We start from the raw sequence: 72,089 nt of genomic DNA, 5'->3' as shown, positions 1-72,089 counted from the left end.
GGGGGTGTCCTGAGGACGGTATGCCTGTCCGTACTGTTCGCAAGCAAGTTCAAATTGTTCTAAGAACACATGAAGTGTCCTGGGATGTTTGTAAATAAACGAAATGGGGGTGTTCTGAGGACACTACGCCTGTACGTATTGTTCGCAAGCAAGTTGAAACTGTTCTAAGAACACTCACAGTGTCCTGAAATGTTCGAAAATAAACAAAATGTGTGTGTCCTGAGGACGGTATGCCTGTCCGTTTTGTTCGCAGGCAAGTTGAAACTGTTCTAATAACACATGCAGTGTCCTGAAATGTTCGCCAATGGATGAAATGGGGGTGTCCTGAGGACGCTGTCCATATTGTTCGCTGGCAAGATGGAAATGTTCTTAGAACACATCATGTGTCCTGGGATGTTCGTAAATAAACAAAATGGGGGTGTCCTGAGGACGCTATGCCTGTCCGTACTGTTCGTAGGCAAGTTGAAACTGTTCTAAGAACACTCATCATGTCCGCGGACATTAAAAGTGCTAATATGGCATAGTTAAAATGTTTGACTCTATGGGTGTGATATGCTGCGGTGGATATGGTCATGCTCCCAAGACTCTATGCCCTGGCCACAAACACTGCAGCATATTACACCCATAGTGGCTTGTAACTTTGGGATCCAACAACAAATGTATAAGCAACGAAGTTATAAGCCACTATGGGTGTGATATGCTGTGGTGGTTTTGGGCAGGGCCTATAGTCTTGGGTGCATGGACAAGACCACATTCATAAGCACCAAAGTTATAAGTCACTATGGGTGTGATTTGCTGTGATGGTTGTACTTATTATAATATAATTACTGTTTGGTTTAGTGACTGGAGTACATGTATTTCTTGTTTATTTCTGTGATAAAAGAAAAGATCATGTTAGTATTGGTAGTTTGTAACGACTTATAACATTGAATAATCAACATTTTTTTTACCCTCATATTTAGTAGATTACAAACCAGTGTACTGTGCAATTTGCTCAGTTTCTGTGTTTGTTTCTAAAATCATTTGGTCTGTGGGAGAAAAAAAATCCATGTTGGATTAAAACAAAAACCTTTTTTGTTATGCTACAGTCTATTTGTTTGTTTTCAGTGTTTTTGGAGCAGTTAGATACCTGTTGACATATTCTAACAGTCTATTTTTTGTTATAATGAAGTGGTATTGATTTATCTGTTTGGATATTGTAAAGGTTTGGGGTAGTTAGCTACCAGTTGACATATTCTAACTGTCTATTTTTTCTTATAGTGTAGTGGTATTGATTTATCTGTTTGGTTATTGAAAATCTTCGGGCAGTTAGATACCAGTTGGTGTATTCTAACTGTTTATTGTTTGATATAATTTAGTGGTATTCATTTATCTGTTTAGTAGTTGTAGAATCTTGGGGCAGTTAGATACCTGTTGGCATATTCTAACAGTCTATTTTTTGTTATAATGAAGTGGTATTGATTTATCTGTTTGGATATTGTAAAATCTTGGGGCAGTTAGATACCAGTTGGCGTATTCTAATTATCTATTATTAGATATAATTTAGTAGTATTAATGTATCTGTTTAGTTGTTGTAGAATCTTGGGGCAGTTATATAGCTGTTGGCATATTGTAAAAGTTGATAGTTTTTTAATAGAAGTTTAGTTAATGTTTAAGTACAGTTTAGTTAATAAATTTTGGTTTTAAGAACATTAAATAAGCATTTGTAAGATTTGCAGGTAATCTCTGCTTTAGAGTAATGGTACTATCATTACATTCGAACCATCCACATTTTTTTAATATATGCAGTATAGTGACCTGCATTGGTTGTGGCTCCTGTGTGGTAGATTATACCTATTGTTGTGAAGGTTTTCTTACCAAGTGATACTTGACCATGTGTGCATCCAGTCAGCTTGCAGTTGTTTTTGGTACCATCTGCATTGTAACATAGAAGCATTAGTATTACGTATTTACTATGTGTTTGTATTAGTAAGGTGGAGCGATTATCCGAATTGCAGGTAGTACATAATCTACCATGGTTTGCATTTTGTACAAGTTGCTGAAATGGAACAGATTCACAATTAGGTATTGATACATACACAAAGCGCTCATTGGGGATTTGTTCTTGTGTCACATTGTTGCAGAGAGTGCATGTATGTTTCCACATGTATGAAATCTGGAAGATTTCATTTATAGGTATGTTTTTGTTTTCCAGTACTTGTAGTAAGTACATTAAAAATTCTTGTGGGTCTTCCTGTGAGTTTATAGTGAATTTCACCATTCCAGCACAGTAGTCCAATTGTTGTCTCATTCCATAAGCACTATACGTGTTGTCAGGATTGTTTGTTGCGTTTCTATGAAGTACTAACATTTGCAAACACAATTGGTCTGTACTGTGTAAATGTTGTCAACAACTGGTGGTAATTGAAATAGAATATTCATTGCTACATTTGCGTAGCAATTTACACCAATTACATTTGAAAGTTTAAATGGACCAGGTAGTTCTGTATCTGAGTGCTTTTTTTGGAGTTTGTCTTCCTTCTTTGAAGAAGTACCTGGTTAACTTTCCCTAATAGGTTCTTTTTTGATTGTGGTACTTGATGAAGTATAAGTTTCTTTTAATCTCTTTGGAGGATTTGCAGTGATATCCTGTTGCATTTATGTTTGATTTAGTTTTCTTTTAGAACATTTTACTTTTTGTGGAATAGGATATGTTTTTAGAGGGGGGTGTATAGTGAACGAAGTCTACTGTATTCTGTAATGCAAGGAATATCAGCGTTTACTTTACTTGCATCAAAGTTGATTAGAAATAGACCGTCAAGTGTACGTAAGCCTGATAGTGCTACGTAGCTCATGCCTTCTTTAAAGACTGTGTTACCAATGTCTATCAATGCTTTGTCTAGGGTAAGACCTTGTGATTTATGAATGGTGACTGCGTATGCTAGAGTTAGAGAAAATTGTTCTCTGCGTATATACATGTCTTTGAAGAGAAGGAATTGAGCTGTTGAGCGTCCTATCTTTTTCACTTCTGAAAGTTTGTCAAAGAGAATATTGACAAACTGAATGTTGTTGTCACATGGGTATGTTTGAAAGCCAACAACTGTACCCAGTGCTCCATTAACTAGTCCTTGAACCACGTCAAGGTTACGTTTAAGCATTACTCTGCAATTTAAGGACAATTTTAATATTTTTTCCAAACCAGCTGTGTTGGAGATTGAATTTTCTAAACTATTTAGTCTTGTTGTGGCTTGTTCAGACATGGGTAGCGTCATACCATGTATGTCTAGTTTGTCTGTGGCGCTAATTTCAATTATTGGTTGCATTTCTTTTTTTAACATAGTTTCATTGAATTTGAAACAGCTTGCAAGAGTTGGCATTAAGGCCATACAATTGACATTTTTGTGGGCTAATTGTTCCATAACATCCGTAGCCCATGCATTATCGCCATAAAGTGCATGAATGTGCCGGGTTTTCAATATTGCTTGTGCTTCTTGAGATAATATACCAACTCTAATACTTTTTAAGATGTTGGCATAAGTGAGATCTGCAGATTGCCGCATGTTTTCTGTTAATTCTCTGTATTGGAAATGTTGCCAAAGGTTGACATTTCCAATGCTGCCAACAGTTTTACGGCAGAGTTTGTGTCCTAAGGTTTGAAAAATAGGCTCACCTTTCACTGGTGTCAATTGAAGAAGATCTTCGAAAACAATCATGTGTTTTCCTCAAAAGAGCTCTTTGTAGTTTGTTTTGAGCACTTCTTGTAATCTGAGGTGAATCAAAGCCAACATTAGGTTGGAGACCATGCTCACTTCATCTATTAGTAGCATTTTAATTTGTTTTAATACTCTGCGTAGTTCCATTGCAGCTTCTGTAGAAAGTTTGTAATAGTCTAATTTGTTTTGCTGTTCTACTGGCAGGAGTAGTAATCAGTGTAAAGTGACACCGCCTTTGTTGTAGGCAGCTAAACCTGTGGGGGCAGTTACAACAGCTGACAGTTTGTTGTTTGTCAATTGTTGAAGAAATTTACTGATGATTTTGATTAAGAATGTTTTGCCAGAACCAGCATCACCACTGACGTACAGTAGTATAGGTTTGTAATTTTGGCAGTTGCATTCTTTGTTTTCATGTTGTACACCAAGTGCATTTTCTTTTGTTACTTCTTCAAAAATGCTACGTTGCTCATTGTTTAGTTTTGATTGTAGTATAGTTAAGTCTTCTTTATCTTCATACTGAGACATGGTGTTTTCTACTTCTGTCATAGCTAATTCTACCTCATGTGTTATTAGTGGCTCTCCCAGTAGTTCTTGGCTTCCTGTTACAGAAGGTTGACTACTGTCAGAAGTGTCCTTATCTAGTTGGGCCTGGAGTTCTTCTTTGTGTTGCTGTTCATTGTGCAACATTGTTTTGTACTGTGTAAAGTTTATATCAGTTATAGTGCTTTCATTTGCTTTGAAAGCGTCTTCATAGGAGTCATAGTTATCTAGTATTTCTTCTTCTTTTCTCCATGGTTTAAAAAGTTGTAGCAGGGACATGTAATATAGTTCTTTATGATGAAGAGTCTTTAATGACAATTTGATAGGATTAATTAAATTTGGTTTGGTGAGTTTTACTAAGCTGCCCGCACAATTTGTCACTCTGTATTTACCTTTTTTTTCATCAGGTGTTATATTATTTTTGTATGTGAAGTTTTGGGCTATGTGGTATAGACACATGGTTTCCAAAGTGGTACTTCTGTTTGGGTAGTATGTGTCCAGTAAATTGTTTTTTAAAATGTCTTGGCTGTTGGGATCATGTTTGGCTATTGTTTCTATATCTTCATATGATTTTAGAACTCTTTTTCTAGATTTAGCAGGACCAAGACTTAGCCACACTATATTTTCAGATTTTCCATACAAAGCAGTACCAGTTAAACGATCTGCTGCTTCATAGGAGCCACATTCTCTATGGGAGAGCATTTTTATGCCCAAGCTGTATAATTTCTGAGACAGTGTTTTGTCTGATGACAGGTCATTCCAGAGATCTTGGAGCTCTGTTTTTTCTGCTTTGGTTAAGTATGCTGTAACATATCGTGCAACTGCAGTGGAATTGTCTGCAATGTACTGCACATCTATGTTTTCATTCCATAAGTGGGCAATGATTGCATTGTAATCATTGACATATTTTTCTTCTTCTGTTCTTTTTATGTAATATGTATTTTTAGGTGATTTACCTTTAACAGTATGTTTAACTGAAGACATGAAGTTGTTCATTTGACCTGTTTTTGTAACCGGTCTAGGGAAACCAAAGCGGCATTTAGTGTAGTATTTCCCTTTGTTTTTGTATTTGCGACGACAATATTTGCCACATTTGTGTCTTTGAAATTGTAAAATGTGTGCATGAAGATCACTATTTGTTGCTTCTGATGGAATTTCACAAGTGACATATTTTTCAATAAACTGTAACACAGTGGCGTCATTGTCTTGACCAAATTTAGGAGCATCTTTAATCCATAAAAGCATGTGGATATGTGGTGCTTCTCTGGCTTGGTATTCTTTTCTCCAAAAGAAGAGTTGCACTTCTCCGAGGAGAGGAACAGTTTTATTACAAATAAAGTGTAGCATAGCAATGAAGCAATGGTGAAAATATCTTGAAACATTAACAGGATCTAGAGAACAAAGTTCTCCAGGTGTTACTATATCTATGTTTGTTTTGTTTTTGTTTGATATGCGTAGGAAATCATGTAAATCTTCCCATGCATATTCTGCACAACTTAATGTAACAAACCAAGTGGGTGGGCCAAGGTTTCTTATCATACAACGTACATCTCCATGACCTTGAAACCAGTACTCTTTTGTACCACGCATGTTTGCTAATAGATTTGTAATATTTGATTGTAAAACCTGATCTTTTTGTTGCACTTTTTGTAATAATTGTGTAGCTGGGATCAGTGGATCCCACTGATCATGATCCCATGATCAGTGGGATCCTGATTTTAATGTGTGTGCAACTCCGTAACATAAGGTTGCTAGTTCACTTTCAAAAAATAGGTGGAATATGTATTCCACATTTTGTCTAAATCTGGGATCTTCAGAATACATCCATAACGAGCGGTATTCTGATGCTGTCATTTGAATAGGTCTATCATCGTACCTACCTCCTTTGCCAGTAGGAAAGAGTAGAGGAAAAGCACATTCTTCTATACTTTTTTCCCATATGCTGATTGGTGATCCTTTTGTTTGACGCATTTGGTACGTTTCTAGTGCATCTTCTACGGTGTCATTAGAGTGCAATGGATGAATTGTATAATGGTCTAAAGTATTGGATATTGTAGCAGGACCTAGGAGCTCAAATTGACCAGCTTCTTGTGTCTCTTGAATTATTTCAGTGGTATCCTTCAAGTTTTCTTCAATATTAATTTCTTTGTAGTATTCATTATTGTCTTTTAGATATTGCAAGGCTTGTCTAACTTTATGTAAATCTACCAGTTGTTGCCAATTCTTTTTGTCTTTTGTAGGTACACCATTTACTAAGATAATTAAAGATTGCTCCATGGGATGTTGCACTCCTAGAGTGTGCACATTTTGTTTTAGATCTAATGGTAAATACACTACTTTTCCACGAATACCTTTCACTAATTCAGAGGGAGGTAATTTTGCTGTTTTTGGTTTAAGGCGTATTATTGCTTGAAAGGGGTGCACTGTTTGAATTATGATGCTCTCATATAAATTGAGTTGTTGTTGGGGTTTTGGTAGTGGAAATAATTCCAAATTATTTGTGATAGCACGTGAAGGAGTTTGGTTGTTGTCAAGTTTTGTAGTACAGTAACTGCAAAGTATTAAGGGGTCAGTTATTTTGTATTTGTTTTCTGCTATAAGGTAGAGAGCTAATTCAAACCATTTAGAATCTTCATTGTCTTCTATTTTGTATGTTAGGTCTACAGTTTTTGTGTTACTTTTATAAAAAGTTCTACGGCAACATACACACACATGGTTTGGTACTTCAGCAGATGTATTTTTAAATTTCAGCATTTCTTTTTTGTATGTATGTAGTAGAAGGCTGCCATGCATAGAGTTGGTGCTAATTTGCTTTAAATCTATTTCATTCTGTAAGTGGCTTTCACTTCCAAAATATTTTTCTGGATATAGTCGATTTCTTCAAGTAGGTCCTTTGCTGTACCATGTAGAAGAATGTTATTTAAATTGGCTAGTGCTAAAGCAGGACTTTTAACATAATACAGTTTATAGACTAGATTTCTTATAGTTGAATGATGTGTTGATATCATTTTGATATAATGGAAGGTGGTTTTGCAAGTAGGTCCTGAAATGCAGGCCAATGAATGTCCTTGTAGTCCTGTGTACTTGCGCACTGGACAGGTATCCATATTTTGCAGTAGTTTAATTTTGATTTTGTCTTTGCCTTTCACATATTGATTGAGGAGTTGGCGGAAAGACTTGAAAGATTTTTTGGGAATGTTACACATTGACGTGCATGGCCATTTGTATACTAGACGTTCTGATTCAGTTGAATGGAGAGGTAATTCTAAGTTTTCTGGGGATATTTTGTAAGCAGTATTTCTTGTTACATTATGGTATTATTAACTTTTTCATAACCTCGTCAACTGCTATGTATGGCAATTGTATTTGTTTGCTTTGCTTTTGTTTGTATGCTTCTTCATTAAAATATGGTTCTGTGCTTGTAGTGTGACTCCACTCACCTCCACAGATACTTAAGAAGTTATTTCTGTTGACATTTCGTTTATTGAGAAGTCTTTTTTGTAATTTAGTCATTAGTTTTGTTAGTGGTTTCATTTTGTTTAACACTAAAATAAATAACTTTCTTTTGAGAAGGATTGCACTGTCTATCAACGCTTCTAAGATTAATTTCCTATGATAGGTTTTAAGAGTTGTGCCTGATTTCTCTCCTGTTTTTATAAGACTTTGAAGGACTCTGTGACGGAACATTTTTACTAAAATACTTTTTTTTGTATGCTTACTTTGCACTATAGCAAGATTTATAGGAGCAGTTTTATCTGTAGTGGTAGCTGAATTTTTGTTAATTGCTTTCTGGTTCGTTTTACATTTTGATAGAGGAGGCAAAGTTTCTGTACTTGAAGCTTGTTTTGTTTCGCTAAATGACTGTATTAGCTGTTTTGTTTGAACTTTTTTTTACAAATTCTGCTAGAGATGGATGGATTTTGGACACTTCTATTTTCATTTGCTCTGCTTGTGCGTTGCTTTCTACGGACCTGATTTTTGGTAGGCATTCTTTAGGGTCTGTTGAAAATAAAGAAGGTATGGGTTGGGGTGTTCTGCAATGTATGTGTGATGTGTGCATGAGTGTCTGAGTAAGATGATAAAGATGTATGTGATGGTGTATGATTGTGCATTGGGCAACTACAACTCGTCAGGATGGGTATTCTTGAATTTATGTGCTACTAAACTGGGGCTCAGATGACAGTAGAAAGTAAGCTAGTGGTGTGGAGAAGTACAAATAGTAAATCTAATGATATACAATTAAAACAGTTGTTTGTTCTAAAATATCAAAATTCTAGGGGCTGAGTTGGGTCATTTGTGTGCCAAAAAATAGGAATTTGTGTGCCATTCTGCTTGTAAATCTCTGTTTAAGAAATGGGGATTTGTGGACAGAATGGTGCACAATCTCTATTTTTAGGCGCAGAAATAGCATGAATTAACCTTACAGCGTGTTTGAGTAATAGTACAAATATTATGGTGGTATTCAACTTACTTTTTTTCTGGAATGAGCAGGTTTCTTCTTAGTTGTTCTTTGTACTTCAAATTCGGCTGCTTCTTTTCAGGAAAATGGTCTTCACTGCAATTGTAAATGAAACAAATTAGTAATTTTGTTTGTATATAGCACTGTTTTTAATTTAGACATTGATTTTTTTAATTGACATTGACCCTCAGCGCCTTCTGCAAAACCATGAAAACTATCTTATTCACATAAGATGCGTCGCACCAGTTGAATACATATCATATGTTCTTAATGCATAAGCTGTATTGTAATGACTAACTGCACCAACCAAAATATCAGTTCTATGCCTTGTGGAATTCATAATGTACCACTGAATGCCACTATTCCTGTAACTAAGCTATTGCAAGTAACAGCGCCTCAATGCCCTTGGGCTGCTTGCGCGCTATATAAATATAAATAAATAAATGAATGTTCATGTTTTGTACAAGTATTGTTGTTTGATATTTGAACATTCTGTGTGCATGCAATTTTGTTAGAGTATGTTAACTCTTTATATTGTGCTTTAAATATGTTAGTTCAACATGCTTTGCAAATGTGTGTGTAAAAAGAAATTAAATAGCAGATAGGTTTGGAAGTGACAGTTGATTATAGGAGATGGAAAAAATGACAGTAAATTCATTTTATAGATTATACAAGCTAAAAGCCAGTTAATCTGTTTATATGAATCTATAAGAATTGTACATGTACTATAGAGAAAATATGCATACCTGTAGTTTGTGTTCATGCATATGGATATGCATGCAGCTGCAAGTAGAAATCTTGGAGACTTGTACAGTATTTCTTGTAGAAGGTGCTTTCCAATGATATGACACTTGTACTCAGAGAGATTAACAGTACATTTGAAGTGCTGATCTATGATGATGCAGTTAGATGAAGAGGTCTTGGATGTGATTGGTGGACGGTCGTGTGACTTCTTAGGTATATCCAATGAGGGAATGGCACAGAAAGTGAAATGAAAATGGTAGAAGGACTGTCCATGTTACGATATGTCCACGGACATGGCGGTAGTCTGCGGACATCGCGTGTTACATCCGGGAATTTTGGGGTGGGGAGGCATGCAAATGAGAATGAGCAGAGCAAGGGATTGGTCAGTAAAGTTTAGTGGGCGTGTTGTACCAGGAGAGAGTTTCTCAGATACTCTTTTTGCTGAGAGAAGAACAGATAGCTATGGCTGTGTGTTTCAGAAAACAGATTGTTTGGATTTTGGGAAACTCGTGGATACATTGGTTGAAGGTGCATGCAGAAAGCTGTGGAGTAGCTGTAGATCTTGGATTCCCACATGTGGAAGGCACTGGCATGGAGTACGTGGAATGAAGTGGTTGGACTTGCTACCTCTCTGTGATACTTTGGAGACAGAGCAACATCCGCACATAATTGTAATTCATTGTGGAGGGAACAGTTTAGGACATGTGCCTGGAATTTCTTTGCAATTTGCAATGAAAGAAGGACTTGGGAAGGTCATGGACATGTTTTCAAATTCTCAAGTAATTGTTTCACGGATTGCGCAGAGACAAATGTGGCTTTGTTCTTCTTCATTTGGTCCACAAATGGAGAAAGCAAGGCGCAATGTCAATAAGGCTGATTGTGCCTTTCTAAGAGATTTTGGCATGTCCTCTTTTCACAATGAAAATATTATGTTTCGTAGCACATACATTTTTCGCAGAGATGGAGTCCATCTTACTTATGCTGGCAATCAGATTTTTCTGAGAAATGTACAAAACGCATTGCGTCCTTTTTTGGAATTACGGCATCCATTTTGTAATAGGTGCTGAGCATTTCACATTTTTCAAACACAAACAAACACCACCAAAAGGCTCTTTTCAGAGCCATAACTTACTCTCAGACAAAACTGCAATGGTTATGATAGGGCAGCACCCCAAAATTTTAGATGCTCGTGGACTGTCTGCGGAATTCTAAAAAATACGCCGGGCCCTGCTTCATTTATTTTCACTTCTATTTTTAAACTGTGAAAGGCGGCTCTGAAAAGAGCCTTTTTTTTATTTTTGTTGTTTTATATATTTTTTGGTTTTTTATACACGACACACTAGGAGAGGAGGGAAAAGGAGGGTAAGGGGGGGATACCAACCACGGGGATAAGAAATGGCGGGTGGAGAGAGGAAGATGTAGAGTGGGTTTTACTTGGGTAGTGAGCAGATCTTCTTGTGCTCTGTGACCAGAGCCTCAAAAGCACTTCGAAGTTTCTCCCCCCTGCAGAGTACTGCGTCGCAGTACATATACACAACTGTGACCCTCGAAAGGTAAGGGTCATCAGTATTGCGTATGGCCTGTGAGGCAGTTTGAGGAATACGCTGTCCCACAAGACTGTTCCTTGTGGTGACAGGATCGGAAACGGAGGATGAAATAGAGGAAGTCAACCTACTATGCTCTTCGCAAGGTACAACCTTGCGAATGGCCCCAGTGTGAAATGACTTTAGGTGTCGCTTCATGGTAGTTGTCCCAAAGCTGTATGAACCAGGCCTCCCGCGACTGAGTACCATTTTGCACTCTTTGCAGGTGACTCGGTTCGCACGCGCCTTAGGAACATTACCATGAATGGTAAATAACCGCCACACCCAAGACTCACGCTGAGTGCTGGTAGTAGGGAGTTCCTCTACCTCATTCTCGTCATCCTCTTCATCCTCCTCTGCATCCTCACTCCTGTTCCCCTCTTCAGGCCCTTGGGGAGGTGGTGGTGGTGGAGGGGGTGGGGGTGGTACTGAGGCAGATGTAGCACCAGGTGGCAGTACTGCAGCCATGGATGCCATCAGGTTTCAGATGAAAATCTGGAAAGTTGGCAGGAAAATGCACTGTGTTCTGTAAGATAGCCAGAAACATAACGAGAATGAGCTCTAGGGTGTGGCCTTTTATAGGGGTGCTTGTGCGCGGTTCACGGACATGCGCTCTGTCCGCAGACAGATCAAACACCAAAAAAAGTTATAGTTGAAAGTTATATATTAACTATAACCAGAGTTATAGTTGAAAATATCTGGAGAGCTGCAGTGTGCAAACCCCTGTTTCAGGAAATAGCGGAAGGGAAGTCCTCCATGCTCTGGTATTCATTAAGGTTTTGGAGTATGTTAAAAAAAACCTCTGTTGGCCATAAAATTCAGCTTTGCATCCCGGTAAAAAAAAAAAAAAAAATGGTTTAAAAATTCCCAAAAAGTATGTAGAAACTCAGGATTACTATGTGGAACTTGTGCTATGGTGAGTTATTATTGAAAAATATTGTGGATTGCTTGAAAAGGTAGTTTTAAATTGTTCGGGGACACGAACAGTGTTCGCAGTCAGAACACACGCTCAGCATGGGTGAGGTCATATGATAGCTTCGCGAACATGTCCGCGAAGCGAGCGGGTGTCCACAGGACATCGAATGCACTGAAACTGTTTTGCGCATGCGTGTTGGTGTTCTACGGACACTGTTCGGGTCATGAAACTAATTAAAAGTGTGTCACAAGTGAAACGAACAGTTACGGACAGGCGTTGGTTCTTAGAACAGTTTCAACTCGCTTGCGAACAATACGGACAGGCATAGAATCCTCAGGACACCCCATTGTGTTTATTTGCGAACATCCCGGGACACTTGATGTGTTCTTAGAACAGTTTGAATATGCTTACGAACAGCACGAACAGGTCTAGCGTCCTCAGGACACCCTGATTTTGTTGATTACGAATATTTTAGGACACCATGTGTGTTCTTAGGACAGTTTCAGCTTGCCTCCAAACAATACGGACAGCTATAGCGTCCTTAGGACACCCCCGTTTTGTTTATTTATGAACATTTCAGGATACTGCCTGTGTTCTTAGAACAGTTTCAACTAGCCTGCGAAGAATACGGACAGATCCAGCGTCCTCAGGACATCCCCATTTTGTTAATTTACGAACATTTCGGGACACAACGTTTGTTCTTAGGACAGTTTCAGTTTGCCTCTGAACAATACGGACAGGCATAGCGTCCACAGGATACACCCATTTTGGTTCTTTACGAACATTTCAGGACACTGCTTGTGTTCCTAGAACAGTTTCAACTCGCCTGCGAACAATACGGACAGGTCTAGCATCCTCAGGACACCTCCATTTTGTTTTTTGACGAACATTTCAGGACACCGCATGTGGTAGTTTGATTGCGGACATTCCGAACACCAGCTATGTTCTTAGAACAGTTTCAACTTGCATGCAAACATTACGGACAGATATAGTGTCCTTAGGACGCTCCCATTTTCATTTCTTTACTGACATTCCGGACACCCGCGCTGTCCGCGGACATCTGAACTGCTTTTTAAAAAAAGACAAGAAATGAATTAGGACACAATATAATACTTTTACTGTATTTTATATGGATGTTAAATTAATGACAGAGAAGGTGAGGCGGAAACTGAAACAAAAACAGGAGAATTGTGGGTTTTAATAGGATTTATATGAGGTGAAGAAGGGATGGAAGTCTCATCAAAACATTTTGGTTCATGGAGAGGGTTTGGGGATAATTGACTGGGATATGGTGAGGAAGGACATGTGGGACAATGGTATGTAGTTGTTTGTTTCAAGTGATCCTCCACAAAGTTTTTTAAATTGCTAAAATTTGCCATGAGTAGGGCCATTTTTTCTTCTATGTGCTGAAGATCTTATCCAATACTTCTTTTTCTTTAGTATTTTCAATTTTTGTATGGTCTGTACAACACAAAATGTATATGTTAAATGTATATAAAATAATATTTATTAATTGGTTTATATAGTAAAGTGTCTACCATTAGGTTCACTATCTTCAGACATTTCCTCACGTGGGAAATGCGTGGGAAATGCTCCTCTAGCCAGTCCAGAGTACTAGACATTTCTGTGAGAAAAAAAATATAATATCACTTTTTTTGTATCTAATACAGAAAGTTTACAAATATATGAGTAAAATGCAGTATACTTACTAGCTTCTGGTAAGGTGTGTTCTTACTGGTCTGTAGATCTGCTTTTGCTCTTAGTTGTGGAGTTTCTGTGAGGTAATCATGTTGGAAGACTATCTTTCTTCTTTTGGTATGTTCCATTTTAGAACATATTGTATTTAAATGAATGGTTAATGTGTTATATATATGGGTTACACTTCTTATTTATTACTACATATAATGTGTATGTGTGCTGGTTTGTGAATTTGTAAAATGTTCATATGTTAAGATATAACAATTAAACATACCCCCCAGACTTTTTGCGTAGTGGTGCTGTTGTCCGCATATGTCAGCGGACATTAGAAGAGTTTGTGGACATTAAATTCAATAGTGGGGGTTCAGTATGTTCTATGTTACTTGTACATAAAGTCAGAGATATTATTATATTAATATATATAATATTATATATTTTCTTCAGTAACAGTCAGGAACTAAAAATTCTAAACGTACTATATTAGTAGACTTATCCTTCAAGTATGTTCTTACAGTAATTCCCTTAGAGTCCAGTCATATCATATGAAACATATACATAGGGGAAGACACAAGCTTGAAAGACAGCAATTCTTTCTGTTCATGAAGATAATCAGTAGAGTTATCAGCACTTTCTCATAGTTCTGTTGTTTTTTTATTACTGTACTTTCCCTGTATATGCTCATATTTGTATACATTGTACTCACAGCACTTTCCTTAGGGTCCAGTCACATCATGTGATACATATACTTCGGGTAAATAGCAGCTTTCAAACAGAGTAATCATTAATTTGCATAAAGATAATCCGTTAGGTTATGAATTGTTTCTGCTACTACTTCTGCTTTTTTGCTTACTTCACTTTCCCTGTATATATGTCAAGGATGGCACTCTAATAAGAGTGGCACAAGACACCCAGAAGAGTTTGGGTGCTGAAATAAAGTGGACAGACAAGTACACACACTGCAGAACGGAAAGAGAACGAAGAGTAGGGAAGAGTAGCAAGGGGAAAGGTACAGAGTGAATACCCTCTTGGGGTGTATGCAGAATAGGAAAAGAGTATTCCAGGAACCTTGGAAATACTCTAGCCTTCTGCACAGTTTGCTATAACAGAGTCCCACGCTGTTTGCTCATGACTTGGAACAGCAGCTATGGGTGTCTGTAATGTAGAAACAAGACAAAGGAAGGGGCAGAGGTTGACTGATGGGAACCAACAGACAAGCTCTGAACAAAAGGGTCAACAAACAGTACAAGAGATGTTACTACAGACAAATCCAGGGAAGGAGGAGATAGCAAACTAGCAGAAGGTAAAGAAGGGAAAGTCGAGTAACAGGAAAGGATAGCAGAGGACAGTAAGGTACAAGGTAGAGAGCTCCGAGGAGCAGGGAAGTAGTGAGTAAGTCCACAGGAGTAGGACGGTAAGGTAGAAAGCCAGAGGAAAAGGGTTTAGGGCAGCCGAAGAGAGGTAGGCTGTAGAGCAGGGAGCCCAGAGGACAAGGGCTAAGGCAGCCGGAGTGAGGCAGGCTGTAGAGCAGGGAGCCCAGAGGACAAGGGCTAAGACAGCCGGAGAGAGGTAGGCTGTAGAGCAGGGAGCCCAGAGGACAAGGGCTAAGGCAGCCGGAGTGAGGCAGGCTGCCGAGCAGGAAGCCCAGAGGACAAGGGCTGAGGCTGGAAAGCAGCAGAGCGAGATCAGCTGCAATGTGGAGAGCCCGCAGGGCAAGGGCGGAGGCTGGAAGGCAGCAGAGCGAGATCCGCTGCAATGTGGAGAGCCCGGCAGGGCAAGGGCGGAGACTGGAAGGCAGCAGAGCGTGATCCGGTGCAATGTGGAGAGCCCGGCAGGGCAAGGGCGGAGACTGGAAGGGGCAGCAGAGCGTGATCCGCTGCAATGTGGAGAGCCCGGCAGGGCAAGGGCGGAGACTGGAAGACAGCAGAGCGTGATCCGCTGCAAGGTGAAGAGCCCGGCAGGGCAAGGGCGGAGACTGGAAGGCAGCAGAGCGTGATCCGCTGTAATGTGGAGAGCCCGCAGGGCAAGTGCAGAGGCTGGAAGGCAGCAGAGCGAGATCCGCTGCAATGTGGTGAGCCCGGCAGGGCAAGGGCGGAGACTGGAAGGCAGCAGAGCGTGATCCGCTGCAATGTGGAGAGCCCGGCAGGGCAAGACTGTGAGGAAGGGAGCCTGGAAGGCTATGGCTGGAGGCAGCAGGGTGGAGCAAGCAACAAGGCAGGGAGCCCAAAAGGCTAGGGCTGTAGGCAGCAGGGTGTAGCAAGCTACAAGGCAGGGTCCAAGCAGGAGTGATGATTAACAGCAAACAAGGATCCGTAGTCAGAAGCGAAAGGTGGAGGAAGGACTCTCAGATGCAAGAGGCTGAGCCACTGCAGGCAGCAGCCTTTATACTGCCTAGCCCAGCACAGAGGCAGGCTAATTGGTTTCACCTGGCGAATCACACCTGCAGGCAATCGGCCACCTCCCTTTCTGTTCCTGGGCTGGTGGAAGCAGGACCAGACTCTAGGGCTTCTGGGGGGTGTAGTTCCATAGAAAACCAATAGGAACGGCCAGGAAACAATGCTTGCGGCCAGGTGCATTATGGTATGCGTAGTTAGTTGACAATAATCATTAAGCAGCAAAGTCCAAATGGAGCATAAATGGATGTGCCCATGGCGCAGGCATGACAATATACCCATATTTGTATGTGTTCTTGTCTCTTTGTGTTTTGTTTGTAATAATGCAATTATGTAATACGTGGGTTTTATTAGCTACTTATTACATATTTCACAGTACGCAAAACTCTAATAAGAAAACAGTTATCATTTCATTATTCAACATATCAACATTATGAATATTGTACCTTCATCTTATATGCTGCACACAATGCGTATGTTTCTGCATGAGTAGCTTAGTATACTGGATAGAACTTCATAATAGAATGCTATTTATATCAATGCATTGCTTAATGCACTAATTAGCTCATGATATTTATTCCAATGATCCTTGACAGTTTTTTCTCAACATTATAATAAGAATCCCTTGTACAGACATTTCATGAAAAGTAAATGCACATGTGATGTCATCAGTGATCAATGACATGTGTGATGTCATCTTTGATATCATGGATGTTAGTCTTAGCAGTGCACGGTGGTGGCGCGAGTTATGGTTGCTTAGCTTACCATAACTGGCGAATTTCAAGGGTTTTTATGTTTTACTGGAACCATAAAGTCCCTTTAATAAAGTTTTTTCACTGAATTTCATAGGTTTTTAGTAGCACAACTTAACCATAACGTCCCTTTAACAAAGTTTTTTTACTGAATATATATATATAAAAATAAATACAAATAAATAAATATGTCATTATTTTACTTCCACTGCATTTTTAAGGACGATAATGTGCAGATGAATAGAAATGCCCATGCTCTGTATTAACATTTCAATTCTGGGCATAGCCCAAGTCTGTTTCGTGCAGTCCCCTATTTATTATTATTATTTTAATTATTATTGTATTTTTTGAGCAAGGACCTAGCTTGAAGAAGCAACGGAGCACTTTACAGAGGTATACAACTGTACAGATGCATAACTTAGCACTTTTCAGAGGTAACAACAGAACAGATATACAGCGGGGGGTAGGATACAGAGGGGAACAGAGGAGGGGTGCAGCTGTACAGGGTGGTGGGTAGCGGAGGGTGGGCGCTCTCTAGCGAGTCCAAGAGTACAGGGGCGACGTGATGGCCTAGCTGTTGAGGAGGAAAGACACTTTGAAGAGGTGGGGAGCGTGTCTGATGCTGATAGGGAGGAGGTTCCAAGTCTTGAGGCATAGGCAGAGAAGGCTTGTTTTCTGGTCCTTTCCTTTTTGCAGCGGCAGATTTCAAGTCAGGACGTGTCCAGGCTTCTGGTGGTGCGCGGTTGCTGGAGATGCTGAGTTTCTCCATGAGGTAGCTGGGTGACTTGATGGCGACTGCCTTATATTATGATGCAGCAAGACTTGAAGGTAATTTGTGCATGCACTGTGAGCCAGTAGAGGCTGATGAGGGCCGGGGTGATGTGGTTGTAGCTGCATAGAAGCTTGATGAGGCGTGCGGCCGTGTGTAGGACACTTCTCAGGGGCACAACGGAAAACGATGGGAGGCCTTCGAGGAGTGCATTGTCGCATCCAGGTGGGATAGACCAGTGCTTTAACGGTGGATCTAACTGTCCAGAGGGAGGATGTGCTTGACTTTCAACACGGGGCAGAGCTGATACCAAGCTGTCTGAATTTTGTTAGCTATATGTGTCTTGATGGAGACCTGGCCAGAGACAGCATTTGAAGCACACCCTAGAGTGCGTCTGGGGGGCAATAGAAATGTGCAATGTGTCCTTTTTTAAGGGCAATAGAAATGAGCAATGTGTCCTTTTTTAGGGGCAATAGAAATGTTCAATGTGTCCTTTTTTAGGGGCAACAGAAGTGTGCATGCTAAACTTTCTTTGCCGAGGAAAGTGGCACGTATCCGTTTTCTGCGGTAACTGGAAAAATAGCATTGTACAGTCTTCTGGGGCAAAAGGAAGGTTATATTTGGAAGTTTTCTAGAGAAAAATACAAAGGGAATGGGAACGTTTTCTTCAGGAAAGCTGAAGTGCCATGGACAGTTTTCTGTGGAAAAGGTGTAAATGGCACAGGTATTTCATGGAAGCAATGGGAAAGTGGCATATGAACGTTTTGGGGGAGCCAAGGAAAAGTAACATGGGGCCATTTTTGGTGGAAATGGGAAAGTGGCATGGTAATGTTTTCTGGAAGTTATCAGAAAGTGGCACAGTACTGATTTGTAGGATCAATGGAAAGGTGGCATGGGAAAATGTTCTGGGCATAATAGGAATGCATCATCAGGTCAATAGTCTTCGTGCAGTGGGAAAATAGTATAGACAGTTTCTTGGGGCGATGTGAAAGTGGAATGTGGCCATTTTCAGAAGCAAAGAGAAAATGATTGTGGCGGTGTCCGCGGGCAATGTGAAAGTGACATGGGGCATTCCAACAGGCTTAATTATGGCAACTCTTACATTGCAGTTTTCATCTTGGAAATAAATTAGATATTTGTTCAGGCTATTGTAGAAAGATGATTGAAAGTGTGTTTATCAGGAGTAAATCTGCAATGGTATTGTTTAAGCAGCTATGATACATGTATGTGAATACGTGTGAAATTGTCTTCGCATTTCATAGCGCAATGTAGAAATTAGCCACTGTTTAAACACAGGAATGGTACGTTTCGGGGGGCTGTGCAGACCCTAGTATGACGCTCGGCTCCTCTTGCTCACACGCTGAATGGCACTTTTGAAACTAGCATGACGCTATGCGAATAACAGTTTCCATTTTAAGATCGATGGGCAGTGTGGCAAATATCAAGGAAATGTTCAAAGAGTCAAGGCTGGCACATGTCACTGAACTGTGTCAAAGAATGATGGCATATTTGACCAGCAGCCGTGCCTCGTTGGCAAATTGAGCATTATATTTTCAGCCCTTGCGAATATTTCAACAATACCCTGGTATTATTGACAGTACCATGTATTAGATGTACTTTGTAAGTAACCTGGCATGTATTGGCAACTCGTTTCATAATAAAGCAATTCTGGCACAAAAACAAAGGTGTGGATTAGATCGCCTGGCATAGTATTAAACACCTGCCATGGTTTTAGAAACTGCTGTACATTTTTCGGCCATATAATGTAAGATGGACTCTCAGGCACAGCTTCAGTGATGCTCTATACTTACCTACTGTGCATCCAAGGTTTCTACATGGGTACCCTTTCCTGGCAGCCAACTCATGATGTTCTGCAGAGATGTCCCCATGTGTACTGCATTGTGGTAGGGCTGCCATCTGAAGTACTGTTCTATCTCTTCTGGCTCCCTTCAGAACTGCTTGCAAATGGCTCAGGGGGCGGGCTGGGGGGAGGTCGCGAGACCACAGTATACCAGACGCATTCCTGCCTCAGCTATTAGCATAGAAATCCTGCGTCATCGTCTTACCCTTCTTATGGAAAGACATGCTCTCTATGCTCAGCAGGCCGCCACGCTCTTTCAAGCAAGTGACCCCCGGGGGCAGTAGCGCCTTCCCATGTTGTCTTGCGTTCTCTCTCCGCTCTGAGGCGGCAGACTCTCCCATTCTCACGCAGTGTATCGTGCATGCACGCGGACTGCAAGTCCTAAGAGATCATAAAACACCTGGCGTTTCGACCCTTTTTTCCCTTTTTCACTTTTTTCAATACTTTACCATTTTGGGATTCATGAAAAAAACATTGCAAATGTTACTCTGTGCCAGTGCTTCTGTTGCAATATTTTCTTTGACAATGGTGTAGCCGTGGTGAAAACTTAAAGCTGGTGACAGCTATATTCCCATGCACAGTTGTGAGGGATTGGGTGGTGGGGGGGGGGGTTGTGTGGGCTCTTGCGTGAGTGTGCTGTGTGTGTGTTTGTGTGTCTGTGTTGCGTGTTCGCGTGTGTGTGCTGTGCAGGTGTGTTGCGTGTGTGTGTTGTGTGTGTATGTTTGGTTGTGTGTATGTGGGGAGGGTTGTTGTGTGTTCGCGCGTTTGTGTGTTGTGTGGGTGTGTTGCGTGTGTGTGCGTGTGTGTGTTTTGTGTGCACATCTAGCCCTTTGCGTGGTGGACTCGCTATGTAGCATGGGCCCATTACACACTGCAGAGGGGTGTCCATTTCTTGTTCTTTCCTCAGAGTGAATTATATGACCTGGCTGCAGATCACACAATGCTTTCTAATACCGCGATGGAAGCTATTTCTTTGTAAGATATATGCCACGGTCTGATGGTTTCTCGTAAAATAAAACTGTTTCTATGGCCCCACCTTGCCATATTAAACGTCTAGGAAATTGATTTCAGTGGCGAAATGACCAAAATGAAGTTTTATGGATTACTGGAAGTTCTTGAAAATGTCATGAAACTGCTTTAGCATATTCCTGTCCAAATCATAAATATATCATTCACGGTATAAACCAGAAATATGTCAGAGATATATGTCATAGCTGACCATAAAGCTCCTGCAGCTGGTCATAGTATGTTTGCATATTGTGGTAAAATGCATTTGCCGGCCTCAGTCCCCATGACCTGCAGACAGGGCCTGATTCACAGAAAAAAGTGCAAAGTGTGCGCAAAAGTGTCAGCGCTTGCGCTCGAATTGCATGGCGCAAATGCATCATGTCAGGAGGCTTTTTACAGAAAAAAGTGCAAGCACGGACCTACAGTGCAAAGAAAACAGGTTTGCACCTGACAAGCCCACAACATGGACCCACTGGAATAGACCGTTTTGCGCACAATGTGAACTGCGTCACTAGATGGCAGGAAAAGATTACAAATTGCATGATTACTCACAAGCCTATAGCTCAGTCTTTCTCTTACACCATTTCAATATGGCGGCAGATAAAACACGCAGTTACGATGATAAATATGTCATCAATTTATTAGCTAGGTCTTCTTTATTTTCTAACGAGGGTGAGAGTTCCCCCCTAACTAACATAAGCAATTGGTACGAGTTGTTCCAAATGAAGAAACGATTGATACGTACAGAACTCCACGGTACAATTATGTTAGAATATCTTAGGAATGGAGTATTACCATAAGGACTCATCGTGAGCAATGAGCCCAGATTGTTCTTAGATAATAAGGAGTTCATTGTCAGATGGAGCTACATTGAGAACAAATGTGGGCGTGATTGGCTGATTTTAATAATAGATACAGCGAAAGAGATGACCGAAAAACAAACTATAGAACTGGCTAAGTTGGAAGATGAAATTAAAAAACTAGTTTCTATAGAGGCCTTTACCAAGAGACTGGATCAAATCATCAAAGAGATGAATGATTTTAAAGAATCCACGGTGAGGGACAGGATTAGAAGGCTAAAGAAGGACATAGAAAAACAAACATGAAAAAGCTTTCCGTTACACACAAGAGGGCTATGTCCCGAACCAACAATATGATGGAGCTCAAAGAACAAATATGAAAAATGTCTGATTTGCGAATACATCTTACAGTTGACACAGCTCAGATGAGGATGGTTTTCAACAGGATCCAAACTATAGATTCCAAAGACGAGGCTCAGGCAGAGATAGGGGCAATGGTAACAACAGACATAGAGTTCAGAACTTTCGTCCAACGCAACAAGGACGCGGTCCCTCTGTTGGTTTTTTAGACCAGAACATTTCGACATGGGACTATGAACCCAGTGTGACCAGGAGCAACACAGCCTGTTAATAAATCTCTCCTCATATACACCCACTGAGGTTGAGAAAACAGTGCTGGAAAAGGGATTTGGGTTTGTTCCCTCTGCCACCTATGACCGGTTCAACTACCGCACCTTGAAGTACAGAGTCTTTTCAGGAAAATACACCTGAAGCAATACTTCAAGGATAATCCGTTTGATATGGACCAGGTTAATAGCAGTCTTCACAACAATTCTACTTTTTGCCCCCCCCCCAATCTCTTGCCATAGTCCCGAGGCTTTGGTCTTTGAACAGAGAGTATTGTCTGAACTGGGCCGCTTAGACGGAACAGAAATGGCACGCACTTTCTAAAATTGTTCTCATTTACAACGTCAAGCCGTCATTGCACTCAAAAACAACAAATCAGTTGTAATTCGTTGTGCAGACAAAGGCAGTGCTTTCGTCTTGCTTGATCGGGTTGATTACATTTCTGAATGCAATAGACAGCTGGTAGACACCAGCTTTTACAGGCCACTGACTACTGACCCTCCGGCCTTGATCACCATGAAGGTAGTGAAGGCAAGAGACAGAAATGGATTACGAATAAAGAAGCTGCATTCCTGGTCAAAAGTAATCCGAGAGTCCCTGAATTTTATATTATACCCAAGGTCCACAAGACTTTGTAATCCACCTGGAAGACCAATAGTATCAGGAACCAATTCTCTATTGGAACCTCTAGCAAAATTTGCAGATTCCTTTTAAAGGGTTATGTGACAGAGATGCACTCGTTTATACAAGACTCAACTAGTGTCATCAGCCTCATCGAACATTTTCCTTTTAATAGTAGTGAAGACATATTGGTCACCTTGGATATAGTTTCTTTATATACGAAGATTCCACCGTCATCCACTCTTGACACGATTGAAGAACTGCTGCTTGCTAAACGTACACCAGTGATCACTCCCAATTCTTTTATACTTTGGTGTACCTCATTGGCCTTAACAGAGAACTACTTCAAATTCAACAATGATTATTTTCAACAGATCCATGGCACGGCCATGGGCTCAGCTGTGGCCCCCACCTTGGCCAATCTTTATGTTGATTCAGTTGAACAACGAAGCATTTACAGTGAGGACAATACCTTTCGCCATCATCAGATTTTATGGAAAAAAGGTATATCGATGATGTGCTGATGATCTGACACGGAGACGAACAACAACTACTGGCATTTTTTGATTGGCTTAAAGGAGAGTTCCGGGACTTTTTTTTTATTGTCCCTACGGGTCGGCCATGTGTTTGTAAGCATAAATCGGTAGATCGTAGGAAACTTTCCTATGGACCTTACCCGACTTTTCGCCCCTTATCGCACTCGAAATCAGCCTCCATTTTGTGATAATCCTATCATTCCGCCGCATCGACCTGGCTCACCTGCCTTTGCGGCACTAAATCAAATCCCCCGCCCCTGAAACAGACTTTATCAAAACATTCATATTCCCCGCCTCTATCCGTGACGTGACTGTGCTGCGTAGGCAAACGCGCCCAGGCGTCTTCTACGCGACTCCACACAGACCCCGGAAATCAACACAGATCAGCTCACAATACAGCGCACCACAATTCGGAATATGAAACTGTACTTTGAAATCAAACCGCAAGATTGTAAATGTGGTAAAGTACATTTATTTGACATCAAATGTTTAGAGAATATTCAGCGATTTGCATTTTTATTTGCTCATGTTCCAAAAAGTTCGTATTGAGGAACGCGATGGTCCTTTGCTGTACACAGGGTCTTAGAGCATCTCACAATACAGCACCACAATTCGGAATGTGAAACCGTGGTTTAAAAGCAAACGGCAAGATTGTACATTTGGCAAAGTACGTTTATTGGACATCAAATGTTTAGAGAATATTCAGCGATTTGCATTTTTCTTTGCTCTCGATCCAAATTAGTTCGTCTTGAGGGAAGCGATGTTCGTGTGCAGTACACAGGGTGTTGGTTTACGATAAAAATAAGCTCTTCTGTCGCACTGATAATCGCATGGCTGTTCCAACAACGAGGCGCTAGGCCACCACAATGGTAGGTATGTTGCATCTAACCGTTAGTACCGCGTAAGGGCATACTTGTACTTGGCGATCGTCCCATAAAATGGTCAGGGTGGTAACGTTGTTCACGCGGAGAAGCAACTGGCGGCTGTAGAAGCCGTCCGCCGGTGTCTGGTACTCGTGACACAGACAGTAGTGAATGATGTACCTAAAAACATAAAAAATGAAATTAGTCTCACCATCAGATCCTTATTAAAATTATTCATTTCATAGCGAGGACAGCGCTACTGGGTGTACACAAGTGTTTAAAGGCGTGGCGAGGCATGGAGGGGGGGGGGAGTGCAGGTGGAGAGTGGAAGGGCCCAGGACTGAGGTCGCAGACAGTGGACCAGTTGTAGCAGGGGAGAGGGAGAGAGAAAGCAGAAGCAAAGAGGAAGGTTTTGAGGTGCTTCAGTAAAAGCAGATGTTTCTCCTCAAGATAGTGCGCGGTAGAAAACAATATGCCACATAGAACGAACAAGTACAACTGAACCCGTCTTTAAAGCCACTGTATAGTAATGAAATTGCGGTATAAACTCATCAAAAGTTACTTACATTATATTTGCATTTTCCATTGTGTCTCTGTGTAGGGCAGACCCGAAACACCACTCCTTCTTTGCCGACGTTACTTCTTCTAATGAACGTGGCTCATCGTTTCGTTTCTGAAATTTTATTCATTATCTTTTCTTAGTCTTTCAGGATGGTCCCGGCCTGTCAAGGTCAAATCACAATAGAACCTTATATTGGGTCGTGGGCCGTTCCGCCACCCGAGCAAAACATCAAAGCAGCTGACCTTCACTTTGAGCGAGCACACATTTCTAGTTAGCTGCAGTTAGTTTTAGGGACATCTTGTCTGCGTGCCTTTTTTTTTATTGTCCCTATGGGTCGGCCATGTTTTTGCAATACGGAAACATTCTATAATTTTTGTAAAAATGATTTATATTACTGTTTGGTTTAATTGCAATGGGCCTGCAACATGAGGAGACTCGAGAGAACAGACAATCAAATTACAATCATTTAAACCGTGATGTGTATTTCTCAATGAGCTCTGCTTTAGGTGGACATGGAACAGAGGCAATGTTGGGTGGCAATGCAGTTGTCCCCTGCATAGGTTCGTTCACCACTCCATGTATGTGCCTATCGAGGACATCTACGATAAGTCTCTCAATAAACTCATATTGCATATCCTCAAACACTGGTTTGATCACCCATTGTTTACTTCTTTTAGTGAAGGCCTTATTGTAGCGAAGCGTCCCTAAAGTTCCGGTCGTCCTACTTTGTTGACGGCCAACATTATGGTTATGTGCCAAGACCGCTAAAAGAGTCCGATTTATCATGCCTTCCATGCCAAAATGCAATCTTTTGGGCCTGTACTTGAGGCACATATTGTGGAACACCTCCAAATCTCCTGTGTGGCAGAATTCCGTGAGTCCCCTCAAAGCTTTTGTTATAGTTTTATCAAATACAATCTTTTCAATGGCTTTGTGAGTGGGTGATGAAGGAATCAACCACTTCTTCTTCCGTGCCTCCTCTGTGGACAAATGGCCATGTTCACATTTGTGGAAATGCTCATTTGTCGACCATCGATGTACGTTGCTACAGTGCAACATTACTGACCGCCATTTTTCCAGTAGAATTTCCAACGACCCTTCACATGTTTTTGAGCTCCACCAAAGATGGTTGCTGATTGACTTGGACCACTGTGAAATACCTTGCAATTCTTTTTTTTTACCTGCAGCAGACAATTTTTTATTGATTGATTTTGCAAGATGCCAAACGTCAAATTGGTGATTTATATTTTTGTACTGTTCTCTCATTGTCTTGGCAATTGAAACGTGTCTGTCCGTGGCTATCAGGTCGATCACCATTCCCCGCGATTGTAGTTCTTGCAATGATGCTACAAAGCCAACTTTCTCCATGGCCACTGAGGATGTACTTTGTGACACCTGCACGACCACCGAACTCACAATTTTCTTACTTTCCATGTCCTGAAAGTGGTAGGTGCAGTACTTGGCTGAAAATCCTGGGCTGTCGCACTGTCCATCACCGGCTAGCCTGAAGCGTTTGCCCGCGAATGTACTTTCCATTGACATTTTTTCCATTCTCCAAGCTTCGCTGATGGCTGGAAATAGATAATCGGTTTGGTATTTGTAGAACTGACTTTTCGCAATGAAATGGATTCCCACAAACTGAAAGAAATACTGTAACTTTTTAAAACTTGAACCACTAAAAAGTGCGGCCGCTGCACAAAGTAGATTGCCTGCTGGCAGTTGCCCCAGCATGGGTTGTGCAGACCATGCGAACGGATGATATTGTGTACAGGTGGCATGTATTTTAAGGTTAGTGCCTCGAATTGCACGAGTCACATTAATCAATGGCTCCCCACATACTTCCCCACCAACCGAATGCCCACATTTCATCATCATAATAATATCCATCAAACAGCTATCGAATACAATGAATTTGGCCTCTTTCCTTATACTTTCACTCTGCATCCCAGCTGGTTCGGCCTGTAACGTTGAGGACATGTCACTCGCATGAAAGGTACAATCTCTGATATCGTCTTCCGCTATGCTGAGTGATATTGATGGTGTTTCATTGTCGTCCACGTCATTCTCTTCCATTGCAACATCTGTTCCTTGTCCGGAGATGGGAGAAAAAAACAATGTCTTCAACTTTCGCGCGCTCTTATTTTTTGCGGGTGTGGATTCTGTGAATTGATCTCCGACTGCATCCAAACTACCAGGAGGACATTCACTATCAATGGCTGGTGGTGGTATAGCTCCGTTGTCAATCACTTCATATTCTTCCCATTGGCACGATGCATCTCCAGTCTCAAGTCCCTGCCAAAAGGTTTGACAAGCAACATCTCTCGTTCGCTTCACTGTCTGTGTAGATTTAGTTCTTACACCCACTCGCAACTAGAGGACAGATTAGAAAAGGGATGTTCAGTTTAAACACAACTTACAGTATTGAACTATTGACAGTGAAAGACAACATAATATAGTGAACAGGACACTAACCTTCTTTTGCTTTCTTTTCTTTGAAACTTTCTTGCCTCGAACTTCAACATCTGGACGCTGTTGCTCCGACTCGTGTGTGCATGTCTCCACTTCCTCTCGCGCTGCAACGACTATATTTTCATGATAAGCACATCCATCACTCACTGAGGCTCCATCGACTCCCTGAAACATAGAACTTTCATTAGTATGTATAATAATATTGAAAACACAAAATGTACTTGGGGACCAATACCCATACGTACATCTCAATAGCAAAACACGAATGAACGCATTGTGTAGAACATTCAAACGACAATAGTTCACGCATTGTTGATCTAGTTAGATTGAACTGTCAAGATCCATACCTCGGGCTCCGCATAGACTTCCATTGATGATATTATTGAAGATGACGCTTCAGCAACTCCCTGAAACACAGTAATTGCATTAGTATGCTTTTCTATTTTGTTAAAAAGAACATAAACTTTGAGCAGGCGTCAACGGCTCATCTAAATAGACCTGCACAAATGATCAGTTGTCTAAAATAAATAATGGATATGTAAATATGATTCGATTTGCTCGATCGTTGGAAGTGTCACCACCCAGAGATCTGCATCAACTACTAGGGGTGATGTTCTTGTAGAAGAAGCTCCGTCATCTCCCTGAAACATAGTACTTGCGTTAATAAAGAAGGAAGTATAGCGGATGTAATCACGTCATATGATTTCGCTTGATCGAACTGTCAGTATCCATACCTCGAAATGCATAAGAACATCAAGGGACGATGTAACTGCGGTGCACACTTCTGCAAGCTGTTGCGCCGACCCGTAACTGCATGCTCCCCCTTCTACTTGGACTAATGCTCCATCGACTCCCTGAAACATAGGACTTTCATTAGTAATGAACACAATATTGAAAAAAGAAGACAAATAGGAGGGCGACGACAGAAGGACATATCAATGGCTAAAAACGAAAGAAACGTACCTCGAGCATCTGAGTGACATCTACGGTTGTCGTCAATGCGTTGGACTCCTCAGCATCTCCCTGAAAGACAGTACTTGCATTATTTTGGATAACAATAATTATAACTGAAAACAAAGACTAGAGGACGAGTACAAGGGTGTACCATTAGGTAAAATAATTACACGATCAATTAAAACTATTGATTTACATGCCTAAAACAAGTCAGTGTCAGAATAGCTAAGTAAGATTACCCGATAGGCGCTTGAAGTGGCTGATGACTGCAATAACGACACGGATGGAGAATCTTCCGCCTTCATATTGAGTGGATACATAAATGGGGAAATTATTGTTAGCTACTGCTACACACTACCGCAAGGCCGAGAACTAGATCCGTAAACTTGACTCACCAGTGGAGGCATGTGGACGAATAGAGTGGGAATAGCGGTTGAGAGCAATTTTCGCCTCGCTCGCGGTGTTTTCTTCTTTATTAGCAATGATGTGGAGTACATGTCTGGGCTAAAGTGCCTGCTGCAGATGCGGTATCGATCACCCCTCTTGTCCGCAAAGACTTCTAGGACTCTACTTTCTAGCTCAGAGGCTGGATATCCGCAATATCGGACCCATCCTCTTATCTGATCTATTGTCTTAGGGAAAACATGCATTATAGTACCTTCAGATTTGTTATGGGTCTTCGAAGGGCAACCGCCAATGGAACAGGCAGGCATTATGGAAAGTTCTGAAAAGTAAAGATCAACAATTCTCTATGAATACCAATGTGTTAAAACAGTAAATGACACATAAAAGGTTCAATGCAAGGTCCGTTTTGGTTCTTGGAACTATACACGTTATTCACATGCGGATAAGTATTTCAATAACTTTCAAAAAATAGAAAAAGTAATTTGACTAAACTCAGAACATGTGACTAGTTCCTTGCATGTACTGTCGTGAACGAAAAGAAAACATGGATGCAATTTGATGACTACTAGCAAATAGATATAAATTAAAAAATTGGACGCAAAATGATTATGGTACATGGACTTACCTTGACGAACAAACAGTTAGATGCAGGGATCAGAGTAGTTTCTTGTCGTAGAACAGGGAGCAGTTCACAGGTTGCAAACTGACGAGTTTGCTCAAAGTGGTCACGGAAGTTCACAGAGACGAAGAGCAGATAACCAGCACCTTCACGGGTTGACTAGCAAAGCGCAAAGAAGTTCTCATTAGAAATATGAGGTGGGTTATAAAGAATTCGAACCAGGGGTGTGTTTGTGAATGAATGACGTGTATATGTCGTGGCATTATGTGGATTGCAGGGGGCCGTCCAGCGTGAGGGGGATGCTTGGCAGGAGACACGGGGTCTGGAGGTAGACATGGGAACAACAAACCCATGCTCTATAGACCACTTTGAAGTGTACATGGTCTTTGGCACCTCTTGGCCTTTATCGCTCCCTGACAGCTCCACTTGCCAGCAGCTCAAGTACCCCGGTGCGAACTGCCTTTGATAGGGCGGGGGGTGGATCGGGGCGGTGGTCGTGCAGACAAGACACAGGAAGACTCGTGAATGGAGACACACTTATGTGGATTGCAGGGGGCCGTCCAGCGTGAGGGGGATGCTTGGCAGGAGACACGGGGTCTGGAGGTAGACATGGGAACAACAAACCCATGCTCTATAGACCACTTTGAAGTGTACATGGTCTTTGGCACCTCTTGGCCTTTATCGCTCCCTGACAGCTCCACTTGCCAGCAGCTCAAGTACCCCGGTGCGAACTGCCTTTGATAGGGCGGGGGGTGGATCGGGGCGGTGGTCGTGCAGACAAGACACAGGAAGACTCGTGAATGGAGACACACTTATGTGGATTGCAGGGGGCCGTCCAGCGTGAGGGGGATGCTTGGCAGGAGACACGGGGTCTGGAGGTAGACATGGGAACAACAAACCCATGCTCTATAGACCACTTTGAAGTGTACATGGTCTTTGGCACCTCTTGGCCTTTATCGCTCCCTGACAGCTCCACTTGCCAGCAGCTCAAGTACCCCGGTGCGAACTGCCTTTGATAGGGCGGGGGGTGGATCGGGGCGGTGGTCGTGCAGACAAGACACAGGAAGACTCGTGAATGGAGACACACTTATGTGGATTGCAGGGGGCCGTCCAGCGTGAGGGGGATGCTTGGCAGGAGACACGGGGTCTGGAGGTAGACATGGGAACAACAAACCCATGCTCTATAGACCACTTTGAAGTGTACATGGTCTTTGGCACCTCTTGGCCTTTATCGCTCCCTGACAGCTCCACTTGCCAGCAGCTCAAGTACCCCGGTGCGAACTGCCTTTGATAGGGCGGGGGGTGGATCGGGGCGGTGGTCGTGCAGACAAGACCCGTTTGCCGCAGGGCCTCACCAAGGAGAGGCCATCTAACTGAATGTAAGAGGATGGCTGCAGGATCTACTACATGGAAGGCAGGGGGGTGAGTTTATAAATACCTCACCCTCCCAGGAGAATATACACTAGATTCATTTAAAAAATCAAAACAACCATTGTTAAAATATATGTTGGGCTTTATTTTAGATTTTAATTAAACATAAATAATAAACATTACACATTGTAAAGTTGAGGTTGCAGCACATCGAGGGAAAATCCGCGGTATTGTCCACTGTCACTGGGGAAATGTTGTCTAATGGCAAGTACCGCACAGGCAGGTATTACTCTCCGAACGCGGTGTCCGAGCCTCCCGTGAAGCCACCAAGTGAAGCAACGATAGGCCACCAGCCTGTACCACCTGTGAAAAAAAAAGATGCAAACTGTATTAAACTGACCAAACTTTCTTATCAATGTCGATTCAGGTAACACATGTCATTTTTCTTAGAAAAAAATTATATCTAGAAAATGCACTATATGGAACCAATTTACATGCGTTCCAATGATATGTAAATGTAATTTTATATGTGGGAGACGACCATGAAATAGTGGTGGCATCACTGACATCACAAACAGAGTATACTTACTCGTTACTCGGATTACGCGGACGAACAGTGCCACGAAGTTCGTGCATAAGCACCATCATCATCCTCAACACTGTCCGTGAGAGGCAGGCTTCCCTGAACTCTGGCAGCTCGGTGATGCATTGCGGACTTTGCTCGCCTTCCTGCTGACTTTGCTCGCTTTCCGAAATGTAGGCCAAGCACCCGGAATTTTCACGGCAGCAGCAGTTCTCCTCCTCAGTTGGCATTAGCTCGCACCGATTGCACGTGCACCAGGTGGAGACGCCGTCCATGCGACATGGTCCAGGCTCTTCATCCGTTGACTGGTCCTCCCAACTGCCGTCCGAATCCCCATCGTTTTCGCGTGCTTGCCTTTCCAGTAGTTCTTCCTCGGTGTACTCGGGCTCGTACATATACGGCATTATTGTGGCCATTGTGCGGTAAAGATAGTAAAATAATTTATAGCGGTGGTACTGGTATCTGTTCACACGGGCTACAAGCGGCGAAGGTAGCTGACCAGAGCACTGAAACGAGTCACAGAATACTCAAAGTAACACAGAGAGAGGAATGGAATCGAAAATCTGCTGCTGTATGTTGTGAAACGGTCTGTTTATACTTATTGGGGAAAGAGGCGTCCTGCCATTTCCATGGCAACACGTCAATAGCTGAGGCGCAGCGATTGTTGACACGAGACGTGCTTGAAATGGGCAGTACGCGTCTGCTGATGTCAGGCTCAGGGGCGGGGGATTTGATTTAGTGCCGCAAAGGCAGGTGAGCCAGGTCGATGCGGCGGAATGATAGGATTATCACAAAATGGAGGCTGATTTCGAGTGCGATAAGGGGCGAAAAGTCGGGTAAGGTCCATAGGAAAGTTTCCTACGATCTACCGATTTATGCTTACAAACACATGGCCGACCCGTAGGGACAATAAAAAAAAAGTCCCGGAACTCTCCTTTAATGGTATTAATCCATTCTTGCAGTTCACCATCCACTATGACAGACACAAGATTGAGTTTTTAGACTTAACGATTTCAGTGAATAATATCAATAATACTCTACAAGTCAAACCTTTTCACAAAAACACTGATCGGAATTCTCTATTAAGATATGACAGCTTTCACCCCAAAACACTTCGTGACAACCTCCCATTTGGCCAATTTTTGAGGTTGAAGAGAAACAGCACTAATCCTGATGTATTTCGGGAGGAAGCCGAGATTCTGAGTGAGAACCTCAAAGAGGTTACCCCCCGTAGAATTGTCAGGCATTCTCTTAAAAGGGCTTCTAATAACCATCGACAAGCTTTACTAGAGTATGAGAAAAAATCACCCACAACTGATCCGGATGGATTAGTGCTTGTGAGTACTTACAATCCATTGTCTCATAAGATTGTAAGAATAATCAGGAAGAACTGGCATATTTAATCTAAAGGCAATAATCCTATTCCGGCTCCTAGATGTGCGTTTTAATGTGGACGCAATCTTAAAGAATTGATAACAAGGAACGATATCAGTGACCAGTTGACTTCTCAAAAAACTATCACTGAACAATGTGGTTTAGGTAGACCCAGTGGCCATGCCCCGTGTGGCAATTGCAGGTGTTGTTCCTCTACCAAACGGAGTACGTCTGTGGATATAGGTCTAACAAAACCCTGGCAACAGAAGTTATTCACCAACTGCAACACTAGTGGCATTATATATGCCATTTGGTGTACCTCTCCAAAATTGTACATTGGACAAACCGAACGAAAGGTGAAGACCCGAATAACTGAACATAAGAGCTGCATCAGGAATAAAAATGTTACAGCCCCCATGGTCGGACATTTTTTTACCAATAACCACGATTGTGAAGATTTAAAATGGACAGTTCTAAAGAAAATACAGATTGCCAATGGTTGCAACATGAGCAGAAGTATTTTGGTGAAAGAAGAAATGAGGCTAAGATATTTAACCAAAAGTCACCTGATTGGTCTTAATGAGCAGTTTGATTTGGTTTTGTAACTGTTGGTTGCAGTTTTTGTGCAACAGGTTACTTTTACCAATATTATTATTATCCCCTGCTGTACTGTCCAGTCTTGATTAGGATTTGTATTCAATCTCATTACGGTCCGCCATCTACATTGATTTTGTTCCTTTTGCTCGTTCTATGTTCAGCTTTACTGTGTACTCATTAGATCACTGCAGTCATTCCAATATGGCCGCTCGTACGAGTCATAATCCTGTTACATCACGTAACGAGAGCCTTGATGTTTTACTATATATACGGAACAGCTATACGTACTTCCGTTAGTGCTTCTACTATTTTTCTGAAGACTTCCTCGTTTTGGCCACAGACACTAGTCCTGCGACCGCTCCCGGTGAGTAACAAACGTTATTAGGACAGTGTATGGGTTGTTTAGGCATTTAACAGCTTTACCTTTTCCAACTGACACACCGCTGAATCACCCTGTGACCATAGTTTATGTGCACAGCTGTCAATAGCACCCAGTCATGGTGTTTAGTGTTCAAACTTTTAGTACATCATACGGCTCACGAGACGCGATATTTCATTGATGTTTTGAGCGTTCAATTAATTGAATACTTCATGACGTTTTTTAGGCATTTCCCGGAGTTATTGACATCTGGTTATGATGTATACTGTGCTGCCGCCCATTACTTTCAATTTTTTTCATTTCTTTCATTGATAGCAATTGGGTTTGTTAATTTTATAGGCACCAATGAACGCCGGCTGTGAGGCATATTCGCAGTATCTATCATCGCGCAATTGATCTCCCTTCACCTCGCTCGACGAAGCGCGGCTTTGTTTAAACACAAACAAGGGTTTTGTTCACATTGGTGTGACAAGTAAGTGCCTCTCTGAATTCCATTTGTCAGTCACTCTTGTGTTTTAACTTTGGTTCAGGCTATGGCGATCCTTATCAGCCAATGTACTAATTGAGTCTTACTTGTTATACACATAATAAATACAATTTTTTTGTTCCTTCTTTGCAGGGTGCATTTTCATTGTCAGTACACGGTTCTGTATGTGTATGATACATCACATCCTGATTACCCACACCTTTCTACTGACCAGTAGCCTTCCTATAGCAGAGTAAGTGACACACTTTTTTAAATCACTTTTTTGAATTACTTGAGTCAGCAGTTTTGGTACAGCAATACGCTGTCTATGCTTGTTTAACTCTTTCTTTCCCTCAACATTTTGGTCAGATGGGAGAGGTTGTTCATTACTACAAGGTCGTTATCAGCTGTCCTTGTCTGTTCCACTACATCAGGGTTCCACCAGTTTTTATATATGAAGGAGACTGCCGTTACCTATTCAAATCGTAAAGCAGCCTGTCACTACTACATCTCGAGTGACTTCTTATGATCGGTGTAACAAGCTACTACACAGATTGACATTTTACACCATCTTTAGGGATATTTCTTTTTAGTCTCTTACATAGCATATTGGGCTAGAACATAATTCATATAGTTCTGAAGCTCTTTTGGTCCATTCACATTTGTTTGTGACCCCAATTAGGTGAATATTTTCTTCATTAGGTCACTTGATCTTGCTATCTCGCCCATTAGTAGAGCGTATCAGATATATACTGAACTCATTGAATTAATGTGGTATGAGATCAGTAATTCTTGCTTTCTTGTTTAGGTGTCAGGCCAAGACAGTTGTACAGTGATTTGCGACAATCCAGTACCATTCAGCTCCAAAAACTTCAGACCTCCTTTATCCCTGATGAATTTCCACATAAATGATTTAATAATGAAGATGGAAAGAAACATGTCAGTCTTTTGATTGGTCTTTTGATTCTTGTCCTGATGAATTGGCAATCAATGTGACAAGTTAAGTTTTCTAGTTTTGGGAAAATGTATATTTAGCAGTACAGTGTATGTTACTGGCTAGATTTTGTGAATGGTGCTATAACAGTTTGTGTAAAAACTCCTATGTTCATGTTTATGTATTTTTTGTAATTTTTTGATTACCATTGTATTTTAGTTGTGTATGAGTGCAGTATGGATGGAGTAATTGGTGATGTGAGTGGGTCTGGTTTTGTTGCACACTATATATGGTGAATGCTATTAGCAATCATTATATTAATATGAATTATTTGTTTTTTCTCTTTTTCTATTGTTTCTATTTTTGATACACTATGAGATTTTATAACCCTTATGGTATATTTTAATGAATTAATACAATTATTTTCTAATATGTAATGGGTGTGAATTGAATTCTTTCACCTCCCATTGAGTGATGTGTCCACTTAGTTATGTTGAGAATAGGTTGTGTTAAGCAATTTTTTTCTGTCTTGCCGTTCACCCAAATAAGTTTGCTTATCCCGGCCTCTTTGGTGCTTTATATATACTTGTTCTTTCCAGGCACGGCCGCGGATACACTTTGCTTGGAGTCCCCTTTCTAGTGTTTTTGTTCTACTTACAAGTAATCACCATTACTTGCACTCATACCAACCATTAACAGTCCCAGGAGTGCCACAAACCTGCGGCCCCACAAATGCAGAGAGCACCTGCACCCAATATTCCTACTCCCTGCACATCAGCCAATCTGCATCCCCCAAATGCAAAGTGCAGCTACCCCCAATATTCCTACTCCCTGGACACCCACAAATCGGAGCCCCCAAACGCAAGGGCGCTCACACCCACTATTTCTACTCCCTGTTCACCACCCAATCTGAGCCCCCCACATGCAAGTGGGCCTACACCCAATATCCATACGCCCTGTACACCCCCAAATCCGAGCCCTCCAAATGCAAAGTGCACCTACACCCACTATTCCTTCTCCCTTTACACCCTCCAATCTGAGCCACCCACATGTAAGTGCGCCTACACCCAATATTCCTACACCCTGTTCACCCCCAAATCTGAGTCCTCCAAATGCAAAATGCACCTACACCCACCATTCGGAGCCCCACATGCAAAGTGCACCAACACCCACTATTCGTACTCTCTGTACAACCACCAATCACCACACCACACACCTAACCCCACACCCACACATCCTCCTCAAAGTACTAGCACACATAAGGTGCAGCCGAAATCCCCATGACTCTGCACCCACGCATCTCCGTCAAAGGACTAGCACACACAAGGTGCACCCCAAATCCTCACAAACATGCACCCACGCATTCCCCTGGAATAAATAAATAGGGCATATGACTGACTCATACATTTGTCTCTGGCCTGTCTCCATTAGCACCCACTCTGTGGGGGCACAATGGCAAATGAGAACGGTCCACCTCAGGTAGTGGTCATGCAGAGCAGCTGTGGACGCCCCCACTGTGCCTCTATATGTGCAACAGGAAGGCAGCAAGCCAACCACCCCAGAGCTGGCCTGGGTGCCGCCAGTGCAGGCGTTGCCCAATTGCCCTAAGGCCAGAGTGATGCTGAAGTCATACCGGAAGGTCTGGGCCATGTGGGACCTTGCCTCTGGCAGGGGTGCCAGGGGAAGAGCTGGCTGGGCCCTGTGAGGTGAACCATGACACACTGAGTGGTCAGTCCTGACCACTGGGCATCCACCAAGCTGAACCAAATGGCCAGAGTGGAATGTGAGTGACAACAAAGCACAGCAGCTGGATGCACAGGCAGGGAGAAGGCAGTGCGGGTAGGATCTGGTTCCTGGACAGGGCTACATGAGGCAGGCAGGGGCTTCTGGGTCTGCACCCCAGAAGACCTCAGCCCTGTGGGCACCATCCTACAATGCAGGGTGGCAGCACACCACTAACCCAGCTCTGGTCCTCAGACGCCCCAACACTCACGGGAGTGAAAAGTTCCACAGCACCATGGCCAGATCCATGGCCATTGGCCAGCAGCCTCCCATGCATGGGGATGTGCCCCTAATTCAGCAGGTGTCTGAGACACAAGTGACAAGCGGTAATGTGTCATGGGCACCCATCTTCGATGGGGACGTACGCATGCGAGTGGTACTGCACACCCAGGTGGCTGGGCAGCCCAGCAAACCATTCCTCACCATGGCTGCTGATGAGTGTGAATGCCCCCGCCCCTGAGAACAGAGATGCAATTGCAATGATGGCAGCAGGTGCTAGGATACATAGGGGTGATGTTCCTGAAAGCATACTGGATTTGAACACTGATCCTCTGTGCTGACATCCTCTACCAAGTGTGCTAAGCCATGCCCAAAATTGAATCCACACATGACAAATGTAGTTGGTGATTACATCACTAAAGGGGCATCCAGCTCAGCACATCACCATTTGCCAGCACAGAGCTGGGAGTGGTCCCCTAAAGTAGGCCAACAATACACCAATCACCTGAGAACCTATGCCCTGAAGATAACCAGTCTAACACCTTCTTAACAGAGTGTACCCCAATTCCCCCAACAACCTTCAAGGCTGAACAGACAGTCTGAGGATACTAACATGGACATCACTGGGGACAGTAGCAGTGTTCAAATCCTCCCACCGGATGTGAGGAAAGTACTGTCCATTAAAGAATAAAAAACGGTCCCACAACCACACCCAAGGAACATCGGGAGTCACCAGCGCCATGGACCTGAACTAAGTAACCACGGACATGACTCCTGTCTCGGAAAACCAGACCCTGAAGTGGAACATCCTGTCCAGGAGTTCAATGCACATAACCTTGAACACAAGAACAGCCAAAGGACCCTTCCACCTGCACCAACGTGCTTGCACCATTCACCATGCATCCTGAAGGGAATGTGCAGGTGCTGGCAACCTCTTCACTCCAAGCAGCTGAATCATCCCACTGAACCCCATCCAGCCTGACACTATAATGTGTCCTGGCAAAGCACATCACTGGCCAGTCTTGACGAGTCTATTCAACATTGGCCCCCAACCATATATCTGGAGGGTGAGTTGATGACTTATACTGTGGACCACCACCACAGCCATGCATGGTCGGCATATAACTGCAGGCACATGCTTGCACCTCCATGCGCCCTTCAGCACCACTTCATGGACATCATTCCAAGTTGGCTGGTACAGTAACAATGGTACCTGTAAGCTTGCCGGTACCGTTGTTACCGTACCAGCAAACTACAAGTTCTGCTCGCGGGTGCCTTCGCGCCTGCCAGGACTGGCCTGCTGGTGCATCCGGCCTCCCCATTCCCATTGAGCACTATGGGGCTCAAATGGGGATGGGAAGCATTTTTTTCCGGTGCTCAGGAATGGACAATTACCAGGTCCGACGGGGCCATAATGACCTGGTAATTGCCCATTCCTGTGCGCCGTAAAACAAACGATACCAGCAACAGCCGTGCCTGTTATACCGGCACGGCTACCGTCGGTATTGTAATGGAGCCCCATGTCTGCTATTAGTGTGGAAAGTCTAACTTGGCCTGCCCAAGAATGAAGACCACTTTTGACACAACCTGCATCAAATGAGCTGCGAACTCATGATTGCACAGAGCGCATGCATTTGCTCATGCTCAAAATGCTCAAAACCTGCATGCTGCCAGGGCCTCATTGAACCTATGTGCCTAAATGAGCCACATCTGTACACATGAACTTACCAACGAGGCTCAGCTGTGTCAGCCCACCAAAAACCAAATGAAGGCGCAGTAACACTGAACTGACCACCCGGCCTATTTCTTGACAAGACAAGACAATGGTTAGGACATGATTCCACATGTGTCCAATTCCCAAACATCTGCATGTCAGTACTTAGCCTAATACGTCATCAGAATCCACAAGAATTGGCACCACCTCTACTGTATCTTGTGGAGGGACATTGAGAGCACAACATTCAGTCTACAACCTGTGGGTGGTGTGTTCAAAATGAGTGACCAAAAGTATTGACAAAACCCAGATTGGGCATCTCCTTCATTTCTGACAGTGACACTGTATGTTCTGTCTAACTAATGGTTCACCATTACACCCTTCTTGAAGAAATTGACTTCATTTGGCCCAACACACCAAATATGGCTGAGAAATATCACCTGAGTGTACCTGTTTACCCACCTGAATATGTCGTCTCACCATCCCTAGAAATGTGAGGGTTGAGTGGGCCATCACATCCCCACTCACCCTTGTACACGGTTGTTCTGATTCCAAGCCTACACAGATGTGTCTCCCATGATGTACGCCATGCAGAAATCAATGACCACATTCATTGGATGCACTCGTGGTGCTGTTGCCACGCATTCACCTGATGCACATTTCCAGCTACAAACACCCTTAGGCACACACTCATCTACCCTAGAGATGTTGGAGTGATGTTTGGGGTGTAACACATGCATGTGCAGTCGGGGTGTGTGAAATGAACGCATTTCTGCACAAAAGACCAAATCAGACAGCACAGACATTTACATTACATATACTGAGCATGACAATGACCATCACTGGGATTTTCAAAAGTCACAGAGCAACAAACACCATCACTGGAAACAACACTGTACCCAACACACCTTTGACTCACACAAGACATCAATAAAGCCTTTCTGATTGAAATGTCACCCATGAAAGTACACCTACATCCACAACACAATCACAATCCTGTATGAGTATTGGGTTCATATACAGCAACCACATCTCAGAATCACAAGCATGTACAGTGCAACATGCATGTGTACTGCAAGGTATGTCATCAATGTCCTACACAGGTAATCATAGATCTGTACAGCCAACATACATGACAACATGACCATCTGCGCAAGGAATGCAATGTAGGACAACATTGACAACCACAATGATGAACCACGATAACACACCACCACCAGAGATGCACAGGATAGTCTTCATACAACACAAATACATGTACCAATCCCATGGACATGCATCGACTACATGTATGGACTGAGAAGGTCACAATGATTACATCTACATATGCTGACATATAAGTGCATGGCTGGGAGCCTGACACCTCCATACAGCCCACATGGGGCCTCATTACAAGTTTCCCGGTACAGTAACAACAATACCGGTAAGCTTGCCGGTACCGTTGATACCGTACCGGCAAACTACGAGGTCGGCTCGCACCCGTGGACCGGCACCCGCGATCAGACCATGTCGGATGCACCGGCACCATTCGGCCTCCCCATTCCCATTGAGCCCTATGCAGCTCAAATGGGAATGGAGAGCATTTTTTACCGGCGCCCGGGAATGGGCAATTACCGGGTCCGGCGGGGCCGTAATGACCTGGTAATTGCCCATTCCCAGGTGCCGGTAAAAAAACGACTCCGGCGGCCGCTTTACCGGCACGGCTACCGCCAAAGTCGTAATGAGGCCCATGGTGCTTGTTGGCAATGTGCACATGTAACACAGAATCATACCTGCATGGTGAGCAGATGCATGAACATATGCTACACAGAATCTTCTCAACTCAAAACAATGATATGCTGAGTGAGGACCCATAATCTCAACAAGCATACCACATGAGTACGCTGCATGCAACCATCAAAACAGCCCAGTGTGGCATGCACACCAAAAGATGAATGCACACAGACACAAGCGTTGGAGAATGTGATTTTACACAGGAAAAATAAAATTACCACATGAAATAGATTGATTCAAAAACATAACTGTATTATAACACAAACAGAACATGAATCATGAAAACATAAGCACAAAACAAAATCACAGGAATGCTCCTTTCAAAAATGAAATGATGCATTTATATAAAAAAACAAATAACTATGTACAGTCACTGCTGCAGTCCAATATCTGACAATGCCTGGTCCAGGACTGCCTGCGTCTCTGCCTCGACGTGCTGCAGGCAGGCTTCAGTGGTATCCCCAAGTGCCTGCAGGGCCTCCCTAGCAGTGAGTTATATTTGCTGTGCAGCCCTCTGACTCTTCCCCAGAATATTAGCACGCAACTCCTCCATTCTTGCAAGTGCTGCAGCTCTGGCCCTGGCAGCTGCCTCCTCCATTGTCTGTAGCCTCTGCTCCTCCTGCTGTCTCTTGTGTCGCAGCTGGCATTTGGTAGCTACATGAAAGTATTAGGGACTCTACAGTCTTTTTCAGCCTCTCACAACTGCTTGGCGAGCCTTGTAATCACAATTTCCAATAGATTCATTGTGTTATTGTTGGTTAGGGCTGTTTTGCGGTTTTCCTGTCTGAGACTGATCAGACAATTGCATTGGTTAATAGTTTTTTTCTTTGTTAAAGAAAATGAGAACCTGTTTTAGCGCCCTAATCTGTTGTCATTAAAGTATTCAAATGAAGAGAGGAAAACTGAATTGCTGTATGGATCAAATATTTTTTATTTCAATATTATTTAATTCTTATTTGTTTTCCAAACTATATTTTCTATTCTTTGTGTGCACCTTAATTGGGACCCTCGACACGTGTTTCACTGTCTTTTAAACATTTAAACATTTCAGACAGTTATTCAGGAGGGAACGTTTTTTATAACATCAACATATATCTGTAAAAACAATACATAAAACACATTTGTTCTGTGTGACCTCATTTACATGAATGCACTTTAGCATCCAATATCACTCTGGTATTTTTTGCACTGCACTGAAATGTATGAATAAATTATAACATTGGATTATTAAAAAGGGCACTCACTTGTTCTTTGTGACTTCTGTATTTGTTGTTGTAATTGTAATATAAGTACAAAAGACGTGCCTTGAGGCGCGTGTCTCTCGCACTTTTACTTCAAAGTTGGTGCTATCATTGCGCAGGCTGGGGAGAAAGAAAACCGAAAGGATTTCTATTTTGAATCGGTGCTCAGTATTTACTCACAGGGTACTTATTTAATTTGCATTTAAAAGTGATTCTCTTTAATTCACATTATCTGCGTTAGCACTATCTTATTAAAGGCTATAAGCGTATTAGAAGTATTCTCGCCTTACCTTCTTTATTCTTCTGTGATCCTTTCAGGTTCGGGATCTTGCGGCATGTTAACCTGCAATCTGAACCTGAGACTTCCGTATTTCTGGTTAATCGAGGTCACGGTCACGTGAGATTTTGGTGTCACGTGGCCGCTACTCCTCCATTTTGGATTGGGAAAATGTTCTATGTTAAATCCTGGTTCTAATTGTTATGTGGATATTCATTCGACTATAGATCACATTAGTAATTTCATTGGGACAATGAATAGATATACTTATCCACTATTGGAACTCTTTCGTATTTGATATTTTTTTCTCAAAATTTCGGTCATGCGAAAAGTTGCATCACGGGACCGCTACTACTCCATTTTGGATTGGGATATTGTACAATTTTTGCATACGCTTACAAATCGCGTAAAATTTGAAATTTAAATTTTATTTAGGAGTGCTCCTTTTGCAATAGATAGGGAACCCATCATGGGCCCTAATTTTTTTGAAATTATTTCTTTGGTTGACCAAAGTTTTTACCAATCTTAAATTGTTTATGCTTAAATCAAGTGTTTGTGTAGTGCATTATAAATACATTTCAACTATACATTTGTACATTTAATGAACACTCAAATCAGCTAACTTGCTCATTACATAATTTCCTCTATTGCTGAACAGTAGATAGTACTAGTATTTCCTTATAGAAGATGTATCAGTTCAGTGTCCGAATTTAGGGCCGTATGGCAACTGTCCAGTGTGCAGATCCAGTAGGCTTCTCTGGTCTGAGAATTTTCTCCAGATCTCCTCCTCTCTGTGGCTTTCTTCTTTTCTTTATTCCAAAATATTTTATTTCCTTTTTCAGTTGATTTGAATGTTCTGTCATGGGGTGGTAGCCTAATGGGTATCTAATATCATTCTTGTTTATGGCTCTTAGATGTTCTTGTATTCTTGTTTTTAGTTTCCTCATTGTGCTTCCCACATATATTTTATTGCACATGCATTTAATGGCGTAAAATACTGTTTTGCTGTTGCAGTTTATGAAATCTTTGATTTTGTACTTTTTTCCATTCGGCAGATTGATAGTTTTTTCCCATTTTCTGAATGGGGACAGCTTAAACATGTCCCACATTTGTAGTTTCCTTTGAGTGACTTTCTGTTCCATAATTGGGTTAGACCTGTTTCTTGTTTGTTATTTGAAAAGTGTGAATGACTCAATATGTCCTTCAGGCTTTTTGCTTTCTTGAAGGTAATGTGTACATCATCCTCAATGTATACAGCTATATCTTCGTCTAGTTTGAGAATGTGCCATTTTTTCTTCAGAATGTTTTGTATTTCCTTAGCATTTACGCTAAATGGAGTCATGAATCTAAGTTTTGATTGTTCGTTTTTGTTGTTTCTTGCTTTTTTCTTGGTCAAAAGTTCTGCTCTTGATTTCATTTTGGTTTTTTCTTAAGTTTTTGTCAAGAGTTTTTTCTGGTAACCTCTTTCTCGGAATTTTGCTATTGCCTTTTTTGCATGTTTTTCATATTCTGAAGGTTCTGAACAGTTTCTTTTTATTCGTAGTATTTTTCGCCGTAGGGTATATTGTTAATGATATGGTGTGGATGATGACTTTCTGCATGCAGCATTGTGTTTCCAGCTGTTGGCTTTACATATAATGTAGTTAGTATCTCCGTTTTTGACGTAAATTTCCAGGTCCAAAAATTGAACAGAGTTGGGACTTTGATTGATTGTGAATTTTAGATTGTATTCGTTGGTGTTGAGGTAGTCTACATAGTTATTTAGCGTTGATACATCTCCATTCCAAATTATAAGGATGTCGTCAATATACCGACCCCAATATATGATGTTATTTGATGTTGTAAATGCTTCATGAGTCCACCCATGTTCTATTTCAAAATGGGCAACGTATAGGTTTGCGTAAAATGATGCAAATTTTGCTCCCATGGATGTCCCCTGTTTCTGTGTGAAAACTTGGTTATTGAATAAAAATAGGTTATTTTTTAATGTGAAGTTGAGCATTTCTAATATCATCTCATTTTGTCTGTAGTAGGAAATTGATCTTGTTTTAAGGAAGTAGTTGGTAGTTTCCAGGCCTTTGTCATGTGGTATACCTGTATAGAGAGAGGAGACGTCCAGAGTGAGCAAGGTGAAGTTTTGCTCACAGTTTATTTCTTTTATTTGTTGGATGACATGTTTTGTGTCTCTTATGAATGAGGTTAAGCTTAGTACTAGAGGTTGCAGGTGTGTATCTATGTATTTAGATATTGGTTCTGTGATTGAGCCTATGCTGTTTATTATCAGTCTGAAAGAGGGAAACTGTTGGTACGACTGGGTATTTTTGGAATGAAATAGATTGTGCCCAATATGGGAAAATTGTTGCTGAGAAAATCTTTTTCCGAGTCTGATAGTAACCTTAGTTCCGACCAATTGGTTAGCATTGATGTCCATTCAGCAACAAGTTCTGTTGTCGGATTTGTTTGTAGCTTATCATAGCATTGTTCCTGATTTAGGTGTTCCTCTGCTGCTGAAATATAGTCAGTAGTATTCATCAATACTATGTTTCCTCCCTTATCTGCTGTTTTTATGGTTATTTCTGGGTTCATTCTTAATTTTTCAATTGCTGCTTTTTCTTTCCTTGTGAGATTATGCCTTTTGTTGTTAGATATTCTGCCTGCTAAATACCTTGATCTTAATTCACACAATGTTGCTTTGTGAAATAGGTCTATTACATTATCTTGTGATAATGCCGGAACAAACGTTGATGTTGGCCTTAGTTTGGTTTCTGCACTGAGGTCTATATCGATGTTCATTTCTTCCGTGATCTTTTCTACAGTATACGGGTCATCCTCTTCTGCAAAATTTAGTAGATTAGCTGTATTTTCCATATTTGAGATTGTTAATTCTGATGGGGCTTCAATGTTTAGTTGTTTTTTAGTTGTTGTTGTTTGAGAAAAATATTTCTTAAATTTTAACCTTCAGCAGAATCTATATAAATCTGCATTAACCATAAAATAATCAGATTGCGTGGAAGGGAAAAAAGACAGTCCTTTGTTCAATCTGCTTGTTAGGTCTGGTGTTAGCTCTAGTTTTGAGAGATTGACCACTATGTTTTCTTGTGTGGTTGTTGATTTTTGGATCTTGTTTTCACTCCTTCTCTTATTGATGCTATTATTTGTAATGGTGCCCCTGCCCCTCCTGCCCCTCCTTGTCTTTGTCCTGGTTTGCTCATAGTATCTTGGTTGTGTTGTTTTGTGGAATAATGTTGGGTAGTTTTCATATTTTTGTATTTGAGATATTCCTCTAAAAAAGCTGAGGATGTTGGTTCTATGTTAGCCTCTATTGTAGGTTGCAGAAGAGGTGGTTGTTCAATTTCTATATCGCTAGTAGATTCAATATCTGATGATGGTGGTGTTGCTGATGGAGGCTGTGGCGATTTAGGTTTTGGATTTTGTTTAGGAGTGTATTTCCTTTGTCCTGTTGTTTTTTGGAAAGTATATATTCTCTTGAATTTATAGTCCAGTTTGTCTTTTAAACTTATTTTGTTTTTTGATTTTTAGTTCTTTGGTATACCACTTGATATAGTCATCCAGTATTTGATAGTTCTTGAAAGTGGCTTTTGGAGCATTTAGTTGTTCTATGTCTTTTATGACACTGTCTATTTCTTTGGTAAGTTTGTCATTAATTTTCTTGGCGTTGTTTATCAATCTCATCATCATTTCCCTTGAAGTGTGGGTCAATAGTTGTTCCTATTCTTGAAAGCCTCTTATGTCTTCCTCATCGAAGGAAGGGAAGATGCAAATACGTAAGCCTCTTGGTATTCGATTTACTTTGAGATACTGTTCCATAGTCTTAACTTCCCACCATCTTGCTAGCTCTTTCTTTTGTAATTGTTCTAGTTTATTAAACAATGATCTTAGTGATTGTTTATTGGTATCATCTGTTTGGTGGTTTCGATTTTGCTGTTCTGCAAAAAGTTGTTCAGCCTCGATTTCTCTTTGCTCATAAGTGGATGACATTTTGTCTTGGTTGATTTCTTTCTCCTTTCTTTGATAGTTCCTTTTGGTTCTGCCTGAGTTGCTAGTCAAAAACCTTAATGAAAGTATTAGGGACTCTACAGTCCTTTTCAGCCTCTCACAACTCCTTGGCGAGCCTTGTAGTTACAATTTACAATAGATTAATTGTGTTATTGTTAGTTAGGGCTGCTTTGCGGTTTTCCTGTCTGAGACTGATCAGACAATTGAATTGGTCAATATTTTTTTTCTTTGTTAAAGAAAATGAGAACCTGTTTTAGCGTCCTAATCTGTTATCATTAAAGTATTCAAATGAAGAGAGGAAAACTGAATTGCTGTATGGATCAAATATTATTTATTTCAATATTATTTAATTCTTATTTGTTTTCCAAACTGTATTTTCTTTTCTTTGTGTGCACCTTAATTGGGACCCTCGACACGTGTTTCACTATCTTTTAAACATTTCAGACAGTTCTTCAGGAGGGAAAGCTTTTTATAACATCAACATATATCTGTAAAAACAAAAAACAATGCATAAAACATATTTGTCCTGTGTGACCTCATTTACAAGAATGCACTTTAACATCCAATATCACTCTGGTATTTTTTGCACTGCACTGAAATGTATGGATACATTATATTGGATTATTAAAAAGGGCACTCACTTTTTCTTTGTGACTTCTGTATTTGTTGTTGTAATTGTAATACAAGTACAAAAGACGTGCCTTGATGCTGACTCCTCCATTGACTATAGCCTCTGCTCCTCCTGCTGTCTCTTGTGTTGCAGCTGGCATGTGGTAGATACATGTATCCTGTGCCTTGCCACCTGCCTCTCCTGCCTGACATTGCATGCCTGCTGCACACTCTGTTCCATAGGTCTCCAGTGTGTCTGCCTCCGCAACAGCTCCTTCTGCCTGACAGCCCACCTCTGGCACTGGTACTCCTTCCGGTAAGATGAACGACTCCTGGAGGGGATCACTTGCCATCCTGCGCCATCACTTGCCACCTGTGCCATGTCGACCTGCACTGCTTGTTCCTCTGTAAAGGCCATTCCAGACATCTGCATGGCCTCTGTGGCCACTTACACCCCCACTGAGCGTGAAGGAAGCACCATACTTGCTGACGGGGCGACAGGGGCACAGGAGCCTGACATGGTGGTCAGAACAGAGACCACACCTGTGGGTGCCTGGGGCACAGATGCAGAGGAGGTGGGTGGCATTGGTGTTGCATGTACCAATAGGACCACACTCAGTAGTGCACTTGCCATTTGTGACATGATGTGGCACACCAGCCCATGATGGCTCACAAGCTAGCCACGGATTATATGAAGGGCCTCAAGGGCAGCCTCCTGCCACCCATGCCCAAACAAGAGCGGGGGCAACACTGCATCACGGATGGTCTCATAGGCCCTCACTGTGGGGCATGCCTGCGTGGAGGCCACTCTGAAGGTGTGTAGCCGTACAGCCAATGGGTCTGGGACAGTGAGAAGAACCCACTCCACCACTGTGTCCCGCACAACCTCCTGTCCCAGGTCCATGTCCCAGGTCCATGTCTGCAGCCTGCACATCCGACATCCAACATCGCACCAGACACCATGGACAGGCCCACAATGACATCCTCCGCCACCACAACACCTGGCCCTGACAACCCAGGTGGAACCTCTGTGCCGATCGGCTTGCCTGTGGGGAATGGCGGAATGAAATGAACCTGTCCCTCTGCCTCTGAGGACTCACCCTCCATGACCTTGCCAACGACCTGCAACTCACCAACAGCACCATCAGATGATGTCCCTTCACCAGCCACATGTCCTTCAGATGTGGTGCAAAATGGCAGTCATGGCCGGGATTGTATGGCCTCATGGAAGGCCTTGGCCTGGAATGTCGTTTCTCCTCAGTGTTACCCTCTTCATCAGCATGCAACATTGGATGAAAAGGGAGAGAGGAGAGGGAGTTCAGCATATGTGTGTACACATGTGCATGTCCGAAGATTGTCAAAGCAGCATGACGCCATCTCACATACAAATGCCACGGCCTCAATGTATCATCATGACTTTAATGAATCATTCTTAACACACAGACATGTAAGCTCGTAATACATGATGAGATCCCCATCAATTGCATGCATGGGCTTGCATAGAATGAGCAGACACCACTCCATGGGCACAATAGTTACCAGGGCCAACGGGGCACATGGATGGGGCATAAATGAGGACTGTAGCATGTTGGATGTCCCGTAGACATGTGCATAAACCTGATGTGATGAAACGGCATGGGCACATCCCTTCTAGTGCAACCAATGGTATATGTGTTGAACAAATGTGTGCATTAGCCTGCAACCATGTCCCCAGTTACAAACAATCCCACACATGTGTGCATGTTGTTAGGGAGAATTCTCATTGATGGCTAATTTCCCTCACCTAGTGAGTCCCCCAGCAGCTTTGCTGGAGTTATTTTTTTTCTCCATTTGGTAAGATTGTGAGCTTTTCCCCCACTCTTACCTGTGTTTTGCCCGGTGTATTTCTCTGTTTTTGTGATTGTGGACTCTGGAGTACATTACTTCAGTAGCCCCCTTCTTTTGTGTGTCACACAGCACCTTCAGAGACTTCCCACCGACTCCATTTCTGAGGCTGACTACAGTCCCCCAGAAAAGGGTAAAGTTGCCATTAACTTTACTTAGTCCATCTACCACAGATCCAATACACCCCATCTTCCATGGAGTACTGGAAAGGGTTACTTCGTATCCCTTTTTATCTGTACCTCCTAGAGCACTGTTTCGCTCTTTTAACATTTAGACTTGGCTGGTGGCAGTGGTATCTACCCTAACTTTTCTACCGCGATTATATTAGATAAATGTGGTATTGTTTTAGGCTATTATATTAGCCTCGAACATAAACCCGCTTGACCAAATTGTCTTTCTTTTGGCTCCGGTTCGGTTTATTCGCCATTTCTTTTTGTTAAAGTCCTTCTTGTGTTTTACTTTGCGCGGCAAACCAGATTCACCTTCTTTGTTCACTGTCTTTTGGCGGGCTTCTGCCCAGAAGCCCTCCACCAGGCGCCTGGGTGTCTAGGTGGGCTGAATGTGAGGGAGGGGTGTAGTCATCCCCTGCACAGGGTATCCTAGGAAACCCAAGTCACACTTTGCCATGATTGGCTGAGGTGATTGTCCAGACTGGACAACCCCCCTGCTGGGTGATTGACAGCCAGGCTGTTGGAATGGGGGTTTTGCACATAAAAGGCAGGTCTCTTGGGCTAGAAGTCAGAGAGTCACCACTGGAACTACAAGGAACCGAAGAGAAGCGGAGAGGACGACGGCTGCTGAAACTACCCCGTCCCGGTGAAGCCCTGCTGCAGTCCTGAGCTATCTACCCTTCGACGACTAGAGAAGATCCAGTCCGGAGTCTTCTTCCCTTGAGCCTGGTGGGGATAACCAGCTCATCTTCCACAGCCAGAGGATCCTCTTCCTTGGTCGAAATCGTTGCACACTGCTGTAGTGGTCCGGATAGCCTTCTGAAGAGCCTCTCCTGTTTTAATGAGCGCACCTTTTATTCACGTCGCTGCTGCCGGCTTCATCACTGTGAGGTGCAGACCCCCTTCAGACGTCCTCCTTCACCTCGAAGCTCCAGGAATCGTGGGTCTGCGGGAAACCAACAGGAACAACTGCCAGGGCACCAGCTGCACCATTGGAATAAGGTACTGTGTTCTGCTTGAGGAAACAGGGTGAACCCCCTTTTCTCCATCTTCAAGGCTTGCCCTTGTCTTCCCTCCTTCTTATAACTTTTGCTTCAGAACATTGACAATATCGAAGTACTCTTGGCTACGTCGAATCGTGAACTGTCTGACTGTGTGATCTTCGACAACAGGTCCCTGCTGTCACTTGACCCTGGCTCCGGCCCTTTGACTCTTGAACTCCTGTCTCTGTGTGTTTCTCGATTCTGTCTGCCTAACCAGAATATTGCCTGTGATTTTGCCTCCAACTTCCTCTGGGTATCTCAGGTGCTAAGTGTGTTTTTGCCCCAGTAGCATTTCATGCCACGGATACGCGTTTAATTAGTAGACCGAACTGTCAAAAAGTTATTGCAATCGTATTCGCGGTAACATGTTTTGTTCGTAACACCGGTCCATTCAAACACAGGGTACTTACCTTGAGACTTACTGTACAAAGTGAATTTGTTAGTTGTAGTATATTTTTCGTGTGGTTTTAAATCTAATAGAAGTGTTGTGTTTACAACAAATGGTTTAAAAATAAATGTACTTATATTTTTCTACCTGAAACCTTGAGTCAGTGTTTGCTTGAGTCACAGTAATTGTGGTCCCTTTGTGTAATCTCTGCTACTGCTCATATACTCTTGAGATAAGCCTGGCTGCTCCGCCACTGCTACCACTCTGACATAGTACAGGCTTGTACCAAAGGTAAAACTTGCATTGCCACCTGTAGTCTTAATTATGTGTAGTGGTCCCTAAGGGCACTGCACTAGATTCTTCCTAACACATGTCAACAGTGGATCATTTGCCTCATCCACTCACACAATGGTGCAACACAGTAATATCTCAGGTTGTATCTGGAACATTTGACAATGGCATTTGACTTGCAACAACAAAACAGTGCAATGAGTACAGTCCACTAATTGACAGTCACATACTATTTGTGTCCCTCACATCAGCACACCCTCCATTCACAGTGTAATCTTACCAACACTCACCATCTGCACCTGAGTAGGCATTATCCAATAAAATCGTCCCTCCCATGACCTACTCAATTTGCAAGCATTGGTGGCAGTCGTCACAAGACATCAATGACGTGCATCCATTGGACAAGGTAAGAGGCCTATGCTGTGAGGGTGTGGGGCATTCCAGTGACTGTGTCTGAGTGCACCAGTGTGGGAGACATGTGTGAGGAGCAAAGTTTAAGTGGGACATCTGTGAAACCACAGGATGCTACAGCAAAACGATTGCAAAGGCAAGTCCAAGAGGAGGGGGGGGGTGTATAGTATATATATATATACTCGGAGGCTGCTTTGGTGCAGGGCAATACCAAGGTAAGAAAACATGTTCTTGCTGGCTACGTGCAGACACACATATTCATATACACATACACCTGCACACACGCAGTCATGCACCCATACAGACTCTCTCAGTCATGCACATAACACCCAGCAAAAAACTTCACTCGCACAGATATACAAGTTCATATATAAATGCACACAGTTGGGCCCCCATACAGTTTCTCTCAATCAGTGAATAGCTGAGAGAAGGTGTATGCATGTATCACTGCTTCTCTGTATGTATATATGAATATGTGCATCTACCCAAGTAGGTGTTCTGCTGGGTGCTGTATGAAGGATTAATTTGCATGGCGCCCAGCAGACAGAATACTTTACTCGTGCATGCACACACGTTCTATTCTATTCTATTCTATTCTATTCTATAGAATTTGTATATTGCGCTAACACGCCCTTAGGCCTCAGAGTGCTCACATGACATAAAACACAAAACAGCGAGGAGGAAGAAAGATCAAGAATAATCTCAGATCATTAATCTATTCCTTTGTCAAAAAGGAATGTTTTCAAGCTCTTTTTGAATTGTGCCATTGACAGAACAAGCCTAGGTGAGTATGGTATGGCGTTCGGTGCTGAAGGCAAGCCCCCTTTTAACGCTCACTACAGAGTGAATATAACCCTCTAGGGAAATAGGCCAGGAGATAGCTTGCCAAGATAACAAGGCTTCAATGGTACAGAATACAAAATATCAGCAAAGGGCTCTGCTGCTTGAGTGCGCTCTGATTCTCCTAATACAAGCTGAAGCTTAAAAAGCCGAATAGCGTCATCACATACAGTACAAACAGGTGCCACTGATTGGTGGGACTGTACATATGGGCCTGCTCCATAGGAGATGCCAGGCTACTATTGGTTGGTTCTTCCCAGCCGATAAGGATCCACGTAGGTCAGCTGGGTTCATCTTCGGAGTGAAGGTGGAGACACTCATAAAGTACAATGTTGCTTTCTAAACTAAACATGCTAATACTACTTACTAGATCACTGTGGCATGCACATGGGCAGCTTGGGGAGTTGGTGCCATGGAGAAGGGAGGGTAAAATATTGTCATGCTGACCCACACCATTCAGGGCTTTGTTGATACCGCACCTCCCGCACTCAAGGTCTCCACCCTGGGTGTGATCTTTAATTTATCTCTCCCTGTACCTCATATTACAAAGGACGTATTTTATTCTGGGAGAAGAACAGTTGCGCATGCTTAGATATTTTATGGATGCTTGATTTGTGTTGGGCAGGAGGGTCGCTGGCTTATCATGGAATGCAGAGGTGTGAGGTCGGGTCAGTGTTGTGGCGCTGACTCTGGCCTGGCTGGGTAGGGTTTAGAGGCCTGCTGGCCGCCTAGTGGTGATGCACGGACGCTGCGCAGAGCTTGGTGTTGTCTCACGCTGTTGCAGGGTGCATTCCTCTGAATGAAACTAAATGATTGCAACAGTAAAGAGACCTGGGGGAAGTTGACATCTGTAGGAACTAATGGTGTGCATTTGTTCTGCCGTGAGGGTGTTGGGCCTAGTGAATTCTCTCTATGGAGCTCAAATGGCGCAGCGTAGTCACACAAGCCTATGTTTTTGGCATAACTACAAAATGGCATTTCTTTCTATCGGTTTCCTATGGCCATGCATCTACGTGTTCGCACAATATTGCTTTCGCACTGAGTTTCAGAGTGCGTTTTTCTCCCCTATATACATTACACTATCTCGTAGAGGATTTGCCTCACCTGAAAGCGCTTAGGGGGGGTGGGATATACTAATTTCCATCCCAACATTCCCCCCTTTTGTTACTTCTACAGTAACAAAAATCTCCTCCCCGTATTTACATTCCTTGGCCCTCCTTTCTGCTTCCTCCCATTCGGATGTTCCTTTTATTGGTATCCAGTCACTACACATGTCTTAAGCTTTCTCCTGCTTGCACATACTGCTCAGGTGTACAAGTCATGAATATGCATCCCCCACCGCCTGCCAGATCCACCCATACTTCTTTATAATTTTCGGGGACATGTGGGAGCGACAATGGTTGTGTGGTATAAGTTATCAACTATATCCCCAATAGGCATAGGGACCATGTGGTGAACAGGGCGGTCAGTTTGGTCAGTCTGTATCTCTCCTTCTTTTGTATTACAGGATACTTTAGTATTCCCAATAGGGACCATCATCATTACGCTATAAGGCACAGCTTTGCCACAACACCAGAGACCCAATTGCATTTTTCCTAATTGCGCCCTTGAGGAATCTTGAAGGGATGATGCCACCCAATGGTCTCCCAGTCCCTTTCCAGAGCTATACATGACTGAAGGCATAGGTGATTTATTCACCGGCCTTCACTCGTGTAAAGGTTAGTACTGATAAGAACAGTCACTTGAAGTATAGAAATGAAAGATCTTAGACTAGTATATGTCAAAATAAACATATGTATAGCTATAAATTCCCAACCTATCACTGTTGCAGGCGGGCCACACAACCCCGTTATCTGCTGGATGAAGAAGTTATCTCAACTATGAAGCTAGAATTTTCTTTACCAAGAAATGATCCACCATCTTCGTTTGTGAAATAAGCCACGGTCATTAGTCCAAGGTAGAAAGTTATTTTGGTAATTAGCATGGACCTAAATAAACCTCACTCATTAGATGTATATTTGTGTCCCACAGGCTAAAGAAGACAAGATAAAGGGGAAGCCCACAATCGAAGCATTGTATCCATGAAGAAATATCTGTGCTGATGAAGGCCCAAGTCCATATACTCTAAGAGGAAAGGCAAAAGGGGGAGGATCACAACCTGTGGGCCGAAACACATTGTGTCGACTACTATACTATGCATAATATACTTCTGAATAGCGGAACATTTAAATAACAATGTGACCACAGGGAAAAGTACACGGAAATTAATATTGTAATAAGAAAACTATCCTGGATTGAACAATAATACTTAGATACACCTATTAGGTGCCCCCGGGTCACTTCTGTCTGTACGGTCCCATCTGTAAAAATGGTCCGGGATCAAACCTGAGTGTGACCATTAAACCAGACCAGCGTGTGCAACAAGTTAAGAATATTAAACCCACTACTCGGGCACTACTTGAGAGTGTAAGTCCATTAGACTGGTCATGGCTTCCGAGGGCTTTAGCACTTCACGAACAACCATAGCCACACAAAAAGCCTTATGATCTCCCTCCAAAGAGACTTTATAAAAACCGGGACATGACCAGGACATCACTACTTACAATGGCCTATTGGAACACCAGACACTTCTCACACCTTACCCAATTCAGTGATGTAAATCTGGGAGATTATGATGTAGTCTGTTTCCAAGATACTTGGCTATGCAAAAAACGAGCCTACTAACAGCAGTTAAATCAGGGAGCGCACTTAATCTTATTAAAATCATTTCAACAAGTGTATTCACTCAAGAACTTCTTATAGGGTGGCAGGCCCCTGAAATGCAACATGGTCCAAATAATCCATCCAAATTGATATTAATCAATCTATATTGGAACCCACAAGCCGTTATCTGTGAGACATTTATAAACATGACAGCAAACTTGATTGACAGTGCTTACATCAACCAGCAGACCTCCTACATCATTCACTGTGGTGATGTAAATGCAAAATGCATAAATGATGGTCAGCAGTTGATGGGCTTAACGCAGGTGAACACACAAACATCAAGAGGCATCTCTTGGTCGTCACTCATGCTCTTCAAGGATATGCATATGCTAAACGGCTGTATCAAGGGAGCTATAACGCCACATGTAACATGGGAGAGAGAAGACCGATCTTCAATAATAGACTACATCTTTGTATCAAGAAACCTTCTCCCTTTTGTCTCAAAGTTCAGGGTGGTTAAGACGACTAATAGCGATCACCACTTGCTATACATGGAATGGGCTGCTACTTCCCCTGGAGACAGATTATGCCCATGGCTGTGTCTGAATGTAATGGAGAAAAGAGATTAAAATTGGTAAAGTGCAACATCATAAACCTTACAACCAAATTTGTTCATGAAGGCTGAAAGTTGGAGTACACCCACCTCCTAGAACAATACCGCACAAAAAAAACAGAGCTGCCATTCACAGCCTCTAATAGTCCACATGTCTTCTATGTTGAACTCATGGAGAAAGGAAAAACATTAAGAAAGACCACACAGCTCGCAAAACAATCAAAACATCCAGAAGACAAGGCTAACGCAAAAATTGCAGGAATTAAATATAAACAATTGTTACGCTCGTACAGATTAATAATGTACCAACATGACGCTGAGACAATGCTTAGAGCCATCTGTGGACGGAAGACCAATGATTTTATTCTGTAAATGAGTATTCTGTAGCAACACAAGACCATACCACTAGGACGGGACCCTGGAAAATTCCACATGAAGTTCAAGACATCAAAGAGCTAATTTTAAAGCTAAACAGCTCTTGAGCTCCAGGTCCAGGTGTATTAACAAATGTATTAACAAATTGTATGCTAAAAGAACACCCGGAGGAATGGGCCAAATTCATACACAAACTTTTCGCCCAAATCACCAAAACCCAGAAAATACCTAGTTCCTGGAAGAAGGCGATAGTGGTCCCTATCTCTAAAAAAGGGGAACACATAATCCTAAAAACTATCGACCTATCACGCTCCTGGACGTAATTGGGAAGATCTTTGGCTCATTAATCTTACAGCAGTTCCAAAATAGTCATTGCAGACAGGTTGTAACGACCCCTTTCAAACAGGCTTTGTTAAGGGCATTGGCACTGCAGTAAACTTACTACTACTCAACATGCTGAAAGGACGATTACGAGAAGGTAAACCCAAAATCTTTATGGCTTTTGTGGATCTGGTTCAGGTTTTCGACCAAGTAAATCGCCACAGGCTGTGGGAAAAACTAGCGGCAGAGAATTGCCCAGAAACCCTAATGGGACCACTAATAGCCTTACACTTTGCTACAACTATGAGAGTTCGTCTGAATCAGTCAGGTCTCTTATCAGGTGAAATTTCCACGGGAAAAGGAGTGAAACAGGGCTGTCCAATGGCCTGGCCTTGTTTAACTTTTTTTTGGACAACATAAAGCAATCTCAGACCTTAACTAGGTGTTTTTTCCACCAACGGTAGGGGGGTCCAGTTATCTCGCTTACTCTACGCAGACGATTTGGTCTTGATAGACCGGACTCTGGTAGGCATTCAACAACAGTTGGCTACTCTTCAACAGTACATCAAGACAAGCAAGCTAGAAATAAATAAGGACAAAACCAAAATCTTACATTTTGGAAATTCTAACAAAGGGTGAAACCAACACTAATGGTTTCTGGACAACACACCAATCGAACAAATTCCATTGTTTAAATATCTAGGAGTGTGGCGCAGTGACACCCAAACTGAAACCCTGATGGTGGACCATCCAAAAGAAAAAAGTAAATCACTGGCCAGCCAAGCATTAGCTTTAAACAACTAATTTGGTCATTTTACCATACTGCCAGTGATAAACTATTACAAATCAAAGTTGATTCCTTCCCTGACGTATGGAGCTGAGGCAATGTTCAACATCTCAAAGACAGTATGGCTTCGCTAAAGGGCTTTTTTGGAAAAAAGTACTTGGCCTTCCATTGTCCACACTGATTCCGATCATTCGCCGTGAGTTAGGCCTTCCATCTTTAAAAGCCACACTAAATGGAACAATTTGGAGCTGTAGAGAAAATGTCTTGTATCCCCATGACCACTGATCTTGGACATAATCAACACGGAAGGAATATCTCAGAACAGCCTGATGCTAAACAACCGGACAAGAAACAACATCGAGAAACTGAATGAATTTGGATGTGCCGTTAAAGTCTTGTTTCCAAACACGATAAGGGTATAGAAAAAACTAAAAGAGCACAACTGGATACTGACATTGGAATCTGCCGCTGGCTACTGCTCCGTAGCTCATCTGGGCATGGAGACTCGGAAATTAAATACTTTACCTATTTATTTAACAAAGTTTCCAAACAGAATGTATCCAGAACAATTCCTCAGAGCACAATTAAATCTTCTTCCTACAAACAAAGTCCTGGTATCACAATCCAAATCTCAGCAGAACAAATGATGTTTTTGTAAAGAGGCCTCAACTGTGGAAACTCTGAAACATCTTTTGCTACTCTGTCCGGCACTAAATGACGAGATAAGGAAGCAACTCTGTCGGTTGATGTCTAAGTTCACCGCACGTGACACAGAAGATTGGTGGATTATTTTGGTGAATGGTGGAAAGACTTCACACGTGATAGCAGTTGTCACTTTTTTTAATAACATTTTTAGTATACCTACCCGAGATTTTTAATCATATGATCGAATTAATGGAATGGATTTTTCTTTTTTTGCAAAAAAATGGTATTCAATTAAAGCAACAAAAAAAGGTAAATGTTTTCAAATAAGTCTGTTATTCTGCATATAAAGCACTTTTTTGCAAGTAAGGCCCCCCTGAACTAAAAAGAAGGGGCTGACCCTTTCTGTATAGATGTATCTGGACAACCCATGGTTGCAGGGTCAGGTTCATTAGTTATGAACTACATAAACTGGAAAGCTAAATAAATTATGGAGAATGTGAATATTTTCCCATTCAGTGAAGAGCACTTTCAACGTCTGCTAAATGCACCCTCACTTTTACCATCGGCTTCAGGCACACCTTCGGTAGTCCCCAACTTGAATGATTTGGAGACACTGATGCAAAAAAAGAAAAGATTTGTCTGAACAGAACTCCATGGGAAATTGATGTTAGAATACCTTAAAGCAGGAGCTATGCCAGAAGGTTTGCAAGTTCACAATACACCTCAAGTTTTCATTGACAACCCAAAATTGAAATTACATTTTTGTGGAGTCAGTAATAAGTGTAGCTGCGACTACATTATTTTTATTATTGAGACTGCCGAAGAAGAAATTTAAGCACAAGCGGTAGATTTGGAAGCTCTGGAAAAGAAGATTAGTGATGAGTCCACCATAAAAGATGCACAGCAGAAATTGGTAAAAAATGGAAGAAGAACTAGAGAAGTTTAAAAATTCACCTTGGACAAAAGAATATGGAAATTAAAAAAGGACATTGAGACCTACAAAGAAGAAAAACCATACCCATATTGGATCCCCGTTTTTTACAACGATAAGAACAAAATCTACGGGGCCAGACATGTGAACTAAAATGGGATGACAAACAAGAAAAAATGTGTCACTTTTTCAGACACTTCTAATACGACAAGCAGTAGTGAATCAGTCCCAAGAACAGATGGACCCTCCCCCTCAATGGCACAAAATTCAGAACATCAACCACCTTTTTTTTTTTCGTGGAAGTAGACACAAAGGCAAGACCAGAAAACAACACTCAGTAGGCGTATATGGGATGAGAACACGTCAATGGAACACTTACATTGAACAGGATGGTCAGAAAAGGACTCAGTTATGCGCCTATGACAAGGGCAAATGATTTTGAAGCAGAATTTAGATGCTTCTTCAGAGTACTCATGCTGAGATACTTCTTTAGAGATGCAGACCTAGAACCCATGGCAAAATTTAGCACTACCAGGCTAAAACCTCCTTCGACTTTCATTCCCCCATTACCCATGATGGGCCCCAACATCATCGCTTTTGAAAATAGAGTGCTATCCGAGACCAAACTCCTTTTGGCAAAGAAAAACGTTGCAAAAGATAATCTCAAGAAAAAATAACGAGATGCAATTAAACAACTAAGAGGCCGATTCATGGAATTAATGTGCGCTGAAATTTTCAGCGCAAGCGTGCAAAAGCGTGCGAATCGCAGTGCCACTGCGAAAATCGCAGCAAAACGCATGCACAGCGATTCATGGAAGTCCGTGCACATGGAAATCCATGGATGTGCGCTAAAATCCTGTTCGGCGCACGCTGGCGCACACGCCTTCAAACAGCGTGCGCTAAGCGCACAGCGAAAGCGCACATAGCGTGGCGCACACAACAAAAGTAGGTGTAACACGGGCCGTGACACGCGGAATGGGGAACAACACGTGAAAATGTGGGCGTCACGGGGGAAGTACAGGAAGCAAGTGCGCGGAACAACCACACGCTCACCTACAACACGTATTCATGGAATCGAATAGGGCAAACCAGTGCACGGGCAAAGACTTGCACAGGCCTAAACACGTCCGCCACATGAAGGCAGGCGGTAGCATCCCTGCGCATGAACAAAATGTGCGCTAACAAAAAGCACATACATACAGCTATGATGAATGTCCCATACTGTGTCCCTCTAGGACAAATGATGTGCAAAGGGGTACGCGACAAACACGGACACCCGCTGTGTGAAAAATAGCATGTGTGTGCATTTCGGGGGTGCGTGGGAAGTTTCACACGCGATAGGCCTTGGGCGAGCGGAGTACTTGTATAACTGGGGTTTGCGTGAAGTAGCACACACGATAGGCCTTGGGCGAGCGGGGTACTTGTATAACTGGGGTTCGCATGAAGTTTCACACGCGATTGGCCCTGTGCGAGTGGGGAACGTGTATTTCTGTGGTTCGCGTGAAGTCTCACACGCGATTGGATCCGGGTGCGTGTATTTCGGGGGTGCGCGGGAAGTTTCAAACGCGATAGGCCTTGAGCGAGCGGGGTACTTGTATAACTGGGGTTCGCGTGAAGTCTCACATGCGATTGGATCCGGGTACGTGTATTTCTGGGGTTCACATGAAGTTCCACACGCGATTGGCCCTGTGCGAGTGGGGAAGGTGTATTTCTGGAGTTCGCGTGAAGTTTCACACGCGATAGGCCTTGGGCGAGCGGGGTACTTGTATAAATGGGGTTTGCGTGAAGTTTCACGCGATTGACCCTGTGCGAGTGCGGAACGTGTATTTCTGGGGTTCGCGTGAAGTCTCACACGCGATTGGATCCGGGTACGTGTATTTCGGGGGTGCGCGGGAAGTTTCACACGCGATATGCCTTGGAAGAGCAGGGTACTTGTATAACTGGGGTTCACGTGAAGTTTCACACGCGATTGGCCCTGTGCGAGGGGGGAACGTGTATTTCTGGGGTTCACGTGACGTCTCACACGCGATTGGATCCGGGTATGTGTATTTCGGGGGTGTGCGGGAAGTTTCGCATGCGAAAGGGCCTGTGCGAGTGGGGTACATGTATTTCTGGGGTACGCATGGAGTTTCACATGCGATAGGCCCTGTGCGAGTGGGGTATGTGTATAACTGGGGTTCGCGTGTAGTTTCGTACGCGATTGGCCCTGTGCGAGTAGGGTACGTGTATTCCTGGGGTTCGCAGGAAGTCTCACACGCGATTTCAGCAGGGTACGTGTATTTCGGCGGTGCCGGGGAGTCCTACACGTGAATTGGCAGTGTGGGTCCTCCCAGGTGTTCCCTCTACACCCTCCACGGCCCCTGCAGGCAGCCCACACCACAGGGGACTACCCTGCACCCCTGGTCATGTCCCGCAGGCAGCCCATCCACCATGGGCATGCCCCCTAGCCAAGCCACATGTCACCTTGCACTACTGATCACCAACGCATGACCCCCTGCACCCCCACCCCCCAGCAATGCAGGGCACCTGCCAGCAGACCCCACTCATGTCCCCCAGCCCCTCCTCCCCCCAGCAGTGCAGGGCACCTGCCAGCAGGCCCGACACATGTCTCCCAGCACCCACAGCCCCCAGCAGTGCAGGGCACCTGCCAGCAGCCCCCACAGATGTCCCCCAGCACCCCCACCCCCCCAGCAGTGCAGGGCACCTGCCAGCAGGCACCCACACATGTCCCCCAGCACCCCCACCCCCCAGCAGTGCAGGACACCTGCCAGCAGGCCCCCACACATGTCCCCCAGCACCCCCACCCCCCAGCAGTGCAGGACACCTGCCAGCAGGCCCCCACACATGTCCTCCAGCACCCCCACCCCCCAGCAGTGAGGGGCACCTGCCGTAAGGCCCCCACTCATGCCCCACACATGTCCCCTTGCACCCCCAACCCCCAGCAGTGAGGGGCACCTGTCAGCATGCCCCCACACATGTCCCCCTGCACCCCCACCCCACAGCAGTCAGGGGCACCTGCCAGCAGGCCCCCACACATGTCCCCCAGCACCCCCACCCCCCAGCAGTGCAGGACACCTGCCAGCAGGCCCTCACACATGTCCCCCAGCACCCCCACTCCCTAGCAGTGCAGGACACCTGCCAGCAGGCCCCCACACATGTCCCCCAGCACCCCCACCCCCCAGCAGTGAGGGGCACCTGCCAGCAGGCCCCCATTCATGTCCCCCTGCACCCCCATCCCCCAGCAGTGAGGGGCTCCTGCCAGCAGGCCCCCACTCATGTCCCCCAGCCCCCCACACCCCACGCATTGACAGGCACCTTCCAGCAGGCCCCGACACATGTACCCCAGCAACCCCACCCCCCAGCAGTGCAGGGCACCTGCCAGCAGGCCCCCACTCATGTCCCACACATGTCCCCCTGCACCCCCAGCAGTCAAGGGCACCTGCCAGCAGGCCCCCACACATGTCCCACTCATGTCCCCCAGCACCCCCACCCCCAGCAGTGCAGGGCACCTGCCAGCAGGCCCCCACTCATGTCCCACTCATGTCCCCCAGCACCCCCACCCCCCAGCAGTCAGGGGCACCTGCCAGCAGGCCCCCACACATGTCCCCCAGGACCCCCACCCCCAGCAGTGCAGGGCACCTGCCAGCAGGCCCCCACTCATGTCCCACTCATGTCCCCCAGCACCCCCACCCCCCAGCAGTCAGGGGCACCTGCCAGCAGGCCCCGACACATGTCCTCCAGCCAACACGTCATCACAATCCAGATCCCTGGCTCTTATGGCCACCCAAATCCCACCCCACCCCACGTCACCCCAGTCTAAACACCCAACCAAGCTTTACATCCACTCCAAATTGAAATCCCCATTACATGATAGATCACAAATAAGCAGTATGCGCATGAGTACAAGTCTGTCAGACCCACACAATGGCAACACATGACTGAGAAAACCCACATTGTGACATGCATGAAACCAATGAGAGAAGACCACACATTGAAGTAAGAAACAAAAATGTATTCAAGTCTAAATGAAGGGAATGAAATCAAAACACACAATAATGCCAATAATAATCAAAATGCAGCATGTCCCAAAAAATGATAAATAAATAAAATGAGAATCCAAATTAATCCAAATGAAAATGTGTCCAAGTCACCGTCCAACGAAGCAAATCCAAAGGGAAAGAAAACCGTAATATCCATAGCTCCATGGTGAAAAAAAAAGATGAAGGAGAAAAATCCACTGTAAAACTATGTACAAATAGCAAATCCAGGGTCCATGAGCCCAACATCATAAATGAAACCTACAATGAAACCTACCTAATTACTAACTATATACAAAAATGTGGGGCATAGTCCATGCGCCCCAAATGAAAGAAAAAAGAAATGAAACTTAACACTAATTAACTATATAAAATGGCGGCGGGCAAGTCCAATGGCACACTTGTTGATGTCATGGGCCAGGGCATCATCGAACTCCTGATCAATGTCTTGGAGGCGGGCCTGTTCTCTGGCCCCGAGGTCTCGCAGGGATAACCCCATGTCCACCTTCAACTCCCTGCGAATTCCCTCGAGGCACTCAGCCCGCCTCACAGCCCTGCGCATGGAGTTCTCCGCCTTGACCGTTGTGAGCTGTGCCTCCTCCGCCCGCCGCCGCTCCGCACCTATCTGCTGGCCCAACCGCTGCCACACGGAAGACACTCCCATTCCAGAATCCTCCTGCCCTCCGGCTGATGCCTGCCCCTCTGATGCAGATGGCCCCGAGCCATGATGCCTCCCACGTGGAGCCTGCCGCTGCCTCCGACGCAACTGTCTCTGCCAGCACGACGGCATCCAGGCTGATGGAATCCACCGACGCCGTCGTGCATGTGCCCTGCCCGATGATGCTGGCACATCCTCCATCTCCTGGGGTCCAGTTGCTGGGGTATCCACCCCTGCTGGACTTCCGACTCCCGACTGTGGCAGGGATGGGATCCCCACCGAGCTTGCTGCGTTGGTCAGGGCAGGTCCACAGGGGGCCCTGGTGGCATCTGGGCCGGAAGACAGCATGGAGAACGACTGGCACATAGTCTCCACAGAGGAGGAGAGGGCCGCCAGAGTGGCCAACACATGTACAAACCCCCCCCCCCATGGACACTCCCAACTGGGCCACGTTGGCACGCTGCTCTTCGTGATGATGTGCGTGCTGCCCCTGGGAAGCACGCACGTCATCACGAATGTCACGCGTGCGCAACGCGACACCAATCAGGACCTTCTCCATACGGCCAGGGGTCCCCTCGTCCGCAGGTAGAGGAGTGTCAGATGACATGGACATCTCCCCTACCTGCGGACCGGCCTGGGATGGGGCATCGCTGCTGGTGCATGGTGGTGCAGTCACAGTGTCAGTGATAGTGACATGCACAGGCCCCTCCACGGCGACCTGTGCTGCCTCCTGCCCCTGCCCCTGGACTGCACCACTTGCAACAGTGGTACCAGCCCCACCAGGCCCCATGTGCGGCTCAGTAGCGGCCTCCTCCTCTGTGGAAACCACCAACCTGGATGGCTCCACACCGTCTTCCGCCGTTGCAAGCCCCTGTGGGGGCTCACCCACCCCTTCTGCTGCAGCCGTAGTGGCAGACGCAGCACCAGTCCCCTCACTCCCGGACGATGGCAATTTCTGGGAGGGTAACTGGGCCTTGCGTCGCCGGCCGGTGGAGGCATCCCCGCCGCTTTGCTCCACAGCGCCGTCTCCGCCCTCTTCATCACTTGCCGCTGTGTAGAGGGAGACATAGAACACAAGCATCAGGGTACTGTACAATGGTCCCCTAGACAGGAAGCAATAGCAGATGAGTGGCACTGTCAAACATCACTTCCATCATGTCCCTCCACAACACATGGGTCAGTGCAGGCAAAACACATGCAGTAACAGGCATGGCGCATGCTATGAACATTAGCATACATGTCCAAGGGACTCTTGAAACATACAATGCTGGTTTGAAACTCACATGCATCATGGGTCATGCCTATCACATGCACACACTTCACCGTAGTTTCATCCATCTGGCCTCGTACACCCCAGACACAGTGGATACAAGGATGAGTAGGCTGCATCAGTGAATCTGAACATTGTCACAGACATGTGTCATGCATCCATGACATTTACAAGTCACAGACACGCAAGTCAGACACACAGACATGAACATCAGGCATGTCCATGACAGGAGCACCCATCTCTCACACCCCATCCATGTCCAATAACAGAGACAGGCATGCATTAATGTGTGCATTCCGCATGCTGCTCCGCATGTTGCATTGTATCACATGCACCAACCATGTGGTTCACACATTACTGGTCACACATGCATGACCACAATGTCCTTGCACACACACACATACGTACATGGCCTATGTCACACATACAGGCAGGTATCAGACAACCAGCACCCTGCAGCAGGCCCTGTCTCACACAGCAATGCTTGGCCACTTACCGCTCAACTCCAGACGGGTCTGCCTCTGAAGGATCTGGGTGTGGAGCGCTGGGCCTACAAGTTCCAGGACCCTCATCTGGATGGTACTCATGCTGCCCTGGCCCCCCTCCACGAGGCGCCGGGCCTTTATGAGGGTCCTGGACCTCAAGTCCTCCCAGCGCTTCTTGACTTGCTTGATGCTGCAGGTTGCCACCCCCTCCGCGTTGATGGCAACCAAAAAGTCGTCCCAGAACGTATCCCGTCCTTCCTTGTTGGCGTCTGATGTTCCGAAGAGGGCATCATAATGTCCCAGGACATGCTCCACCAGGACACCAACTTCGATAGCAGTGAAGCTGGTGGCCCTCTGCCTCTCTGGCTGGGGGTTGCCAGTGGTGCCAGATGGTGGTGTACCCGACATGGCAACCCCAGAGGCAGATGTGGGTGGGCAACTGGGTCCTGGGGGTGGGCTGTGGAGCGATGGTATCCCAGTCGGGAGTCTTCAGTTCCAGCAGGGATGGTCACAGCAACTGCACCCCTGGCTGATTTGCAGGCAGCAAATAGCAGGGCACATGGGCAGCAGGCAGGCAGGCAGCAGCAGATGGCAGGTGGGAGCGTGCTCGGGGCTCTTGGGGGCAGGAAAATGGCTTTCAGGGCAGGAGCGTGGTCTTCTGTGTGTTTTCGCGTGGCCAGCTTGATATGGAGTGATTTGGCACGTGCAAAAATTGCACATCAGCGTGTAATTCGAGGAAAGGCTCCTAGCGCATGAGCACGTCAGCACATGCACGCGATTCCATTGGACCAAAGGCCCTTAGCGCGTAAGCGCGTCTGTGATGTATCGCGCATGGGCGGTGCCCTGGCAGGGCTTGAAGATCCCACGTGGATTTCCATTGCTCTGTACGTGATTTTCGTGGGGTGCGGTGCGTGTGTGTTCAGGCGTTGGGGTTCACACACTATTACTTCACAGCGGGTCGGTGTTAACTACACGTTCTTCTACATGCAAGGCAGACGGTGAGTGCTAGCCCGCTCGCCCAGGCCCAATCGCGTGTAAAACTTCCTGTGCACCCCAGAAATACACGTACCCCACTCGCCCAAGGCCTATCGCGTGTGAACCGACAAGAAGGACTTCAGGTCCAGGACCCTCAACAAGGCCCGGCGCCTCTTGAAGACAGCGGATGCTAAGGGGCGCCGGGGCCACCTATCAGAACATCAAATGAGGGTCCTGGAACGCATATCCCCAGCGCTCCACGTCCAGGTCCTTGAGAGGAGTCGAGCGGTAAGTGTACATGCATACTGATTGTAAGCTGTGCGTGTGGTGGTGTGCCAGTAGTGTGCAGGTTGCACATGTGGTTTTGTAGGGCCATGTATGGATGTGTATGTACAGGGCCGTGAGGCTAACACATGCGAGTCCTCTCATGTGTGAGACACATGAATGGTGCATGTGTGTGTAAGCTTGCATGCCAAATGCAGATGTGTGAGCACACATGTTTGAATGACTGTGTATGTAAGTTGGCATGGTTGTGGTGTCACACATGGCTGTCGGTTCCAGCTGCATGTATCTGCACCGTGTACATGTGCATGTGTGTGTATTTCACAAGGGTGCAACAGTGATGCAACATGGATGCTTGGGACACTGATATGTAGAAGACTGATTGCCAGATGTGACATGGATGCCAATCTCATCACTGCGACAGTTGGTGGAGGTGTACACATGCATGTAAGTGTGGTGGCGTGTGTGCATGTCTAGTGCACTCCCTGTGTTTCATGTGAGGTCTGGCTCACCTTTGGCTGCTCATGCTGTTGTATGTGTATGGATGGTGCTGGCTGTTGGCATATGGCTGTGGAATTGCTCATGTGTGTGAGTTGACATGCCATGTGTGTTGGGGATTGTGATGCCATGTCTGAAGTTTGACACTGCCACTCATGTGCAACTGTCATGTGTGTATCAGTCCATTGTACAGTGTCCTGATGCCTGTCTCCTATCTCTCCCTGTCTGCAGCGTCAACTGATGAAGAGGGCGGAGAGGGTGCTGTGGAGCACAGCGGCGGGGATCACACCACCAGCCGGAGACGCAAGGCCCGGCACCCCTCACAGGTTGTGATCTCGTCAGGGAGTGAGGAGTCCGGTGCCGCGTCCCAGGCAGCAGAAGGGGCAGTTGAGACCCCACAGGGTCCGACTAAGCAAGATGGCACGGAGTCATCCAGGTTGGTGGGGGGTTTGGTGGAGGAGGAGGCCACGCACGGGACAGAGACGGGGTTTGGAGGTGGGGATTCCACTGGTGCCAGTGGTGCAGTGCAGGGGCAGGGACAGGAGGCAGCACAGGCCACCGCGGAGGTACCTGTGTGTAATCCTGTCCCCGATTCTGTGACTGCATCATCCCGCACCAGCAGGGATGCCTACGTCCAGACCCGTTTTCAGGGAGGGGATCCGCTTACAACAACTGGCCTTCCTCTCCCTGCGGACGTGGCTATCCGGGACCGGGTTGAGCCTGTCCTGGGTGGGGTGGCGTTGCGTCAACGGGCCATGCGAGGTGACCTGCAGTCTTTTCATGGGGAGACTGCACATCATCTCGAATGGCTCGTTGACCACATCAGCCCACTGGGACAGGTCACCCAGGCCGGATTCCTCTGTTTGCTGATCCTTGCTTCGACCCCCTCCTCACCTGAACCCCCTATGCGTCAGTCATCCTCCGTGCCATCTTCCCACCCATGTATCACCTGGGTACCCTGTGGAGCTGCCTCTGACCGTGCGGCCAGGCTGGTGGAGGACACATCCTTGCCACAGTCGGGAGTCGGACGTCCAGCAGGGGTGGCCACCTCAACAACTGCACCCCAGCCGGAGGAGGATGTGCAGGCAGCAGGAGCCAGGGCACGGGCACAGGCACAGCAGCAGCAGCAACAAGGTGGGAGCCATGATGGCTCGCGGCCTTCGACATCGGAGGGGCAGGCATCGGCCGCAGGGCAGGAGGACCCAGGACGGGAAGTGTCTTCAGTGTGGCAGCGGTTAGGCCATGCTATAGATGCAGAGGGGCAGCGGGCGGAAGAGGCACGGCTCACGATGGTCAGGGCGGAGAACTCCATGCAAAGGGCTCTGAGGCGGGCCGAGTGCCACGAGGCAATTAGCAGGGACCTGGAGGTCCGGATGTCATCATCCCTGCGAACCCTCAGGGCCATGGAAGAGGACCGCCTCTGGGACATCGAGCAGGAGTTCGATGATGCCCTGGCCCGCTGGAAGTGAGCCGTCGGACAAGCCCGCTGCCATTGTATATAGTTAATTAGTGTTAGGTTTCCTTTTGGTTTTCATTTCATTTGGGGTGCTTGGACAATGCCCCACCTTTTTGTACATAGTTGTTCATTAGGTAGGGTTTTTGTAGGTTTCCTTTCAATGGTTGGGCTCATGGACCCTGGATTTGTACTTTGTGTATAGTTCAACACTGGATTTCACTTCATTTAAGTTTCTTTTTTACCATGGATCAATGGATGTGTCTTATTTTTACACTTTGGATTTGGTTGGACGGACAGACTCTTTGGACCCATTTGCTTTTGGATTGATTTGGATTCTGCTTTCACACATTGTTTTTGAATATTTTGGACATGCAGCTTTTTTTCATTATTTCCATTATTGTGTGATTTTGTTTTATTCATTTGGTTAATTATTGAATACACATTTATCATATACTTTACTGATGTGGTCTTATATCATTTGTTTTGTGCATGTCACAATGTTGATCTTTTCACAGTCATGTGTCACCATTGCGTGGGTCTGAGGGACATTGATTCATGGCCATGCTGGTTATGTATTTTCTATCATGACTTTTGGAATTCAATGTGGGGTGTTTGGACTGGGGTGGGATTTGGGTGGCCATGAGGGGCATGGGTCTGGAGTGTGATGACCTGTCGGGGGGGACATGAGTGGGGGCCTGCTGGCAGGTGCCCCTGACTGCTGGGGGTGCAGGGGTGCAGGGGGACATGTGTGGGGGCCTGCTGGCAGGTGCCCCTGACTGCTGGGGGTGGGGGTGCAGAGGGACATGTGTGGGGGCCTGCTGGCATGTGCCCCTGACTGCTGGCGGTTGGGGGTGCAAGGGGACATGTGTGGGGTCCTGCTGGCAGGTGCCCCTGACTGCTGGGGGTTTGGGAGTGCAGGGGGACATGTGTGGGGGCCTGCTGGCAGGTGCCTCTGACTGCTGGAGGGTGAGGGTGCAGGGGGACATGTGTGGGACATGAGTGGGGGCCTGCTGGCAGGTGCCCCTGACTGCTGAGGGGTGGGGGTGCAGAGGGACATGTGTGGGGGCCTACTGGCAGGTGCCCCTGACTACTGGGGGGTGGGGGTGCAAGCTGACATGTGGCTTGGCTGGGGGCATGCCCATGGTGGATGGGCTGCCTGCGGGTCATGACCAGGGGTGGGGGGTAGTCCCCTGTGGTGTGGGCTGCCTGCAGGTGCCGTGGGGGGTGTAGAGGGAACACCGGGGAGGACCCACACTGCCACTTCACGTGTAGGACTCATCGCGCACCCCTGAAATTCACGTACCCCGCTCTGACAGCAAAATCGCGTGTGAAACTTCCAGCGAACCCCCGAAATACACATACCCTGCTGAAATCGCGTGTGAAACTTCCCGCAAACCCCAATTAAACACGTACCCCACTCGCACAGGCCCATTCGCGTGTGAAACTTCCTGCGAACCCCAGTCATACACGTACCCCACTCGCACAGGCCCTTTCCCGTGTGAAACTTCCTGCGAACCCCCGTAATACACGTATCCTGCTGAAATCGTGTGTGAAACTTCCCGCGAACCCCAGTTATACACGTACCCCACTCGCACAGGCCCTTTCGCCTTTGAAACTTCCTGCGAACCCCAGTTATACACGTACCTCACTCGCATAGGCCCTTTCGCGTGTGAAACTTCATGCGAACACCTGAAATACACGTACCCTGCTGAAATCGCGTGTGAAACTTCCCGCGAACCCCAGTTATACACGTACCCCACTCGCACAGGCCCTTTCGTGTGTGAAACTTCACGCGAACCCCAGTAATACATGTTCCCAGCTTGGCGTTTGCTGCTTGGCAGCCCTGTAAACTGGTTCAGGGTTAGCGCAGCCCTTTGCGCTGGATTGCGTAATCGTGCTGGATTGGGGATTTTGATGGCTTTTGCTTGCGCTAGGGGCATTCTTGGGGGCGTAACTGGCGCTGCTGCAGGGTCGCTGTGCCACTCTGCGCCACGGCTGGTTTTGGAGGCGAAAATCCATGAATACGGTTTGCGAGGAAATCGATTTTAGCGTACGCGGCTGGTGCAGACATTCACACGCGCACACTGTGCACCAGCCGCGTGCACCGCTTTTGTGCGAAATTCTATGAATTACCCTGTAGAGGATACCCCAAAAAGCTGTCATAATGGTGAAAAAAGAACAAAAAACCTCACAAGAAAAAGGTGTCTCCTGAAACTACACAGGGAGCCAGAAGAACGTATTACATGTATTACAGCCTATAGTCCAATCGGGAAAGCTCTGAAAAAAGTCATCTTAAAGAATTGGAACATTATACATACTCCGGATGTCAAACCTCCAAAACCTATATTTGCCTTTAAGAAATGCCAAAATCTTAGATGGTGTTCATACATATGATCATCAATGGCAAATACTGGTGACAGTGGGCACAGTTTAGGGCCTCCCCCTGATTGTAGAGCACCATAAATGTGGAAACTGTTCCATCTGTGTATTAACACAAACATGAAGAAGGTAAACCTGGGAACAATGACCTGGCACTATAAAGATTTCTCTAATTGCAAAGCCCCATGTGCAATTGATGCCATTAAATGCGCTTGTAACCCTTATTTATATATCAAACCAGAAAAGTTCAGGTGCCCTTGTGGACGGGCAGCAGAATGGGCAATATTTAATGCTTAAACCAAAAACGAGAGACTGCTGCTGCAGGTTGATTCCTAGATGGTTAACTGATTCAAAACCGTATTGTATCAACCAATGATTTAAATAATGATTCAATCAAAACAAAGTTATTTAAGTGAAAGAAAAAACACACAGACCGATGACAGGTGTTCATAAAACATGGAAATGTTGTTTTACTAATAATTTATTTCTCTGAGAAAAGATGATGCATAGCATTTCAAAATGTATAGGCCAGATTGCAAACTTCAATGCTCAACATATCATATCTAGTATTGTAGATATACGTCTACAGTATTGAGTATACTATAGTCACCCACAAGTAAAAGTAGTGTGGATAGGTAAATTGTGAAAGGTGCAAGAGACCCAGTGCTGAAACACATGTGGAGACCGCGAGTTGGCCTTCACAGAATATCCAAGAGGAACCGATCAAGTAAGAATATATACATGAATATTCACTCTTTTGTTAAAAATTTCAATGGGCATTCATTTGAATCAAACGGACCGTGTCTTTAGTCCTGCCGTTCAAAGGTATATTTTAATCCCAATTTGTAACAAAAAACACTAAATGCTATCTATTTAGAGACAGAATGACCCTACTTCAATGACATATCATAATAGAATTTCCTAGACCATAATCCAGCACATTAATGTGTGTGTCTTTCTATACATTTGGAAAAATCGATTGTTGAATGTGACCAATACACTTTCTAATTTGACTATGTTTCTATGCTGCTTCCTCAGCTTTGAAAGTGTATGCTAGAAAGGGTCTGCCAACGCGAAAAGGGGCAGATACATGACAGAAGGCGGAAACTGTCCACTGGTTGCAGAGTTGGTCCAACAACAGGACCGCACATGAGCCTCTGTGGAGTTCTTGTTTCGGCTGCAATATAGCAGTGTGGGCCGCCTTCGTCAGGACGTAATTTGAAGACCCTGTGGAGTACATATACAAATGAAAACAGTCTTAGGGCTACATGTATGTTCTGGCACCTCGAGTTACAAATCTCAGACAAAAGATTTAATTAATCATATAATTGTTTGCAAACATCAGATCCGCTCAAGGTAAAATAGGCTTACCAAGAGAGTCTGTGATCCCCTATCTTCACAAGTGGACTATGAAGCTAGAATACATTTTCTTTACCAAGAAATGATCCACCATGCCCATTTGTGAAATAAGCCAAGGTCAGTAGTCCAAGATTGAAAGTTATTTTGGTAATTAACATGGACCTAGATAAACCTCCCTCATTAGATGTGCATGTATAATTGTGTCCTACAGGCTAAAGAAGACAAGATAAAGAGGGAGCCCACAATAGAAGGATCGCAGACGCAAATAAACATCTGTCCTGATGAAGGCCCAAGTCCATATACTGACAATGCCAAGAAGGGGCGGATCCCAACCTGTGGGGCGAAACACAGTGGGCATCATCATGAGTTGGGCAATATCCTGGCGGTGTTACCACCAGGATACCGCCCAGGCTAATAGCGTTACTGCCAACCGGTCCGGCGCTATTAACAACGGTTCAAGGGTTGAGTGGTAATGGGTATTCCCCAATGGGGCATTTTTGGCGCAATAATAATTACCCCCAGATTTGAGCTGGGGGAAAATGCTGCAAGACTTGTGATTGGGCAGACCCTTAAATGCGGCGGTAATAGCGTTACTGTCGCATTTAAGGGCTACCACCTAACTCATGATGAGACCCATTGTGTTGACTACTAAACCTTGCATAATATCCTTCTGAATAGCGGAACATTTAAATAACAAAAGGACCGCAGTGAAACTTACACAGAAATTACACAGAAATTAATATCATGATAATTAAAATATCCCGGATTGAACAATAATACCTAGATAGACCTATTGGTTCCCCCAGGTCACTTCTGTCTCTACGGTCCCATCTGTAAAATTGCTAAATGTTTTCAAATAAGTCTGTTATTCTGCATATAAAGCACTTTTTTTGCACTAACCCCACTTTTACTAATGCATTCTGAAGATAAGAGACAAACTATATGTTAGTTTATTCTTCAGACTATGGGCCTCATTACAAGTTTGGCGGTAGCCTTGCAGGTAAAACCGGCAGGCTGCTGCCAAACTTGTGCCAAACTTGTGAAATATTCCGGCGCCCGCGAATGGGCAATTTCTGGGTCA

This window comes from Ambystoma mexicanum, chromosome 1q (genome assembly GCF_040938575.1).
Source record: "Ambystoma mexicanum isolate Mex_15411 chromosome 1q, UKY_AmexF1_1, whole genome shotgun sequence".
NCBI lineage: Eukaryota > Metazoa > Chordata > Amphibia > Caudata > Ambystomatidae > Ambystoma > Ambystoma mexicanum.
This window is presented reverse-complemented; position numbering follows the sequence as displayed.